The sequence below is a fragment of the Telopea speciosissima genome, chromosome 1 (assembly GCF_018873765.1).
Source record: "Telopea speciosissima isolate NSW1024214 ecotype Mountain lineage chromosome 1, Tspe_v1, whole genome shotgun sequence".
Taxonomy (NCBI): domain Eukaryota; kingdom Viridiplantae; phylum Streptophyta; class Magnoliopsida; order Proteales; family Proteaceae; genus Telopea; species Telopea speciosissima.
The window spans coordinates 32,409,865-32,479,136 of record NC_057916.1 but is presented as its reverse complement, the minus strand read 5'-3'; the positions used below and the strand labels follow the sequence as shown (position 1 = coordinate 32,479,136).

The 69,272-nt window shown below is 40.4% G+C and overlaps 4 protein-coding genes across 6 annotated transcripts; 3 read left to right on the top strand and 1 right to left on the bottom strand.

Annotated features, from left to right (window-relative positions):
* Positions 1–5,204: 5,204 nt before the first annotated feature.
* On the bottom strand, positions 5,205–5,969 carry LOC122647298 (21 kDa seed protein-like). Its single transcript, XM_043840745.1, has one exon. It carries the CDS (start codon positions 5,967–5,969, stop codon positions 5,205–5,207), a length of 765 nt encoding a protein of 254 aa, XP_043696680.1.
* A 9,398-nt stretch (positions 5,970–15,367) lies between these two features.
* Positions 15,368–23,389, top strand: LOC122649184 (glutathione reductase, chloroplastic-like). Of its 3 annotated transcripts, none has more exons than XM_043842558.1 (10): positions 15,368–15,746; positions 18,069–18,294; positions 19,148–19,426; positions 19,522–19,698; positions 19,864–19,917; positions 20,035–20,183; positions 20,862–20,925; positions 20,998–21,168; positions 21,268–21,405; positions 23,312–23,389. In XM_043842558.1, the coding sequence occupies exons 1-10, from the start codon at positions 15,373–15,375 to the stop codon at positions 23,372–23,374; spliced, it is 1,695 nt and encodes a 564-aa protein (XP_043698493.1). In that variant the 5' UTR covers positions 15,368–15,372; the 3' UTR covers positions 23,375–23,389. The 3 variants fall into 3 exon arrangements, with proteins under 3 accessions (XP_043698493.1, XP_043698494.1, XP_043698495.1); XM_043842559.1 differs by lacking the exon at positions 23,312–23,389 and adding an exon at positions 21,575–21,717; XM_043842560.1 differs by lacking the exon at positions 23,312–23,389 and adding an exon at positions 21,499–21,699.
* Positions 23,390–38,571: 15,182 nt separating this feature from the next.
* On the top strand, positions 38,572–39,048 carry LOC122647196 (miraculin-like). Its single transcript, XM_043840678.1, has one exon. The coding sequence runs from the start codon at positions 38,572–38,574 to the stop codon at positions 39,046–39,048; it is 477 nt and encodes a 158-aa protein (XP_043696613.1).
* Positions 39,049–43,597: 4,549 nt separating this feature from the next.
* On the top strand, positions 43,598–49,049 carry LOC122647380 (calmodulin calcium-dependent NAD kinase-like). The gene is made up of 8 exons (XM_043840798.1): positions 43,598–43,787; positions 43,879–44,102; positions 44,247–44,308; positions 45,841–46,065; positions 46,583–46,709; positions 47,657–47,994; positions 48,076–48,220; positions 48,766–49,049. The coding sequence occupies exons 1-8, from the start codon at positions 43,670–43,672 to the stop codon at positions 49,000–49,002; spliced, it is 1,476 nt and encodes a 491-aa protein (XP_043696733.1). The 5' UTR covers positions 43,598–43,669; the 3' UTR covers positions 49,003–49,049.
* Positions 49,050–69,272: the final 20,223 nt, after the last annotated feature.

Genomic DNA, 69,272 nt, shown 5'->3' with positions numbered 1-69,272 from the left:
GTTCTGATCAATTCCCCACATGGGGACCAATGGGGACAAATCTGAACCCTCCATGGGCCATGGGTCCCACACCCCCATGAAGGATGGAGATCTATCCCCCCACATCCCCACCCATCCCCATGTGGGGGGATCCAGATCCTCTACTGCTAAGCTGCCCGACAGGACCGTGCTGCCAAGACATGGTGAGGCGCACAATGACCACCTTACCCCCACTCCAGCAAGGCGCTAAGGTAGGGTAAGATGGTCATTGCGCGCCTCACCGTGTCTTGGCAGCACTGTCCTGTCAGGCAACTCGGTAGTAGAGGATCCAAATTGCATGTGGGGACCTAATACGGACTCAGTTGGAGTTGTAGGTTTCTGTTGGATTTTCTTAGCCTTCACCCTTTAATAAATTATAAAAAAAAAATTGAGTGGATAGTTATTGTGACCAGTGTCATTACGGCAAATAACTAACGGATTATTATCCTCTCCAATTCCCTATAGCTCGGTAGTACTGTAGTGCTAGTGTGGATGTCTGACACGTGGCTGCTCAGACATCCAACAGTCTGAGCTCAACATAGGCAATGAGCTCAGATCGTTGGATGTCCGAGCAGACCACGTGTCGACATCCACACTAGCACTACAGCACTACCGAGCTATAGGGAATTGGAGAGGATAATTTTCCAATAACTAACATAAAGAGTTTTATGTCTGTGAGTGTAAACCTTGCGCTAGCATGGGCCAATGGGAGTGTGCACATAAGTATCAACAAGGACAAATTTATGCCTTTCATAAGAGGCAGGGAGGCAGAAATGAGAGAGAGAGAGAGAGAGATCCAAGGTGGGAAATCCGGGCTGATATTGCGTGCATCAACATCACCATCTTCTTTATCCTTTGTGATGACCGAACCACATGGCCTTCATCTCCTCCTTCTCCTCCTCCTCTTCCGGTAATGGAAGCTCTGACCTAACCTATCTCCTTTCCCTGTTAGCTATCAATGGCGATCAAGAGACCCACCACCTTCCTCTCTTCCACCTCTCCTCTGACAAGATCCCTAGGTACAAGGAACTATCATATTCTCTGATATCTTCTTTCTTCTCTGTTCCTCAACCTTAGCCACATCCCTATGCTCTCACCATATCATCTTTTTCTTCTTTCATTTCATCCGGTTGTCAACATCGCTGCGAAGCCACATAGGATTTCGAAGGTCTTACAACCGCCAACCCTGGTGAAGTCATGACCAAAGCCTCGATGGCATGAACACAAGTCCAGCTCACTTTCACGTACGTGAGTGTACGAGAATGGCTCCCAATTCTTAGGATGAAATCCACTTTGTGGGATCCACATGGATGGATTCCATCTGAACAGCTAGAAGCTGTTCTCGTACGCTCCTGAATTCATGATTGTAGCCTCTTTCTTCTATCAATTCAGATCGTCTACGGCGCAGCTGCCCGTAGCGGCCAATGCCCTGCAGACGGGGCCACGAGCGCAATGACAGCCTTACCCCCACTCGGGCAAGGCGTTTGGGCAGGGGTAAGGCGGTCTTTGCGTGCGCGGCTCAGTCTGCGCCGCTACGGGCAGTGCACCATGGAGGATCTGGATCCTCCTTTTATTGCCTCGTCGACTTTTGGCTTGAGGATTATGTGAGGATTGTCTCTGAGTATTCCTAATGGAAGCTGAAGCAACAACCCCCATGTCTCTACTTAATAGACTAAAATATCCTTTATGGATTATTTGGGTCATTACGTTATCAATCGTCATTTTAGATTTCCACTATCAATGGGAGTTGGAACTTGGAAGCTCACATAAATTCTACTCTTTCCTCATGGCTTTCTTTTTCTTGATGTGGCAGCTCTGATGCACAAGTAGTGCACTAGTGCCTACATTCTTTTATGCGAAATTATCAGTGCCACTCCTTGACGTTTGCCTATATTTTAAGGCACACCCACTAACTACCATAATGTCAACGCCACCCCCTGCTTTACCAAATTAATTCCACCTAGACCCCCTTCCGTTAGTTAAGAACCGTTAAGTGATGATGTCAGCTGCTTAATATTTTTAAAAAGACAATTATACCCTTCATAATGGGTGACGTACCTAATCTACCCTTTCAACTAAAACACCCACATACCTTTCTTCTTCTTTCTCACACTCAGCCGACGACCTTGGAAAGCAGAAGTTAGTTTGGTGTACAGACATGCCCATCGAGATTGAGCCGTGGAAAACCCCAAAAGTAAATGTTCATTGCTTAGTTCTACGAAATCGCTTCTTGTAAGTCAAACCTCTATTCATCCAACAGGTGGCCCCTTTTATAACAAAACAAAGGTCTTCTTCAACCTTCCTTCCAAAAAGCAAATCCCGCAGCACTCTTCATATGTTTCTTTCTTTTTTTGTTTTTTTTTTTAATGTTCCTGAATTTGCAGGTCTTCGTCTTCTTCATGCTATTTTGATATTGTTTTTTTTTTTTTTTAAATTTCCATATTGCAAATTGGGGACCCTGTACAAACACAAACAAAAGAAGAATTTTTTTATACGATTGCAGCGGCTTGTGGCAGGGTTGGGGTATTCGATTATAGTATTTTTTTTTCACCTTCACCCTCTCTCGCTCAAGTTTCAATTTTCTCTAGGACATATGACGTCAACAGCGGAGAACCAATCGAAACCAGAGACAGGGTGTCCACCGGCGGCGACTTCAAGCTACCACTCCACCGGCGGTTACCCAAACAACGCAGGCACAACTTACCCATACGGAACTCCACCGCTAGGGCCAAGCCCATACTACAACCCATCCTCCTACGGCTACGACCAGCAGCGTCGACATGCCACCTTTCTCCGTCGTTCGATAATCATAACCATAGCGTTGGATGTTATCATTGGTTGCATCACCTTCTTCGCCTGGTGACTTGGGTTAGGTTTAAATCCGGGCTGTGGAGGACGAGGAGGCATTGCATGTCTGTTTTCTGTAGAAACGTCAGGTTCTCGTTTTCATCCAACTCTCGGGTTGGGTCGTTGTCCGGTGGATCCAAAGGATATGATGTTTATCTATGAATCGAAGATGTCTTCTTTTTCAGGTTAATCAGTTATAGGGATTTCTCTAGTAGTGGGTGTTGGATGCGCTAGACGCTATGGCAGCAGCGGGCAGGGGAGCCCAGGAACAGGGGCGGGGCCTCACAGGGGTGGTGGCAAGAGAGATGGAGCAGAGAGGGGCAAGGTGAGTTGCAGGTGGAGAAAATGGGGACATGTCGGACCTACTATCAAAGCATCTCTCCATCTTCTCCATAAAGAACGTTCGCTCCCTCCACGTCCTCCTTAACTACTTGGGCACCAAGAAGCTCCACGACATTGCTCTCTCCGCCACCATGTATCAGGCCATGGGTTCTGCTCCTGGATCCTCGGGTTCGTTAACATTATAGATCTCAAAGGCGGCAAGGTTGGCTTCGCTCCTGAGCAAAACGATAGGAAGCTCAACGCTTACTTCCTCGAGTCCGTAAAGGGGATCCCTTCAACATCTACCTTATCCAGATCAGTAGCATTTTTTCGTGTATTTTTTTTTAAATGTAGAGAGTATTTTGGTCAAAAGAATTTTAGAGGTTAACGCCGTTAAAAAATGGGTACCGATTGATATTATGATACTTAGTGGGTGTGCTTTAAAATATATGCAAACGTCAGGGGGTGGCATTGATAATTTCCCTTCTTTTATTTACCAACCGAATTTCATGCTAAAGTGACTTCGATAGTCACCATGATACTTGTCATGATGATCAGATTGCACATTATACATCTTCATCCGATCCTTGTTACTTATTCCTATTGCGTCAAGAAATCGCCTGGTGGTCCCTTTGAGTGTCGTAACCTGCAAAAGGACCTGGGTGACAAAGGAGAACTGGTGTGGTTCCAGCCTAGGACTTTCCGATGCCTAAGTTAGATCTCTCTAAGCAAATCGATGAATAGTTAGAATTCCAGATGGGTTAATGGGGTAGAGTACCTCCGTATTTATAGTGGAGTGTGGCGGTATGGAGAGTCCCAGTTGGTGACGAGTAGTCCTCGTAGTAGATAGACGTTCCCAGTTGGTAGGACTCATCTCTTGGTTGGTTGCTCTCCCATGGGAGGTAGAGTCCCAGTAGGGAGGATGTTCCTGGTAGGTAGACATGCATGTGCCCTTGTATATTGGATAAGGTCTTTGGTGCATGAGTCCGTCTGGAATTGTACCTCTGGCAGGTGGTACCCTCAACTGATGAGGTAATACATATCTTGTCGATGACGGTAGTAGCTTGCGTGTAATACTTGGTCTTGGTTCCTGGACTTCCTTGTTGGTCCTTTGCCTTCCGGGCTAGCCAAGTGAGACGTAAGGTGGCCGGGCTTGGGATGGTCTTTCCACTTGGGCCAGGACACGTGGTGGCTCACGATTGACCAGTGTAATTTTGGGTTTATCAATTCCCATACTGAATACTTTTTATGTATTTTTCTGATAACACATATTCTACCCATTAAAATTATTATATTAACTATTAAAGTAAGGGAAAAGGCTCTCTGAGCCATCGGGGCAAGGTACGCTAGCACCAATGTCTAATTATTTTTCTCCTCCTCATAAGAAATGACCTTGCTCTCTTCCTACACACGATTTCATTTTATTCCACGTCTTTGGTGTGGTCCCCGAATCTGCTTGGTGAGAGAACCTTCTCCTTAAAGTTATTTTCTTAATTCTAAATAGGGGAAAAAGAACGTTGTGAGGTCGTGTGGCCCTTGTGCTTAGACACTAGAGTGTGTGAATTACCAATCCACCCCAATAAAATAAAATAATCTCATCCATATTGATGCCCTTATGCACTCTCATTGCCCTCGTACTAGTGCAGGGGCCACGCCACTAAGCAATGATCTTTTTACCCTGAAATTTACCACCTGAAAATATAAAGGATTCAAAAAGCTATTGAAAAGTAAGAAATTGGAATTGCAAGCAGAGAGAGAGAGAGAGAGAGAGAGAGAGAGAGATCAAAACTGATTGATACAGGATAGAATAATCAAAGGCGACTGATTAACTAATGTTGCTTCGGACAGAACCTTTTTATTGCAACTTTTTTCTTTTGCAGGGATTGTTTGGTTGGAGAATTAGAAGAACTTTTGGATCGGTTTACTCATTCCTTCTGCTATTATTCCCGCTCGATCAGCCAGCGTCATAGCTAGACTCTTTCTTCTCTTATTCCAATATTCAACTCTGCTTTCTTTCTCTATTCATCCTTCTTCTTGTTGTCCTGGGACTGCCTAGCTTTGACGAAGACAAAAGGAAACTCTCTGTGCTCTGAAACCGATAGCCATCGCTCGCCGTTTTCCTTGGTGATCCCAACCCTCCCGCACACCACATGGCAAGACTCGCAGACGTTGGGGCAGTAGACGATCCTATATACAGGGTTACCCTCGCTTATCCTCTCGATTCTGAACCAGTTCCTCATTGTCGACTCCCCTGGGTGCCCTGGCTTCCCCTTCACCGTCACATACCTCAAACTCGAATTCTTTGACGACGACCACCACCATCCTCCGGATTGCTCCCTCCTCTCTTCCACCTGCCACACCCTATTGTCCATTCCAGAGAAGCAAATGTTCATGTCCATCGATTCCCGAATTATCATCGTTCCCTCTTCTTCTTCTGCAGAAGACGGCAATTCCAATTCTGGGTGTTCTGAGGATGCTGGAGAGAACATCACTGGGGTACCCATGTTCCTGTCGTAGGAGCTCTGTTTCACTGTTGGAGTGTGAGCCGTGTGACTTTGACTGGTGGAGCTCTCTCTCCTTCCTAGCGAAACACCTCCGCCGCCGCCTCCCCTGATAGCAGAGACAATGTAGTACGGCATCCCTGCTTGGAGCTCATTGCCATCGGTATCATGCACTGCGGATTGATGGTCGAGCTGGTGGTGGTGGTGATGAGAGAAACCATCTATGACCTGAACGAAGGCCAAAATCAACAATCCCAAAAGGAGGAGAACTCTGTTCCACATGATGATCGTAGATGGTTGTAAAGCAAACTTGTTGTAAAAAATATTATATGTAATGAAATTATATTCAATTTCATTCCATCTCATCATACTAAAGATTCAAAAGGTCTTTGTCACATGTGGTCTTTGTCTTTTGTCCTTTGTCTAAAAGGCATTTTCACCAATCTTATTCAAATTTGAGTTTTCATTTCCCTCCAGATTTTGAGTTGCATTTGTAAAAGAACCAATGTTGTTTAGTCCCACATTGGTTAGCTTCAAGGATGTGAGCTTGCTTATAAGTATTCATGGGTCCTTAAGGGACATGGGTTCCTTAGAGAGAAGTGTGTCCTCTCACTTGTGTGGGGGGTTGATCCGGGGTGCTTTTACATCGCGCGCGCCGAACCGAACCGAACCGAGCCGAGTCCGGGTCCGGGTGTGGGTGTATATCTTAATTTTGTTTTTATACATGCACCCACAAGTACCTATACGAGTGTGTAGTGGTACCTGTACACACATAAGGAGACACTTAAAGTACGTGCGGTATACGGGGGCCTGTATACGTACAAGACCTTTACAACCCGCCTCTATTCTATATATACAAGGGTATTGGCAGGGGTAACTCAACTTCGTTTTCTTCCTATTTTGTTGCTTCTCAAGGCGTGGTTCTTCTCTGTTTTCATCGAGAGTGTTTCTCCGTCCTTCACTGCCTCGATGTGTTGAGTATAGCTTTCGGACCCCTTCTGTAATCACTTTGGGAGTGCCGTCTTTGGTGATTAGTGGATCGTTTCATCTTGGAGGTATAATCGCATTGTTCCCGGCCGCACTAATAAGGGGCGATTAAAGACCTTAAGGAGAGTGTCTTCTAGATACGACTCGATCCAACCCATCGTCTCCTTTGGCGATATCCCGCAACTACCAAGTACGTATATTTATTTGATTATTTATACTCTTGTTTCATTACATGCTTATGCTTTTATTACTTGTTTGTATTCTTATATTATTCTGCCCATAGTCTAGTGTTAACAATCTTAAGGTCTTTAATTTCGTGATCTGTTTCTAACAGTGGATCTTAATACTGTTATAAACAGATTTAAGACTATGGCTGGACAAGATACACTTGGTCAAAAGGACACATCTAGTGTTGATTCTATTCCAACTAATGTGGTCCCCTGTTACCACTCTTCAACCCGCATTGGAGAAGATGAGTATTGTTGGAGAGTTCGATAAGATCGAACAATTTGATGGGCAGAATTTTAAGAGATGGAGGCAAATGCTTCTTTTGCTTTAACCCAAATAGGGGTTGCTTTTGCATTGACGGATCCCAAACCACCACAAAGTGAGATCTTGGAAGAAGATGTAAAACGGATTGCATGGATTCAAGCCGATTTTCAGTGTAAAAATCGGATATTGAATGCGCTTTCCATTGATCTATACAATGTGTATAACTCATACGAGTATGCATATATGATCTGGAACGCTTTATGCAACAAGTATACTCTTGATGATGCAGGCAAGCAAGAAATATGTGGTAGCAAATTTCTTGAATTTTGAAATGACCGACGACGAAAGCGTCTCTTCCCAAATTGATAAGTTTCAAATCTTGGTGGGAAGGTTATCTAAGGAAAATGTTATTCTTCCGATGTTTTCGTCACAAGTTCCCTCCTTGAAAAACTCCCTCCCTCTTGGACTGATTTCAAGAATAATATGAAACACAAGAGAAAGGAATGGTCCTTTGAACAGGTTGTGATCCGAATCAAGATCGAGGAGAGGAACAGGAACAAGGACAATGGTGGAAAGCCTCTTGGGTACACAAGACTTAAAGCCAACCTTGTCGAATCAAACAAACAAGGTCATTTCAAAAAGGTCTTCAAGTCAAGAAAGGCAAGAGTTTCAAGAGGTCAAAAGTGAAGTGCTTCACATGTGGTAAGCATGGTCATCTCAAGAGAGACTGTCGAACAAGAAGTCTCGAAATCTGAGAAAGCGAAGGCTAATTTACTGGAGGAGGACATTTTCACCGCCATGATTACGGTAAAGTTTGGTTGAAAAACCAAAAGATTGGATACTTGATACGGGTGCAACTCGACATATTTGTGGAGATCGCAATGCGTTGGTACTTACTCGTTGTTAATTCGGGTGATCAAGTTTTTATGGGAAATTCCCAATCTTCTAATGTTATTGGTAAAGGAACCGTCACATTGAAGCTCACTTGGGTAAGACACTTGTCTTAAGGGAAGTGCTTCATGTTCAGACATCAGTAAATTTGGTTTCGGTCCACTTCGAATAAGGTCAGGGTTTAAACTCACCTTTGAATCGACAAACTTGTATCGTTGAAGAATGATATTTTTGTTGGAAAGGGTTATGTAAGTGATGGTCTTTTTGTAATCGTGTTCAATGTAATAAAAGATAAGCCGAGTGCTTCTTCCGTTTATATTGTTGACTCTTTTAATTTGTGGCATAATAGATTAGGACATATTAGTGCTCCCTATTTATCTAGATTATGCAAGTTAGGTCTTATTGATAGCCTTGGAAAGCAACCGATGTCTAAATGTACTACTTGTGTAGAGGCCAAACGACAAAGAGGCCACATAAGTCGAACGAGGCAAAGTGGTCGCCTTGACTTGATTCATAGTGATTTGTGCGATTTTAAATCGTATGCATCAAGAGGTGGAAAAATTATGTTGTTACCTTTATTGATGATTACTCAAGATTTACTATGTTGTATTTATGAAATCAAAAGATGAAGCAAGTGATGCCTTTATATCCTATAAAAGAGAAGTTGAAAATCAACTAGGGAGTAAAGTTAAAAGACTTGAACCGATAGAGGTTCGAGTATTTTAATCTTTACAAATTTTGTGACGAGAATGGTATTATACATGAAACTACAGCTCCATACCAACCACAATCCAATGGAATAGCCGAAAGGAAGAATCGTACATTGAAAGAAATGATGAATTCATTCCTTATCTGTCAGGTTAACCCTTGATATGTGGGGGAAGCTATTCTAACGGCTTGCTATATTTTAAATAGAATTCCTCACAAGAAAACTGGTTTAGTACCTTTTGAGTTATGGTTTGATAGAAAACCTAACTTAAAGCATTTAAGGGTATGGGGCTGTTTGGCAAAAGTATTAATACCTGAGTCAAAGAAAAGAAAAATTGGTCCTAAAACCTTTGATTGCATTTTTATAGGATATGCTTCGCATAGTAATGCTTATCGTTTATGATTCTCAAAACCATAGATGGTGTTTGTGAAGAAAACAACATAATAGAATCAAGGGATGCAGAATTCTTTGAAGATGTATTTCCTTATCAATCCAATGAAGTGGGTGTTCCTAATGCTAGTAGTGATTTCAAAGATGTTGTATCAAAGAGTACAACAAATGATACTGTTTATCAAGATGATCCTATATCTAATGATAATGACGAAAGTCATTTGAGGAAAAGTAAAAGGCAAAGGAAAGCTAAGCACTTTGGTAATGATTGGGTTGTTTATTCTATAAACGAGGATCCCAAATTATATAATTGGGTTGCCCATATTGTGGATAAGGATCCTCTTACGTATAATGAGGCGATTACGTCCCGAGATGCCGTCTTCTGGAAAGAGGCAATAAAAAGTGAAATTGATTCATTATTATTCAATCATACTTGGGAATTGGTCAATTTGCCACAAGGTTCCAAAGTATTAGACACCAAGTGGATATTTCGAAAGAAATTGAAACCAGATGGATCACTTGATAAATTTAAAGCCGGACTAGTCGTCAAAGGCTTTAGGCAAAAGAAGAACTATGATTATTTTGATACTTTTGCTCCAAGAGCAAGAATCACCACTATAAGAGTAATGGTGGTGTTGCATCAATTTACAATTTGGTGATACACCAAATGGATGTAAAAACAAGATTTCTCAATGGCGATTTAGAGGAAGAGATATACATCGGCAAACTGAAGGTTATACAATGCCTCGGACAATTACATAAGGTATGCAAACTTGTTAAGTCCTTGTATGGACTAAAACAAGCGCCAAAGCAGAGGCATGAAAAACTTGATATGGTACTCATATCAAATGGATTTCTTGTAAATGATGCCAGAGGTGTCTATATAGTAAGTTTCATCACGGAAAAGGTGTGTTCATCTTACTTTATGTAGATGATATGCTGATTATGGGCACCAACCTAGATATAGTGAGACATACTAAAAATCTCTTAATGTCCAATTTTGAAACCAAGGACATGGGAGAGGCTGATGTGATTCTAGGAATCAAAATCGTCGGGAAGGAGAAAGAGATTATCTTATCACAAGCTCACTATATAGAAAACATGCTTAAAAGGTATGGATATTTTGACTTATCGTCGCTTAAAACACCTTTTGAGTTGGGATGTCATTTACAACGACATCAAGGTGACCTGTGAATCGGAAAAGATATTCACGAGATAATTGGTTCTGTTTCTTATCTAATGAATTGCACTAGACCGATATAGCTTTGGTGGGAAAACCGAGTCAATATACTCATAACCCGAGCAACGAACATTGGGATGCTATTGAAAGACTATTGAGGTATCTAAAAGGTACCGTTGATTATGGTCTTCATTATAGCGGAAACCCAACGTACTAGAAGGTTTCGTGATGCTAACTGGATATCGATACAAATGAATCGTTAGCAACTAGTGGATATATCTTTACACTAGGAGGTGGAGCGATTTCGTGGAAATCGGTTAAACAGATCCTGTGGGGACGGATCCACGATGGAAGCGAATTTATTGCCATGGAAAAGGCGAGAACTGCCGAATGGCTTAGAAATTTAGTGGCGATATTCCACTATAGCCAAAACTGTTCCTTCGATATCACTTCATTGTGATAGCATGGCGGCTATAGCTAAAGCTAAAAGCGAGTCTATAATGGAAAAAGGAGGCATATTCGCCTAAGACATAATCTTGTGAGGCAGTATATAAATGAGGGAACAATAGCTATCGATTTTATAAAATCGACACGTAATTTAGCAGAACATGTTCACAAAACCAATGCCTACAAAGATTTATATAGAGTCATCTAAGGGAATGGGCTTAAAGCCTGTGACATAGGTCATGTGATGGAAACCCAACCTATGAAGAGGTTTAACTCCTAGATTAGGTTCAAAGGGTACAAACGAAATCACCTGGATGATCGATGAGTACTACCAATAGTTGCTCATTCTTAGATGGAAAGGTAGTACCACCACAATGGAAGAGGTTGAGTTACTAACTCTTAATCAAACCAAATCTCACGAAATGTGGGGGTGTGTTATCTGTGGTGCACACTGTGGGTTGACCTAAATGGATGTAGGAGGTGAGGCCGCCTACCAATGAGAGTTTTAAAGGCGAACTCTCTAAACGTCCATAATACCAAGATATGGGACAAGGTCGGATTCTGTTTGAAAGAGCGAGTAAAATGTCCGTTTAATTTATAAGGGTACGTCACGTAAAGTCGACTAATAGGATATGGGTGGTGAGCTTGCCGGCTACACCAATGAGGAAAGGTTCAAGAAGTCGACTTCACCCGTACTGAGCGAAGTTCATCAAACCTAGTGTAGGTTCAAGTCCGAAAGACACCTGCAACGATGTGTCCTATTATGTCTAATATACTCAACACTTTTGTCACTCTATCGACATTTTGAATCTTGTGGGGATTGTTGTAAAAATATTATATGTAATGAAATTATATTCAATTTCATTCCATCTCATCATACTAAAGATTCAAAAGGTCTTTGTCACATGTGGTCTTTGTCTTTTGTCCTTTGTCTAAAAGGTATTTTCACCAATCTTATTCAAATTTGAGTTTTCATTTCCTCCAGATTTTGAGTTGCATTTGTAAAAGAACCAATGTTGTTTAGTCCCACATTGGTTAGCTTCAAGGATGTGAGCTTGCTTATAAGTATTCATGGGTCCTTAAGGGACATGGGTTCCTTAGAGAGAAGTGTGTCCTCTCACTTGTGTGGGGTTGATCCGGGGTGCTTTTACATCGCGCGCCGAGCCGGGTCCGGGTCCGGGTGTGGGTGTGGGTGTGGGTGTATATCTTAATTTTGTTTTTATACATGCACCCACAAGTACCTATACGAGTGTGTAGTGGTACTGTACACACATAAGGAGACACTTAAAGTACATGCGGTATACAGGACGCCGTATACGTCAAGACCTTTACAACCCGCCTCTACGTATTCTATATATACAAGGGTATTGGCGGGGTAACTCAACTCGTTTTCTTCCTATTTTGTTGCTTCTCAAGGCGTGGTTCTTCTCTGTTTTCATCGTAGAGTGTTTGTCGTCCCTTCTGTCTCAAGTGTGTTGAGTATAGCTTTCGGACCCCTTCGTAATCACTTTGGGAGTGCCGTCTTTGGTGATTAGTGGATCGTTTCATCTTGGAGGTATAATCGCATTGTTCCCGTCTGCACTAATAAGGGGCGATTAAAGACCTTAAGGAGAGTGTCTTCTAGATACGACTCGATCCAACCTACTGTCTCCTTTGGCGATATCCTGCAACTACCAAGTACGTATATTTATTTGATTATTTATACTCTTGTTTCGTATTACAGTTTATGCTTTTATTACTGTTTGTATTCTTATATTATTCTGCCCATAGTCTAGTGTTAAAACTGCGTTAATGGAATGCTTGACTACTACTGAATATGAGAAATGAGGTCATGGAAGGGAAGGTTTTGGTTTGGCCAATTTATAGGGTGATGAGCATAACGAGGTTGGATATAATTTCTCCCATTTGAATGGATCTTGGGGACACTTGTTGAAGATTGCCTCATCAATGCCTGTTTGAGCAAAGTAATTGGGATCTGGGGAAGATTCAATTCAATGTCGGAACGAAAACCACTCCACTGATTCGTTAACGAGTGGATAGAAATTGAGACATCGTCACCAAGTGAGAAGTTGAAGATTGCCTGATCCGCATTTGATATTTCTTCCCCCACCAAAATATGGCAATAATAGAATCTAATTTATTGCATACACTCTTAACGAAAAAGCAGAAAAACTGAAATCCAATACGATGGAAAGGAAGCCATTCTAAGTATCCATTTTACCCATTTTCTCTTTTACCCTACCTGCCTTAGGAGGATAAAGGTAAAAGGAGCTAATCCATGTACTTAAAAAGATATACCACTATGTCTTATTGTAACCATAGAGATTAGAGATGAATTGAGAAGTTGTAATCTTTTTTGACTCTCCCTTGTCTTATTTTCTAAAATTGTTTATGTCAAGGTAAAGAAAAGGATATAAAATACTTTGAAAATAACTTACATTATGTCATTTTAAGGGGTCATTGTCTTGCTTGCTTTTTCGAGTACACATGGGAATTGATTGGATTTTATCTTCGTTTAAAGAAAAAGTGTGTTATACTAAAAAAAGTAAAAGAATAAAATTTGATTATGACTTACAATAAGATTTTTCCCTATTTGAATGGGGAGGGTAAGTGTAAGTAGTGGCAATTAGGTGATCATATAAAAACATATTATATACAAGGTCCAATCCATGTACATCCCATCAAATCCACCTATGAACCATGGCTAGGGGTCAAGGTTTAGGAGTGACGCGGGGTAATTGGAGGTAAGGAACTAGAATGTGTTTCCTACCATGGGGATGATCATGACACTAATGGTGATCTATCTATATGGTCTCAGCTTGGGTCCTTGTATACTGAAGCCAATGATTTGATAGATGGCTCATTTGGATAGATATAGATTAACCATGCCCCCCCAGAACTATATAGGAGGTTTTCTCCTCGTATGGTTCAAGAAAGAATGATTCAATTTATATATTTTAGTGTCAAATAGATCCATAAAATCATGAGTCGTGTGTTGATGAAGCCGGGCTCCATGGATCGTCGACAACCTCCCAAGTGCTCATGTTTTTTACGGATTTCTCCTTGGAATTGGGCATGTTAGAGTAGATCAAATTTCCTAAACCTAGTAAAGGTGCGAGACTCCCCAATTGAAAACCATAGGTGATGTTTATTTACCACTGTTCATTTTAGATTTTAATTCTGCCAACTGCATGCCTACAATAGCATGTTTCATGGTCGAGACTTTGCACCTCCCTCTCCCCCCTCACCCCCCCCCCCCCCCCCCCCTATCCCCCAACTAGTTGGCCTATTGGCAGTTGATATGAACGGACGAAAAAAAGAAGAGATAATTTTAGATTTAAATATCAAGCTATGTTTGGAAGCTAATAAAAGAAAAGAAAAAAGTTATAACTTGTTTTCACCAAAATGGAATGTAACCTTCTTTTAATTGCTGATTGTTTTATTCTCAAATTTATTTAATGTGGGGGTATAAAAGAGTTTTTAAAAAATTAAAAGTTATTATATTTATATTAAATGACAAGATTACCCTCATTGAAAAAAAATGTGATATCTTAGAAGGGTAAAAAGTAAGGTTACAATTTTTTTTTTTTTGCTCAACCTAACTAGGGCCCATAGGCCGCTAGTTAGGCATCCAAGGGGTCGGCCGAGATGGGGGTATGCAGGGGGTGAGGGTAGAGGGGTAGTGCCCGCCAACACTGAAATGCAATTCAGAGAACTTGATCAAGTGACCAAAATCTAAAACATCATTCATCAAGACATGCCTAAACTAACTAAGTAACTCAATTTTTTTTATGAGAAGTAACTCAGTTGGTGTTTGCATGTTATAAATTCTTAGCTCACTACTTTAATTACAATAAGATTTTACCAAAAGAAAAAATTTGAATATTTTTTAAATAGGAAAAAACTGACGCATTGACTCATTATTGATGTTATCATGATTTTTGTTTTATTAAATTTTGAAAACGGTTATTTGAGCGGTCGAAACAGGGCATGGTACCACCTCAACATCCATCTCTCTACCTCACATGAGATGATCGTACTGCCATCTTATGTATGATACTGTTTGATCACACCTCATTGGTGTATTTACCTATGCCACTTCGTCAAGAACTCTCTCCCTTATTTTTTTTGGTGTAGGTTTTCAAAATTATTTTTGGAGACAGGAGGGGTATCCGACTTTAGGCCAACGTTTTCAAAAATATATTTTTTTTATTGACGTAATCAGATTGAGTTTCCCTCCATCCACGGTGACTCGAGAAGTGAGAGAGGGCGGGAATGAGTATTGGAAGAGTATTTTGAAACATCCTAAAATCTTAGGAGGGTTTGTGAAACCTAAGATGTTGTGGATGAGGGTGGAGGAAAACTTTATCCAATCATAATTTTTGTCATAAATTTTTTTCGATACTCTCATCGATTATGCGCTTTGAGCAGAAGATTAAAAGCTGTTTCGTATTGCCTCGAGGCTTCGAGTGCCACCCTTTCTATTCTCAGTATAAAGTCTCTACCTGGGAAAACAAGAAAGCAGCACAAACAAAAGAAGAGTGTTTAAAATGAAGAAACAGCAAGAGAAGGCCACGTGAGGCTAAATAATGGCCGCCTCATTGAGGGCCCAAAAGATCACCTTCTCTTCTTCAACCCTTCTTCGTAACATCTGCCGAAAAATCCCCAATTCTCTGTCACTAAGGTCTCTTACTGCTAATTTCTCCCCCATTATATTCAAAACCCTCGTGTATCCGTCCCAAGATCGTGGTTTCTTCAACCCTCAACGTTCTTTTATGGTTCGAGCAGAATCTAATAACGGCGAGGAACATCGAGACTTCGATTTTGATCTTTTCACGATTGGTGCTGGCAGCGGTGGTGTACGGGCGTCCCGTTTAGCTGCTAATTACGGTGCTTCTGTTGCGATCTGCGAGCTTCCCTTCTCTACTGTAGCATCCGATAATGCCGGTGGTGTTGGTGGAACGTAAGTTTGATAGATTTTACATTTATGTATAGTTCTTTGGTCTTTGGTTTCTCGTTTCAAATTGATGCTTAATGGAAGAGACACCGAAGGAGAAATAATATATTTACTTAGTCTGTGTTTGACACCTATAGAAGAAAGAAAGGTCGTGTCCCTTCCCACCCCCCCCCCCCCCTTCTTCTTGAATGGATAATAAGTTAAGGGAAAACAAAACAGTACAAAAACAAAGTCCATACGCATGGCAAAAGTAGGACCCCTAAGAGAACTACAAACAATTAATAAAATGATGATACTTAAAAAACCAGGGGTAGGGGGAAAAAACAATGAATTAAAGGATGATACATCAAAAGCGAGTGGTAGGGGGAATCATCTATAAAAGATGGTAAATCAAAAAGCATGGGTTGGAGGAGAAATAAGAGGGAGGTCCCAATTGATAGCGAGATGCCTATTTCTCATTGTGTCTGGGCTCGCAGAACGAATGAGAAGAAGAATATTTCTTTTCTTAAAAGAAATAGCTTCTCCAATCTGTTCTATAGTATGTGACGTAGAGGTCCATCTTCTCTAATTCCTTTCCCACCAAATATGGTGAATCGTAATGCAAGAAGCAAGCTTACTAATAATGTCTAAGAAAGGTTGTGTTTAGCTACAACCTGGAACGAAATCATTTCATTTGGAATGCCTCTCTTGGCATTTGATGCATAAGATGACACTTACAAATGGACTCCTCTAGAGTCATACTGGGTGGTTAACAGAGAGGTTTCCTGGAATTTTTGGGTTCCGTTTCTATTTACCTGAGCATCCAACTCTGTATATGGTCTGCATCATAACTTGACTAATTTCATTCATCACCAAAGTATAATAATTAGAGAGAAAGAATGTTGTCCAGCTGCGTAGAGTAAGCTAGCGCAGCCCTGTGTCTACCTCTCCTCCCTCCTATGAAATGACATATCTGCTCATTGTGGGAGGAGAGAGATAGAGGCACCTTTTCGACATGCTTGGTGAACATTAGCTGCATGGTACTACTTGGGCCCTGTATAATTTAGAAATCAAATATTATGAGCACATGATATTGTTGTAATGCAAACTAGCAAAGACCACAAAGTAGGTAAGGCTCAGCTTTCTATTATACAAATTTAATTCCCAGTCAATCTTCTATGTCCCTTTGAATGGGAAAAATAACGCTACCTGGTTGCATGGTTCCTATGCACAGATATAGGGGCATGCGAAATCATAGTTGTCAAGGCGACACCTAAATCATAGTTGTTAAGGTATCGCTTAGACGTTGCTTAGGTCCAGGCTTCCTTTGTTCGAAGGGTACCTTGGTAACCTAGGCCTCGCCTAGGTGGTGCCCAATTGCCTTGATGATATCACCTTGGGTTTTCCCCCCTCCACCGCCTTAGGTCTTCTAGCCGCCTTGACAACTATGCGTGAAATACCGCTCAGCCCATTTACATTAAAAATTCCATCCAAACAATGCCTCTGCACGCGCTCTCATTGGCTCTTGTGCTGGTGCAGGCGCTATACGGCTAGGTAGCGATATCTTGCCCTTTTTGAATTTATAAGTGACTCAACTTTCACGTGTGTCAAATCAACTCTAATTCATTTAGAACTTTAAGAACAGACCTCGAGAGAGATTGTTTTCTTTTAATATGCTTTATTAAAAGAAAAGATGGATGGTTTTGTCAGAAGGATAATATATTATATTTGATTAAAGTATAGAATAGTAGTAAGAAAACTCTTTTCATATATTTAACATGGGCTCATGTTCTCTGTGCCGCAGCACAGGCTGCCCCCAGACACAGGGGCCTGCCACTCAGGGGAGCAGGGTGGTCATTGCGCCCACCCCCATGTGTCTGGGCGCAGCCTGTGCCCCTGGCACAGAGAACATTCTCCCATTTAACATATTAAAACTGCATTTGTTTTATGAAGTCGTCGACGTATTATAGATGGACGAGTCTAACTAACATTATAACCAGCTGATAACATTTCAAACATAAATAAAATATGGCAGCTATTGCGAAGGGTGAGGATAGTTTAAAACAGTGTTGTTAGTCCATTAGTCATAGCATTGGCTGATTTAACCATACTATCTAAAGATTTAATACCGTTCTCATGTTTATTATCAATTTTGTTGGGTGCTACCTATCGATTTTTTTTTTGTTGGGTTTTACGTAGATAAGAATATTTTGGGTGTCCACTATAAATATGGAATTCCATATTTATAGAAGAATTAAAAGAGGAAATCAATGTTTCTTAGTTGTCCACTATAAATATGGAATTCTTCTTAATGCTTTCTATTTTTTTATCATAATTTCTCTGGTACAGTTGTGTACTCCGGGGATGTGTTCCAAAGAAATTACTTGTGTATGCATCAAAGTATTCCCATGATTTCGAAGAGAGCCATGGCTTTGGATGGAAGTATGAATCTGACCCTGAGCATGATTGGAGCACCATGATAGCCAACAAGAATGCTGAGTTGCAGCGCCTTTCTGGAATCTACCAGAACACTCTGAAAAATACAGGGGTTACATTAATTGAAGGGCGTGGAAAGGTTGGATGATGTTTATAGACGTGGTTCAATTTCAATGATATTTTTGTTTTGGGAGATGATAAGTGTGGTGCACATAGTTACATTTTGTATCTTTAACAACTTGCCATGTGACAGTCTTGGATGGACGTGACTAGGTTCATGTGATAGAGGACCCCATACAGCCATATCGATTGCACTGGTCAAGTTTCAGCTCACAATAAATAGGGGAAGTGCATTAAAAGTGAGTTTCAGGTCTCAGAGAATTATACTAATGCCACTATGACACGGATTCACTCACATAAATGTTTTGATTTGAAAATTTTGTGGGGTTCTCTATGACATGGATCCACTCATGTCCACCCAAGACTGCCATGTGGTCATTTTTCTTATGGGTGGTAGGTAGTTACGTACTAAAGTAATTAGGTGTAATTATATTATTTTTTCCTCGAAAGTATGTACCAATATAATGCTGGCATTGGAGAGTCCAGATCAGAGGGCGGGCTTGGTGCAATGGTAAAGGTTGCTTCATTGTGACCAAGTGGTCACAAGTTCGAATCTGGAAACAGCCTCTCTGTGAAAGCAGGGGTAAGGCTGTATACATTATGACCCTCCCCAGACCCTGCAGTGGCGGGAGACTTGTGCACTGGGTATGCCCTTTTTTTATTGGAGAGTCCAAATCCTCTACCCATGTGGGGTGTCACCCCACTGGGTGAGAACCAACCAAACAGAATCTCCACTCCATCTGACACAGGGGTCAGAGGGGATCAGAGGTATGGAGATTCTGTTTGAGTGGTTCTCACCATGTAGGGTGGCACTGAGCATTGGTCTCTTAATTTATTGTTTTGTCTGAATCTTAATGATGACATCACTGCAGATCGTGGACCCACACACTGTTGATGTGGATGGGAAGCTATACACTGCAAGACATATTCTGATTTCAGTTGGGGGACGACCCTTCATTCCTGATATTCCTGGACGTGAATATGTTATAGACTCTGATATGGCACTTGATTTACCCTCGAAACCCAACAATATCGCAATTGTTGGGGGCGGATATATTGCTGTGGAATTTGCTGGTATTTTCAATGGTTTGAAGAGTGAGGTCCATATATTTATTCGGCAGAAGAAAGTTTTAAGAGGATTTGATGAGGAGGTGAGGAAGCAGTTGAAAATATGAATTTCCATCAATTCTATGCTTACTAGGACAAAGAAGATATATATTCTTAGCTCACATTCTTTATTCTGCAGATCAGAGATTTTGTTTCTGAACAGATGTCTCTAAGAGGAATTGAGTTCCATACAGGGGAATCACCTCAGGCAGTCATAAGAGCACCTGATGGTTCACTCTCCCTGAAGACAAACAAAGGAACTGTTGATGGTTTCTCACATGTCATGTTTGCAACAGGACGTAGACCTAACACAAAGGTTTGGTTTGATAGACACAGACACAGTGCATAAACACACACACAAACACACACATATATGTATGTGTAGCTGTGTAGGTTTAAATACATGTATGTATCGTGCCATATGGGTTGCTGGAAAGAGAATTAGAAGCCTAATTTTACTTGTATTTTGACTATCTTACAGAACTTAGGACTGGAAACAGTTGGGGTGAAAACGACTAAGAATGGAGCTATAGAGGTAATTTCTAATTTTGTAAGTTCAGATTTTCCACTTTTGGTTATCTGGGCTCTATATTTTCGGTGCTTCTATTTCCTTGTTATTTTTTAAAATATTCTCACTGTTTGAATTCCTTAGGTTGATGAATACTCCTGGACATCAGTTCCTTCTATTTGGGCTGTGGGTGATGCTACAGGTAGGTTGAATTTGACTCCAGTTGCATTGATGGAGGGAGGGGCATTTGCAAAAACTGTATTTGGGAATGAACCCACAAAACCCGATTATAGGTATCTCTCTCTCTCTTTTTATGTTATTTTTTTTTTACCCCGAGTAAAAAAGGGGGGAAAAAGTATCCCGAGTCCTGGGATTACTTTTTGAACAGACTAAAAATGCTTCTTGTAACAGAACACATAGAATGTCTGGATCTTTATACATAGATGCTCTTGTAGATCTTCATGTAGATTGAAAGAAATTGTTTGACTACCTGAAAGTAGGAGTTGATGCTAACAGGAGTCTATAAGAATCTGTTAAACTATTTAAATGATAGCTCGCATTTGGGCATATTGTTTCCTGCTTTACTCCTCCTGAGAAAGCCATGCTGATACCCTGAATCCAGAAGAACATGTTCTTGGATTCAGAAAGAAGGTTTTGTACTAGGAATGCTTTTGGAAGTTGAGAACCCATTGTGAATTGCAGCCCCCTCTATGAAGCCCTTCATCTTAGACACCCAATATAGCCCTTGCACAGTGCACACTCATTTATATAATTGAGCATAGTTCTGTGTTGCTCTTTGTTTCAGCTTTAGCTCAGGAATTGAGCTACCCTAAATCAGTTAGACTGCTAGTGGTCTCCCCCTCCCCCCTGTTTTCAATTCACACATGCAGATTAAATTTGATAAGAATTTAGTAATGGAAAAACTTATTGTTCGAATACTTTCTAATGGTAATTGTTTTACCTTTGATCAGTGCTGTACCATCTGCTGTGTTTTCTCAGCCACCTATTGGGCAAGTTGGTCTTACTGAAGAACAGGTAACTCCAATTATCTAGTATATGAGCAACATTTGGCCTTCTGTCCCTCAACACTGGCAAAAATAATTGCAGGCTGTCCAAGATTACGGCGACATTGATGTCTTCACAGCGTACTTCAGGCCCTTGAAGGCTACTCTCTCTGGACTCCCAGACAGGATCTTCATGAAACTCATAGTCTGTGCTAAGACAAACAAAGTTCTAGGGTTGCACATGTGTGGGGAAGATTCACCAGAGATTGTTCAGGTTTATGCTCTTTGTCCATTCCCAGTTCTTTTTTTTTTCTTTCTTTGAATTCTTGTCATTTGGTAACAGTTCTTCATGCATGTCTTATTAAAATTTCAGGGATTTGCTGTTGCTATGAAAGCTAGATTATCAAAGGCAGCCTTTGATGCAACAGTGGGTATCCATCCTACAGTAGCAGAGGAACTTGTCACACTGAGGACTCCAGCCAGGAAGATTCGAAAGAGCCCACCTGTTGAGGTTTGTTTACAAAACAAAAGTTTCCCTCTTCTATTATAGCCTTATAGGTCTCTTCGTAATGGTTGGTGTAGGTTTTGTTTGTTGTTTATACAGTCCTTCTAGCTGCTACAACTCATTCTTAACCACTTGTCTATAATTTTTGTTTTTTACTTCTGAAATTCTGCTTCAGGGAAAGGCTGACGCTGAGTCGAAAGCAGCAGCAGATGTTTAGGGTGTAAGATCTCATGGTATGCCAGTACATTTAGAAGCAGTCCTAGAGATGCGTGACATACATACAATGATGATATGCTTTAAAGTGATGGTGAATTCTATTTGGGTGACCTTTTAAGTGAGAATTGTATGAGTTGTTGAGGGTTTTCTGATGTAGGGATGAGACCTAAAAGCTAGGTTCTACTATAGAATTAACAATGCTAACCTAAGGTTGACACAAACAAACACTAAAAGGCTGTCTAATTTGGACTGGCAGCAACATACATAACATGCATGCATGATAAAGCGGCAGTTATAAAGACAATGAATGGTAAGAGACATCTTGCTTACTCTCCTGTTACACTTTAAATGGAACTTGTTTGTTATTACCTTGCTCTTCTTTTTAGGTTATATTCCCTGCTTGTAATGCGTACTGTACATTAAAATTGCTGCTGTAACATTTAAGGTGGTCGATTCATATACTGCTGTAGCATTGCAATTTTCAGATTCTCGAAAGTTCTTGCACAACATTTTGACAGAATGCTGCCTGATACTGATTCCTATGTTACCTAATTGGTTCCTTGCTGAATCGAACATATTTAACCTTGAATTTATGCTGTTCATTGCCTTTATAACTGTTGCTTTATCATGCATGCATGTTACGTATGTTGCTGCCAGTCCAAATTAGACAGCCTTTGAGTGTTGGTTTGCGTCAACTTTAGGTTAGCATTGTTAATTTTATAGGAGAACCTAGCTTTTAGATTTCATCCTACATCATTTTCAGTTTACCTCTGTTTTTTTCATTTTAACAATTTTAACAAGAAAAGCAAATATAAAATCACATGGTTTAATAACAATAATTGGTGGTCCCTTCAACAAAGAAAGTGTAGTTTTTTATTTTTGGAGGAATTTGGACTTAGTTGTGTCCTAAGAGTCCTATGGTGTTACCAAAATTACCTCTAGATTTATTAACTGATAAATGATTTTATTCTCTTTAGTTGATTACACATGTGATTGTTGTTGCATAATCATAGTATGAATATTAGTATTGGCTTTATACCCACAATGATGTGTGGTGCCTTAAAACTCTAAGTAACCAACCAACCATTCTCCATCTTAGGTGCATTCCTGGAATCCTTGGGGCTCAAAATCTTACCAAATAATTGTATAACTAACTCAAAATCTTACCAAATACCGTGATTTAAACTTTCAAATGGAATCTCTATTTTTTATTCAAATCTGCCGAATTTGTTTGCAAAGTAAAATTTAGCTATGAGATTTAGAAAGTTATTACGCTATCATTGTCGGTAATGTTTATAAAAGTTTCCATTTTATTTTTGTTTTAATTCCTTCTCCATTCCCTTCACTTCACTTCCAACCAGGTGCTTGCATGTTCTATGTTTTTACTTTGTGGTTCGAAATATGAGATTAATACCCTATGAAGCAAGGGTCCCAAGGGACTCTTGATTCTCATTCGGTTATCATTCTTGATAAAATCCTTGGAACATCGAAATTGGCTTATGTTGTTCAGCAGTTACTGGTCTTTGATGTGTAAATCTTTACATAGCCTTTTCTTGGTTAAATACAAAATTATGTTGTGTGTCCAGGAAACTGTGGTTGCCATGTTTGTTTTTATTGATTGTATATTTGTGGAAAATGCAGTCATCACTTTCATTCCTTTCTATTTATTTTCTGATTATAGGCAGTACCCTTTTAGGCAGGCTACCATTCAGATACCACGCAAGCAACTCAAGGAAACAATTATCATAGGAAGATGTGAAGTCACAAAAGAAGAATCTCCAAAGAGTGCAACAAGAGACAGGTTTTGCTGCCAAGTGAAGCGAAACCTCCTTAATCTTGCGATAGTCATGTATTAGGTCCTCTTTTCTAATTTTTGATAATCAATGTCATTCTAGCAGCATATTGATGTGGGGAAATTTTTGGATAGTTATGAATCTTATAAAACTATATAAGTGTGGAAGAGCTTAGGAATCTGTGGTTTATCTTGGCTAACCAAGCTGTTTAATAAGATAATGAGCACAAGGAAAATGGCAGATGAATGGAGGAGAAGCATCGTGGTTCCGATTTACAAAAATAAAAGTGATATTCAAAACTGCAATAACTATAAAGGCATAAAACTAATTAGTCATACTATGAAATTATGGGAGATGGTTTATCTTGGTTAACCAAGTTGTTTAATAAGATAATGAGCACAAGGAAAATGGCAGATGAATGGAGGAGAAGCATCGTGGTTCCGATTTACAAAAATAAAGGTGATATTCAGAACTGCAATAACTGTAGATGCATAAAACTAATGAGTCATACTATGAAATTATCAGAGAGGATTATTGAAATCCACTCGAGACAAGAAACTACTATTACGAAGAACCAATTTGATTTTATGCCAGGAAGATCCACGACGGAAGCTAGATACCTAATTAGGAGACTTATGGAAAGATTAAGGGATTAAAAGAAGGATCTCCATATGGTCTTTATTGACCTAGAAAATCTTATGACAGAATCCCTAGAGAGTTAATCTGGAAAGTACTAGAGTCTGAAGTGTTTCAACTTTCGAGTAAATATGTGGACATAATTAAAGATATGTATGGTGGTGCAGTGACAAGTGTAAAAACTTTGGGGGGCTAAGGTAGTGAATTCCCAATTACAATTGGGTTACATCAAGGATCAACTTTAAGCCCTTATTTGTTTGCACTTATCATTGATGATTCAATCAGAGACATTCAAGATGAGGTTCATTGGTGTATGCTTTTTGCTGAAGATATTGTTTTGGTGGATGAGACAAAAGCAGGGATTAACGCCAAGTTAGAGTTATGGAGATCAACCTTGGAATCAAAAGGTTTGTAAGATAAGTAGAAATGAAGACAGAGTATATGCCTATATGGTGTGTAATTTTGTTTACGCTAGGACGGATAATGAGGTGGTGAAAATTGACGAGGGAGATTCTGTAAAGTGATTATTTTAGGTATCTTGGTTTAACCATAAATAAAGAAGGTGATATAGAGGATCATGGTTCATAGAGAATTAAAATAGGATAGATGAAGTTGAGAGGTATGTCCGAAGTGTTGTGTGATCGGCTTATTCCTTTTAAAACTGAAAGGAAAATTTTATAGGATAGTCATAGGACCAACTATTATGTATGGTACGGAGTGTTGGGCAGTTAAGAAGCATCATATAGATTAACTCAGTGTATTGGAGATGAGGATGTTAAGAATTTGAGATGGATGAGTGGCAAAACTAGGAAGGATAAAGTAAGCAATGTTCATATTAGAGCCGGTTTAGGAGTAGCTCCGTTACATGATAAGCTACGAGAAATTCGTTTGAGGTGGCACGCCCATGTTCAACGGAGGCCTTTGGATGCTTCCAGTATGGAGGAATGGTTTGATTTAGATTGAAGGAACTAATAGATCTAGGGGCAGACCCAAAATGACCTTAGGTGAAGTGGTGAGGAAGAAACGCATAGCTTAGGCCTTGTATCTGGTATGACCTTGAATAGAGCTGATTAAAGAGCAAGTATCCATGTGGCCGACCCCATTTAGTTGGGATAAGGCTGAGTTGTTGTGTAAATCTTGTAAATATTACTAATTTTATAATGTAATTTTTCACTCCCCCAAGTTGTATGAAAAAACTATTTAATTTTAGGATCCACATCCTTTACTTCCTTTAGTAGTACTTCGATCCTACTTCCGTCGCTTCTCAGAACGACACGTGTCATTTTGACAATCCAACGGTTTTAAAATGAATGAATTCAAATTTTTTTGAAATCTGAATGACTCATATCTAAACCACATTAAACTAAACTTAAACCAACCCAATCGATTTTTTTATCATCAAACCAAACCAAAACTAACAAAACAAACCTTAACCATCATCTGTAACATTCGTTTTCGTTTCTTCCCAAACGAAAAACAAAAACCAAAGCTCTGCTGCTCTCTTCAGCCATGAAAGACTGAGGTCGCCGGAGGTCATTCAGCTGCTCTCTTCAGCCATGAAAAAATCCCACGTTTCTTACTGTTCTCTTCTCCCATGAAAAGAGAAACCAGTTGCTTGCAAAAAGAGGAGACGATGATTCGCCTTCGATCTGAGGAAGAGTAATCGATACTAACGTTGACGGAGCTTGAGCCGCATCATTACTCTCTTTAGCAAGAAGAGACCTGCTAACTTCTGATTTTGGTGAGCCATTGCTCTGAGTTTTTTTTATCGATTCGTCTTCTAAATCCTCTGATCTTGGTGACCTATTGGCTCTGGTACTAGGGTTTGAAAAGGAACATACCATTGTGAAGATGTTCTGGACTGATTGTGGATGAAAATGTAAAAATATGTTTTGGGAAGCTTTCTTACCATTTCTATCTGTAGTGTACTTGCCCTCAGAAGTGTTAAGAACAAGTGATTCATTTGGTATGATATCTAATCCAACTTTTTTAATTTTGCAAGGACAATGAACTCTACAAAACCTATGTGTTCTTGTGGACAAGGTGAAATGGTATTGAAGCAAGCGTATACTCAATGAAACTATGGTAGATGGTTCTATAAATGCCCTGCAAATGAGGATCATCCAAATTCCTTCATGTGGGTGAGCTACTACAAGCCCGACGAATCTGCATCATCCACTCCTGATCGTGATATTGCCCATGCTCGTGCACCAAGATATCAAGCACATTAGGACGATAGTTAAAATTATGTGGTGTGCCATATTAGGAAAATGGATTTAATAGTCCTATGGCGTATATGTGTTTCTGTTGCAATTATGTATCTTTTATTTCGGGGTTAAACTTCTTTTGTATTATTGAAGTTGAAAACATTACCCCCCTATCGAATTGTTCCTGGTTCATATCAGGGAACTGAGTCCTTGAATATTTTAGAATGGGTTTTAGAGAAACAGTTCAGAGGCATAATTTTCTGGAAATAGTTAGATTTTGGATGATTGCATGTGGCTTATTTTTAGATTTTAGATTTCTTAGTTATTTCTGAAACTAAGAAATAAATTCTATAGCTAGTAAGGGAAGTTGGATTTTAATCATGTTAATTGAGCTGAAATCAAGCAGGGTTATGGTGATCTATTCAAGCAAGGTTATGGCCTAGAGACAATGGCATTGAGCACAACCCTCTTCCAAGATGGCAAGACTTACGGAGCCTGTTTTGAGGTCAGGTGCGATTACAAGAACTCTAAGTCATGCTTGGCTGCAACTATCAAAGTCACGGCTACCAATTTCTGCCCTCCAAACTACAGCAAGCCTGATGTTCAGCCTGTGTTCGTCTGCAAACCCTAGTACCGGAGCCAATAGGTCACCAAGATTAGAGGATTTAGAAGACGAATTGGTAAAAAAAACTCAGAGCAATGGCTCACCAAAATCAGAAGTTAGCAGGTCTCCTCTTCTTGCTAAAGAGAGTAATGATGCGGCTCAAGCTCCGTCAACGTTAGTATCGATTACTCTTCCTCAGATCAAAGGCGAATCGTCGTCTCCTCTTCTTGCAAGAAACCGGTTTTTCTTTTCATGGGAGAAGAGAATAGTAAGAAATGTGGGATTTTTTTATGGCTGAAGAGAGCAGCTGAATGACTTCCGGCAACTTCAGTCTTTCATGGCTGAAGAGAGCAGCAGAGCTTTGGTTTTTGTTTTTCGTTTGGGAAGAAAGAAAAGAAAATGAATGTTAGAGATGATGGTTAGGGTTTGTTTTGTTAGTTTTGGTTTGGTTTGATGATAAAAAATCGATTGGGTTGGTTTAAGTTTGGTTTAATGTGGTTTAGATATGAGTCATTCAAATTTCAAAAAAAATTGAATTCATTCATTTTAAAACCGTTGGATTGTCAAAATGACACATGTCGTTCTGAGAAGCGACGGAAGTAGGATCGAAGTACTACTAAAGGAAGTAGAGGATGTGGATCCTTAATTTTGAGGGTTATTAACCAGCATTATTCATCACATTGGAAAACAGCTGGTATTTTGCGAGTGAATTGGGTATTAGTCATCAAAATGTCTGGCTTAAAATGAAACGTGGTCAAAACTCAGACTGGCCTGCTAAGAGCAACACATCAAGAATCAGGTCAATCTTGAATAATGCCATATGGATGCCAGGAAGCTAAGCGTGCCTTGATCCTGATGGAGGTAAGTCTATTGGCAAGTCGATTGGGGCAGTCATCTTACTATTTCTCTCTTACACATTAACTGTATTAATTCCTAGGTTTATCGTCTCCAAAATCATAGTTAATTCATTCGTTCATTTGTAAGCCACAGATCCGAGTGATGTGCCAGTGCAAGAATGGGAGTCTATTCACTCTCGAAACAATCTGATCTCTCCTACCTCAACACAGTCCCGAGCATCTGTGACAGGAGTTGGGCTTTGGATTGCTGAAAACTGCTTCTCCTTCAGGTAAGAGTTTGGTTAGATTCACCTTTTTTTCTCAATCTGATCTATCATTGGTTTCATATCCGATCGAAGCCTGATTTGCTTCGTAGTTCTTGATCCTAGTTCAGTTCTTTGATCTCCTCTTATGTTCTTTGTATTGCTTCTTCTTCTTCCATACCTCCGTTCTTGACCAGAGGAAACGATTCTAGAACTTCATTGTCTCAATCTGATCTATCATTGGTTCCTCTCTCTCTCTCTCTCTCGTTTACACTGTAGAGAGGGTTTATTGAAGCAATCTGTTCAAAGAAAAGCAACAAACTCTTCTAATGGTTTCAGTATTGCTTATTTATGATTTGGTGTTTGCTGATGTAGAAGAAGGAAAAAATACTAAAAAAATAGATAAAGATGAGTTTGGGGGAATTGTGAAAGATATTCTTGAGAAATTGGCGGAACAGCTTGAAGCTAACCCTGTTTTTCATGATCTTGACAGTGGAAGCAAGTTGGTACAAACATTCCCAGGACCTATGCATCTGGAAACCAAAACCATTATATTATTATACACTAATCTATAGAAACAACATTTAGAATCATTTGAATGCTTGCTTGTGTATTCCAAATTTTATTAGTTCTCTATTATGGTCTCCAGGGAAAATTTAATTTGTTGTAAATGAATCCAACAAATAATTATTGGCATTATAGAACATTTTTGGCTTGTATCAATTGTATTGTGATATGTTTACCAAAAAAAAAATGTATTGTGATATGGTACCGTATAAAATTTCAAGTATTATGTATTTCTGTTGCACATCTGGAGAATTCTAATCATTTCTGGCACCATCCTCAGTGTTTTTTGCATATCATGTAATTGTTTCAACCCAGTTCTTTTGTATATGGGATCTGGATGTTCTCGATCGGGCTGATAGATTCCTTCTAAATCTTCTTAATAGAAGTTTTTTTTGCAGAAGTTATTTGCTTTCCTCTTTCATCTCAATGGTAGTAGTTAGAAGAAGAAAAGAAATAGAAGTTCAGAAACAAAGCTACAAAATAAAGTATGCACAAACCCCCCCCCCCCTTTTTTTTATCAGATAGAACAGCACCATTTCTTGGTAAATACTCAGTTTGGCTTAGATCCTAAATGAATCTGTATGGGCAGACATTTTCAAGATTCTTTGATCCATGATAATTCTCTCCACCCTTTCTGAGTAAAAGGGTGAGACATTTTCAAAATGTATGTGAGAATGAAACTATGGAAAGGAATTGATTGGGAAGTGTAAAACAGAACAGATAAGATGGAAGGGAAGGGAAACGCGGGCAGGGACTCGGGAGGTGAGCGTATAGTAGTGCTATGTGCAGTGGGTGGGAACGGGTGAGACCAATACAAAGTAACCGGTTCTTATCTCCAGTGGGGACTGGAGGTGGATTCACATCACATGGAACAAGCTGCATGCTTCTTTTGAACGGAAAAGATGATGATGAACTCAAAGTAGTTCCTTATTCTCTGTCCCTGCAACCTGTTTGTTTATATATCCGAATAACTAAGCCAAGCAGGAATGTTATTGCTGCACTTGGATCTATTTTTATTAAAGACATAGCTCCACTGAACTTATGTTTGTCATGTTGGCTTTTTCACTTCAACATGAACATGTTGTTTAACATCTCCTTAACCTGGTGAAAGTGGCATCATTCTGTCTAAACGTTCATGTTCTATGTTGTATTTGCTGGTGAATCTAAGCCTAGAAAATATAATTCAATGTGTTGGCCACATCTCTTCTAAATGGTATCCATTTGCTGAAGCATATATATCTAACTAACTAATTTAAGGTGCTAGCGGGTAGATTTATGTCTGATAAAATAAAATAAAATGGAACCTTGCGTATGTCTCAAAATTGTGACAGTAATGTATCACTTGCATGTTCTGCCAAAAAAAAATGTATCACTTGCATCAAGATATTCCATGTGGGCCTTATCTTTTAAGCTAGGTATAAACATTTATCCATGGGGGTGAAAGTTCTTGGCAGAAAATTCTGTCCTGTCAAGAACGTGTTCGTTGTGTGGTCTTTTTCTTCTTTTCTCTCCATTATTTCCTGATAATATACAGAAGGAATGTTTATGTTGCAATTCCACTGTCCCCCCCCCCCTCCGGCCTGGGCTATAGATTATTACTTTGTGTTGACATTTTTTTTTCTTTTAAGTTTCATTGGTGATGCTGTAATAACAATTAGTCGCATAGTGATTAAATGATAACTAAGGGTGTCGATTGTTCAGGATTGCCACTTGTAAGTTGGTTGAAACCAATATGGATCAATTAGAATTGTTTAGTCTTGGGTTGGCCTAAATGAACGATTCGAATTCTGGAAGATTTTTATTTTTTTTAGTCTTGGGTTGGCCAAATGAACTACTTACATGCTGAAGCCAATATGGATCAATTAGAATTAGAATTAGAATTGTTTAGTCTTGGACTTTTTTAGTCTTGGGTTGATCGGATCTCAAGCCCATTTCATCTGGATGCTGGCAGTACCCTAACGGGTACGTACCAGTCATTTGATCTGGTTGACCGGATCAAGTGGGACGATCGTCCAATCGACCGGATGAACATGCTGTTCTCCAATAGCTATTTCACCAAAATCGACTAAAAACTAGCGGGTAATTTACATATACCACCCATGAGGTTTGACGAAAGGATAATTTTACCCTCCAGTTTTGGAAAATTCTGTGTACCCCCTGAGGTTTGTAAACGGTAACAAATAAGCCCATTCCGTCAGTTCATGACTAACTGCGTTAAAATTTAGATTTGAAGTGATGGCATTGCCCTTGCAAAAAAATTTAAAAAAAAAACATGCAACTCATCTTCCCCAAATCGATTGGGGAAGATGAGTTGCAGGTTTTATGTAGAATAAATTTCAAAAGATCTTTTCTTTCATGGATAAATGAGTTAATTTTCTTATTGTAGAAACCCTTTTTTTATTTATTGAGATTAAAAATCCACTTCACATGTTTTTAGGGTTTCACGATCAAACAAGTTTTAAATAAGAATCTAACATCACACATTGGATACCCAGAAATTTATAGTAAAAGGGTTCTAATTAATTAAGTGGGGACAAGGAAGCTTGTGAATTTGATGGAGATGGAGGAGACTTTCATGAATTTGAAGTCCAAGGAAGCAGTCAATTCTAATTTAATGGCGACAAATCTAATGATTTTGACATGGCAGCAGAGAAATTTGCAATGAAGAGAGAGGTTGGAGCTCGCAGAGAAGACAACGAACCCATAACACCTGTGGGAAGATTCTTCCTTCAACTAGAAATGAATCAGGTGATTAGTTGAGTGGTTGGGATGAAGAATCCAATCGATCTAGAAGCCCTGAAATAGTTGAGTACGAAGAAGCCGCATAGAGCTGAATAGTTTATTGGAGGAACTGACGGAAGCAACAAGAAGATAGAATAGATACAGGCCTATGGGGCAGTGAAGATCGATAGCTGGAATTCCAAATCTGGGTTTTTTGGAGTGGTCAATCGCTGCAAGAATCCATATGAGGATGAAGATGATGGGTTTGGAAGTCAGAAGATCTATGTCCTTATTGGCCATGCGCACTCTTCTAATCCCTTCCTGAGCTTCTTCTTATCCTTTGTTCTTGGTTTGGCTTTTGCTACATCAAAGATGCTTCCCTCCCTCCAACAGAACCCATTGGGCAAATAACAAGAGTTTAAAGATGAGATTAGATTAACCAATTGTGCCTCTTCGTTGAATTGGTAGAAGCCCAAGCTCATCATAGAATAGACTCTTAAAGTCCAAGTCACTCGAGCTGCAAGTCAAATGCAGTAATCTATCCGCAGGAATGCACCTTGTTAGATGTTCATCGTTGATGGTTTCTTTCGCTTTGAAATTTTCATGTGGTAAGGGAACGAAAGTGTTGTGTATTGAGAATCCGTCACGCTTTGGGGGGATGGAATTTCGTTGATGTCTCTGTTTATTGCTTCTTGTCGGAAAGCCGATCAGCCTGATCAGATGGCTACAATCCCTAATAATCCTTCTTCTTCTTCTGCAAATTCGATTTCGAGGAGAAGTGAAGAAATTGGAATTGGTTTCTGCATAAAACCTGCAACCCATCTTCCTCAATCGATTTGGAGATGAGTTGCAGGTTTTTTTTTCTTATTTTGTAGGGCAACTCCTTCAGTTCAAATCTAAATTTTAATGTAGTTAGTCATGAACTGACGGAATGGACTTATTTGTTACCGTTTGCAAATCTCAGGGGGGTACGCAGAATTTTCCAAAACTGGGAGGTAAAATCATACTTTCGTCAAACCTCAGGGGTGATATGTGTAAATTACCCAAAACTAGCCGTTTTATGTCCGTTAAGACTCAAACTCTATCCTTCTTTTGGCTATACATAGAGCATCAAAATGACTTTAAATGTAACTATTAAACACACAATATACACATCCAATTGAGATCATTTTGAAAAAAGTTTTAATTATTTATTGATAGCATTTTTAGTGTTGAGCTCAAAGTTCCAATTTATTGTTTTCCAAGAAATCAAGCTCTCTATTCTTCATGTATTCTCCAAGTTATATTATCAAGAGAAGTGCATTGGGAGATCAAAGGTGCATCATCATCATTCATATCATTGTACACCAGCACTCAAAGGGTATTTATACTACAACTCACTCTTGTATTTGTTTGTTTATGTTTTTTATTTAAGAAAACATTGTTGTATTAATCTAGACCGTATTTAGATTAGTACAAGGACCCTCTCATCCATAAGAGATTGAAAGAATACTCTTGTCCTAGAACTAAGATTGTAAGGATCCTCTTACCTGTTAAAAAGAGTTGTAAAAGTGTTATTTTTGCATCTATTGCATTGAAAGAAAAATACTAGTGGAATTCTCTCAAAGATTGAGAGGAGTGGACGTAGACTCTTGGAGTCGAACAACTATAAATCTTGTGCGTAATTTATTTCTGCTCTTTACTTTGCTATATTTCATCCAAATGTGTTACTATTCGAAAAAGAGGTAAAATCCACTAGTTGTAACCTATTCATCCCCCTCTAGGTTACCTAATACTGATACCATTTGATGCGTGCAAAATAATCTAAAAATAAAATAACAGAGAGAGAAAGAGAGGAAAATAGAGATAAATTTGGGGCTTTAACGTCTTGGGGCAATTGGGAGGCCACCAATCGTTTTTTCAAAATAGCTCTTAAGAGATAATTTAAGGGATAATAATTTGATAACCATTTCATTCATAAGCATTATTAAATAGGGTTGTATAGTCGTTACATAACCGCATAATTACGTATGTAACAGTTTATCATCTCTAAAATCATAGTTAAGTCATTCGTTCATTTGTGAGTCAAGGAGCCAAGTGACGTGCTAGCACTCCTAATTGAGTGCCAGAACGTAACTGTGTTGTTTCATTACAAGAAAAGCACTCAACAAACGAGGATGGTTAGAGAGAGAGAGAGGGCGGGAGTTAGGGGTATGGTTCGATTGCAGGAGTAAGGAGTTTTAGGGGCAAGAGCAAGGGAGTGGGTGGGGGGGGGGGGGGGTTGAGGAGGGAGAGGTAGTTGGGGCAATGGGGATGAGGTGTAGAGTTCCAGGGTGGGCACATGGGTGGGCACATGTGGAGCTTGTTGTTGGGTTACGTGGGAGGCCTCGGGATCGTTGGACTGCAGAAAATTCGAAAACACAATAAAAATGAATGATTTGAGGTTTAGAGAGAGAGATCATCAGAGGATTGATTCGGGGAGATGGAGGAAGGTGGGGGTCCCTAGTGGCAAGGGAAGAGGGAGTTTTAGGTGGGGGCTAGGAAGTTATAGGGGTGGGAGTAAGGTGGGGGAGAGTGAGGTCGTGGAGGGGGGAGACAGAGGCGATGTAGGTGCTAGAGGTGGAGGCACGGAATAAAGTTTTAGGGGAGGGGTGGGGGTGGGTGGTGGCGATGGTGAGGCAGGGCGGGGAGTTTTAAGGGGAGCATGAGGGCATGGTGGATGTGTGGTGCAGGAAATTTCATGGGTAGGTCGGGTGGTGGCGGTTGTATGGTGAGGTGAGGGTGGCTGATGGTGGTGGCCAAATGGGAGCCAGGGTTCAGTTTCCAAATTAAATACTGTTACTTTTAATAATTCTGATGATTTTTGGGTTTTCACCCCATCCAAAGATGGGGGGTTTAAAACCAAAATCGCTGCCAGATCGGTGTCAACTAAGTCAATTTCTTCTTTGAATTTATTGTCTAGTTGGTGGAATTTTTTTTAGAAACTAAAGATTCTTCTCCAGTTTAAATTATTTTTCTAGCATTTGCTAAATGCAGGTCTCCCCGTTAAGGCAATTATTTTCAACCGAATTCAGATCGACCCTACCTGTGGTTTTGTGGAAAATTGTGCTGAATCCGTTTGGCACCTTTTCCTATGTTGTGATTGGATCAAACATATTTGAGCGACTGACCCACTGGGACTAACGACCGAATTCCTCTCTTTCGCTTCCTTCAGTGATTTGTGCTCTAGTCTCTTCTCTACTATTTTAAATAAAAAATCTAGATCTTGGTTCTTTTCGGTATTTATAATTACTTGTTATTATATTTGAGTTGCAAGAAACAATGTTTTCACAAAGGGTTTACATCCAAATGCTTTATGGGTTCTTAAACAGGTGGAACATTGGATTGTGGAACTCTAGCTTTCACCCATCCCTTCTTTACCCTCCCCCTCCCCCTCCCCCTCCCCCTCCCCTTCTAGTTCCCACTGTGTAACCCAGGCTACTATTGCACAACAAGCTATAGTCTGTTATCCTTTTTTCCCTGTTCTCAAGCATCCTATTTTGATCTGTGCAGGTTTCTAGGACCCGGGATTAAGTCTTGCGGGCTGGTCGAATATCTTTTTGTTAAATGGCAGAATTATAGCTTTAACTACTGGTTTCACTAATGTTTCTTTACCTATGGAGATTGACCTTTACAGCATCAAGGCAGGGCTTACTAAAGCTTTTGAATCAGGGTTGGAGATCAAAGAAATATGTTGTTCCAATCAAATGGTCATTGATGTTCTTCCCTCTCCATCTCGTTCCCCTTGGCCGTGGTACCTAATTAAAGACTTACTACATATTAACTCCTTGGGTCCTAACATTACTTATAACTCTATAGTGGATCAATTTTGCTTAAATGTACCGTTTAATTTAGCCAAGTATGGTCAGTCAAGGAAGAATGTATCTTTCAACTTTGCTTAATATACTTTCTTTTTCTCATCAAAAAACGAAAAATGGGAGCAGGGTTAGAGGGGGCAGGGGCTGCTGGAGGTGGTGGGGATGGGGTGGGTTGGGGTTTTTTTTAAATAATAATTATTTTTTGTGGTAGTTATGGGATGGGGTGGGAGGTATTTTTCTTTTAATAAACTAACTACTTTTCGCGGTAGTATAATAACCACAGCTAAAATTAATTGAGTTCATTTGAAAAGAAAAAAAAAACTCTTTAGTGGCGGTAAATAAATATGCTAAAGGCTTATTTTTAATGATGGGTTTGTTTACTATGAGTATAGAGTATATACCATGGAAGAAGAACTCGATCGAAATCTATCAAAATCACCGAGTCAATTCGGTTTCACATGTTTTCAAGATGAATTGAAGGGTGAATTTATAAAATCCATGGTTTCGATCGAAACTTGGTTGAACCATATGGAACCAATGCATTAAAATCCCAAATTTCAACTGAAAAAGCCATTTCTCACCAAGAACTCGACAAAAACCCTCTGGCGGTGGTTTGACCCTTCACAACCATTTTTCACCCAATTTTTTGCATTTTTGCATCAAACTTGCTACAAAAAGCTTGGATTTGCATCTTGGACCATCCTTTGAGAGAACTGATTCATTTGGATATGGGAGTGGTCTTGATACATCTGCTATTACATATAGATATGGAGATGGGTCCGGTATTGGGTCATCTCTTGTTGACAGTATCTTCGAATATCCATCCCAACCATATTTGCCGGTTCTACCTTGTTACACTCTTGGTGAGCCCTTCCCTAGATTGGGATATCTTGGACAGGTTGATGATGGGGTTTATCATTTGACAGTAATGGACTATGAGAACAATTGGTCTCATAACATGTCATGGGATACGTATGTTGTGCATTCGGAGGAACGGTTTCTCAATCTTCAGTGGTACGTTGCTCGTGGATTAAACCCACCAAGAAATTCTAAATGGAATTGAGAAATGAGCAGTTTAATGTTTTATTTAGATAATATGTATTATTCAGGGTTCATGTACTATAAAATTATGTGAGCTAAGTATTTATAATACCACTTTAGTATCTGTATCAACATGTACATTGGTAAACTTGGGTCAATAACCACAAGTACCATTTTGAGTGATTTTTTAGTGAAAACAATTCATGGAGTGTGTTTAAAATGCCAAAAATAGGTTATCTGCAAAAACTCAAACCTCAAAAAGCCTAACCATGGTTTCCCCATCAATGGGAAAAAGCCCTAGATTTCGATTGGTTTCAACCAAAACTCGGTTTCAGCCAGGTCGAAACCCCCTGGTTCTCAAACGAAACTCAAATCACCCCCTGTATTAGACCCCAATATGACAAATTAGTCTCTACCATTAGTTTTATGCTGTTAAGTGATGATGTCAACCAGTTAAATAAATTTAAATCCCTAAACTACCCTTGACCAGTGTTGATTTACGATTTTACCCTTGTAACTAAAAACTCCAAATTCATCATCTGCCTCACACATGCAACTCAATCTCAAGCGGAAGTTTATCGGAGAGAAGAAAAAGAACCCTTCAAGGTTTCAGGGAAACCATTAATTCACAATCAGGATGACTCAGAATCAAACTACTTCGAAAATTTACGCTGCCAAACCAGATAAGAGGGAAAATTATGGAATAGAAGCTTTCAACTTAATCTTATGGGTGGGTAATGATACCCAATCATGGTTTTCTACTACAGCTAGCAACTCTGAAGAAATACCCAGTAGAGATGATCATCGTCTCCTTCAATAGCTTTTTTGGAACCATTCAATGTGCAATAGTTGCTTTGATCTTGGAAAGAAACCCAACTGCTTGGACTATAAAACCTGATTTGGAGCTCCTTTCCATTTTCTACTCAATAAGAAAAACAAAACAACGATGCCCTAAGTTAAAAACCCATTCTTTTTTAAAGTAATCCAAGACTAGTAGTCAGTCATTCGTTCTCTGATCTGTGTTCTTATCGATAGGTACTTGCAGACTGTGATTGGAAGTGTGGTGACTCCTTGTGAGCTGACTTGGTGCATACACGAGAAGGGCCCTGCGTTCGTTGCCATGTTTAAGCCTTTGGGGATTGCCATCGCTGCATTGATGGGTTCCATGTTCTTCGGTGATACTCTCCATCTTGGAAGGTGCAGATTCTCCCTCTGTGCGTAAATAGGATTTCCCCCAGGCAACAACCCTAGAGAATGATATTTAAATTCTTTGCAGATCTAAATAATAGTAAATAAACAGAATATCAAAAGAATGAAATTATCAACGAAGGTGTACCATCAGAGCTATGAGAATTCAAATGAACGAAGACAAATCAAGGACAAGCGCAGTAACGCTAAATTCATGGGGGGGAAAACTAAATGAGCGGGAAATTTGGATTTCAAGTTAATTTAGAGAAGAGACTAAGGGGACAAAGCCATTCTCCAAATGAGCCTTCCCAATTCCCACCGGAGCACTCGTTGGTGATGAATTTGGCGAAATCAGTGTTGGGTTTGAGGACTTGCGACATGCACTTGTGGATGGACGAAGCAGCAACATCTCCATCTCCGACGGCTTCTCTCCGGATGAACCTTTTCAATTCCCATCGGATAATGGAGAAAATGAGTTGCAGGTTTTTTGTTTTTCTTGTAAAGATATCTTTGTCAATTCACTTTTTGTTTTTAATGTTGTTAGTCCTATACTAATGGAATGGGAGCATGTTAACTTTTAAGAACCTCAGGAAAACATGCAGAATTTCCCAATAATAAAGAATGTTTTTATAATTACATGATACCTCAAGGGAGGGAGGTACGTGAAAAAAAAGAAAAACAGTAGTGGTTTTCGTGCCGATCGACATTGAATTGAATCTTCCCAAATCCCAATCAATTCGTTCAAACACGCATTGATCAGGCAATCTTCACCAAGTGTCCCACAGATCCATTCAATTGGGAGAAATCATATCCAACCCGTTAAGCGCAGCACCCTATAAATTGGCCAAAGTATTACCTTCCCTTTCATTTCACTTCTCAATTAATTCATACTCTGGCATTCCAGTAACGCAGTTTGTTTGTTTTCTAAACAGCACCATTTTCCCTCCCTGGACAAACTATATATCTACGATCGACCATCCATCATGTGGAACAGAGTTCTCCTCCTTTTGGGATTGTCGATTTTGGCCTTCGTTCAGGTCATAGATGGCTTCTCTCATCACCACCACCACCAGCTCGACCATCAATCCGCAGTGCATGATACCGATGGCAATGAGCTCCAAGCAGGGATGCCGTACTACATTGTCTCTGCTATCAGGGGAGGCGGCGGCGGAGGTGTTTCGCTAGGAAGGAGAGAGAGAGCTCCACCAGTCAAAGTCACACGGCTCACACTCCAACAGTGAAACAGAGCTCCTACGACAGGAACATGGGTACCCCAGTGATGTTCTCTCCAGCATCCTCAGAACACCCAGAATTGGAATTGCCGTCTTCTGCAGAAGAAGAAGAGGGAACGATGATAATTCGGGAATCGATGGACATGAACATTTGCTTCTCTGGAATGGACAATAGGGTGTGGCAGGTGGAAGAGAGGAGGGAGCAATCCGGAGGATGGTGGAGGTCATCGTCAAAGAATTCGAGTTTGAGGTATGTGACGGTGAAGGGGAAGCCAGGGCACCCAGGGGAGTCGACAATGAGGAACTGGTTCAGAATCGAGAGGATAAGCGAGGGTAACCCTGTATATAGGATCGTCTACTGCCCCAACGTCTGCGATTCATGCCATGTGGTGTGCGGGAGGGTTGGGATCACCAAGCAAAACGGCGAGCGCTGGTTATCGGTTTCAGAACATAGAGAGTTCCCCTTCGTCTTCATCAGAGCCAGGCACTCCCACGACAATGATGAATAAAGAAAGATTAAAAAAAATTTAAGAAGAGAAGAAAGAGCCTTTGACGTTCGGTAAGCGGAAATAATAACAGAAGGAACGAGTAAAGCCAGCCAAACAAACATCCTCATAAGCTCTGCTTCCTTCTGCTAATAAAGATATTCTTCTTCTAACTTTCAAACCACAACACTTTCAAAAAAAAAAAAAACAAACAAGTTTCTGTCCGATTGTCCGAAGCGTCGAACCGTGGTGTTGATAAAACAGAAATTCTTTTATAAGAAATCAATTGTTTTGGTGTCTCTCTCTCGTGTGCATCTCTTGTGGAGGAAAATGGTTGGATCACCTTGCACTCACATATGGTCGAGTTAGGAGCGGATTAAGTCAGAATCGAACCGCTAGAACATGTTAAATCAAGTCATTTAATCTATTTAATACTAGACTGATCTAATTTAGCGATCCCACACTAGATCGAGCCCTATCAAACACATGACAGGTGCACACCGCACTTATTATGATCAAGTGATGACACTCCATCCGCTTCCATAGGTGTCATCATTTAACCTTACATGCACATGCACATTCAAGAGCTGATCCGGCCTCAAATTGAGTACCCGGCATTCCCCTTTTTTGTTTATTTGGAAAACCTTGGGGGTATGTCAATACCAGGCCCTGTCAGGCAGACCTGACCGAGCCCACCTAGCTAAAGCCTGGCCCGGCCTAGCCCAGCCCATTTACTAAACATGTTGGGCTCAAGCCCAATACATTTAGTAATTGGGCGGTCCGATTGTGGGGTTCTAGTCCGTCGAGTGCCCGACACAATCGATCGATTCTAGGCCCGACCTAGCTTGCCTAGTTGTAGCCCAACCTAGCCTAACCCTTTACCTTGCAAACTTCCCCTCTCCTTCCCCCTCCCGGTCTCCCCTGTGTGGTTGTTTGATTTTGTCTTCTATCAGATTTTGTGTTTCAATTTCAAAATTTATGGATTAATTACAATATCATAGTCTTACTAGGACTATTTGATTTTTATAGATTGGTGATGTTTATTTCAATTATGTCCATAAGATTATTCAATTGAAAATTCTCTCTTTCATAATCTGTCTTCAATTTCAGATTCCATTGAGCACCCAATAGAGTCTACTTCGAGTAGGATTTCTTTTATGGGTTTCATTGTTGGATTCGATTCCTTGTCATTACTGTTCTGATTTGTTTGATATCACAACATCAGTTTTTTTTTTTTTTTGGGAGGGGGGCAGGGGGGAGGAATTATAATTCTATTGCACCGTTTAAAACCCGCTTAGATTTAAATAGGCCCATAGCCCAGTTCTGCACCATTAACGTCCGGTTAAGGCCCGATTATATTACCTGATTATCAATCGAACCCATCCAAGCCCGGCCCGATGATATAAACAGGTGATCCCAGTGCATGCTTTAAGCACCGTGAGGCCCAACTAGGCCTGACCGAGCCCAACCGGTTGACACCCTTGAAAAACCCGGCATTCCCTACTTACACACCACATCATCCTAGTATTGGTGAAGCTTGATCTCAGTTGTAATCCAAAAAAGTACTGTTGATTCTTCGGCGAACTGTTTCTTCTTCAAAACACGTGAAAACGGCCAAAAATTGCATACAACAGTGCCAAAGGCATTGACTCTAAAGAGCTTCTCGAGATCTTCGATTTGATATATTATTCACCCAATGTTAGTTTGTACCTCAGACAAAACCGAATGGAATTTGGGGGTAGTTTTGTACTTTCGTGGGTTAGGGTTTTTTCTATATTATAGCCCTTGAAAAAGCTATATAGTGGTTGTCTCTTTGAGAGATGTTGAGAGGTTTTGTAATTTCTTCATCGAAATAGTGAATCTAGACTATCGCTCAGTTGTGGATGTAGCCTACTTTCTTGGGGATAAACCACGTAAATCATTGTCTTGTGTGTATTTTCTCTTTCTCTTTTTCTTTTGCATATTGCCATTGTTATTTCCTAACACATCCTTCATAAATAAATTGAAAAATAAAAAATGCATAGCACAACTCCACCTGATTTCAGCCATTTGGAGATGGAAAATGTTGTGGCCCATCTAAACCACTGGATAAATAAAATATCTCCAACATAATTCACGTCAAATTTAGTGATTCAATTCAATGGTAGAGGCGTAGAGCTATCATATACCTTTTTCTTTTGCATTTTCAACAATTATATTTGACCATCTTTCAATTTCTATATGTTTTAATGGATCGAGTTTCCCTCTACCCACGGTGAATGGGATCCCATTCGCCGTGGGGAGGGAGAGGGTGGGACAGGATATCAGAAGGGTATTTTGAAATATACTAAAACCCCAAGAGGAGTTTGTAAACCGTCCTCTATGAGCATAGGGAAACTTAATCCTTTTTTAATTGTTGTCTACAAATCGGCCATGCACCACCATGGCCATCCACCCCCTCCCTCCCTCTTCTACCCTCGCTCAATTTTCCTCCTTCCGTTTTCAGCGTCCCCCTTCTCTTCCCTGCAACCCCACCCCACCCCTCCTCCGCCCACCCTCAAAATTTATTGAAAAAAAGATTTTTTGTTTGTTTAAATCGTAATTAAAAGATAAGAAAGCAAAAGCCGAACAAAAGTAAAGAGGAAAAGAGTAGCCATACTTTCAAGTTGACCGGAGACGATCAGTATTTAGTGGAACCCAACGATCAAGCTACCACAGTGGAAAATGAATTGTCAAGGAAAAAACAAAAAATAATGAAAATCAATTCAATTTTTAAAATGTATTTTTATTCAAAAGAAGAAAATAAAAGGAAGGAAGGAGGAATGAGCTGAAAACATTAAGGAGGGAGTATTTAAGGGAAAAGGATTTCCTCCAGCCGTGGCGGGAGCTGGAGGGTCCAACCCAGCTAAAACAGAGGTGGGTTGGTTATTTCACAGGTGGGCTCCACCTGTGAAATGACCAACCCCCTGTTTTGTGGGGGGGGGGGGGTTTCAAGCGATGGACCCTCCAGCTCCTGCCACGGTTGGAGGAGAGCCAGAAAACCAAGGCTCGGCTGGCTTGTTGCTGGTGGTGGTAGTAGCGGTTGGCTGAGGATGAATTCGGACTGCTTAGGATTTTCAATAAAAGAATAAAGCAAACCGGAGGTGTTTCTACGATCTACAACTTTTCTTATTTCAGTAAATATGAAATGGAAAATTTGTTTTCACTTCAAACATTTCCTAATGGTATAACATTTGAGTCGATTGCGACAAATTCCAGACGGCATTGAGCAGCCTTTCACATTTGTCTTCTGTCCCCGCTGAGCCCTTATGCTAAAGAGTCCATGATCGTTCAAGGATTATGATTTCATTGGACGCTGACGGGTGAAGCTAATGAGAAAGGGCTTGCGTTGTCCTCTGATTGATGAAGAATATTGAATCATAACATAGATCTCAATTTAATGCTCTTCTTTCAATGCAGTAACTCTGCCTGGTGAAGGGCTTGTAGAGGCGTAAAACTATCGATTTTTCTACTCTGCGTTGATCTAACTATTCTTTGGTCACCGGAATTTCTCCGAAAGGGTTGAAATTTTGCGGGTTCCCGTTGAGATTTAATACGATAGTCCCATCACCATCAGGTAAGCCTTAGGGGAAAAGAAAATTTGCGCAGGGATTTGCAGAGAGAGCGGAGTAAGCTGGGTGGAGGCGGGGGCGGGGGCAAGGGCAAGGGAGCATGGTGGGGCGGAGAGGGAATAAGGTGGGGCAGGTTTGCAGGGGATGGAGGAAAATTAAGTGAACAGGAGAGAGAGAGAGTGAGAGAGAGAGAGAGGTGGGGCTGCAACAGGGTCGGGTTGGGTCGGGCTTTTTAAAACCCCAACCCAACCTTAAGTCCCCTTAGCTTGGGCCCAGGCCCGACCCAATCTTGACTCAGGGCCTGAAAAATCCAACATTGACCCACCCTTAGGATCGTGTTGGGCTAACCCTGATTGGCCCTAATCATGGAGTGTGGAAAGGAAGGGATGCATGGACTGGTCTGAGTTGCGCTGAATCGGAGAGAAAATTATCAAGTTTACATAAAATAACAAATATAATAAAATATAGTATAACTTATTTTCTTCATATATAATGTATTATATAACAAAATATGTGTAAAATGATTAGGGGTAAGAAGTAAAGGTTAAAACGGACATTTCAAGATTTAAGTTAATGGTGTATGTTAAAAGTCAGGGGAAGGTGGCAAAAAATGCAGGATCATTATCGGCTTTATTTCCCAGGCAGCTCCATTTCCTCAATTTCTTCAAATCGGGGATGAAAATGACCACCCTATCCCTGCCCGACCACACTTCCCCCCTCTATTAGAGACACTTGGAGAAATAAAGCGGGCAGGAAATAGAACAGATAATTTTTCCCAAAAAGCAGGGGGGGGGATCCCTAAAATTTACCAAAAGTAATTTGAAACTTACCTACCATTACCAAAGCGATCGATGCAACAGAGAGGTGGGTCGTTATTCTCTCTACTCCTCCTCGTTCATGTAATCAATCTACAAGGTAACGTACCCATCTATCTCTTTCTCTGTGTGTTTTATATAATCTCTTCAGATGGGAATAGCTGAGGCCATGGTTTCGTCTTCCCCAAACAGATTCTCACTGCAACGTTTATTGGATTGGCCATCTTAGTGGCAGCAACTATGCGCTATCATCACCTCCACCGGAACCACCAGATGAGGTGCCAAAACATCATTCCACGGTTTCACAAATCAGATTCCGATCACTTTGATAAGATCGAACGTTTCTCACATTTTGTAGGTAAACTCAATTATTTTATATTATCAATCGAATTCATCTCATCATCATCCTTCTTTTTTAAGAATTTTATGTGGTTGTGTTGTGGGTGCAGCTAGACAAATAGGATTTGAAGATCCGAATGAGTGCCCACAGCTGTGCAACTTAGCCAACGATTATCTGAAGAAAAGTGAAGGGTGTGAGGACAACATTTATGAGTATTTCTCCAGTGATCCACAAGCTGATTCCCTTTTCGATATGCTCATTGAAGCCATTGATAGATGCATTCTTGCTTACTTTTCTTTCCATTGGAGCCAAACTTCTGTTATGATGAGTCAGGTACGTAAATACAATTACTTCTTCAAGATCCGAGATTCAAGCAATTCAAACAAAAATATATCTCTTTTTTTTTTTTTTTTTTTTTTTTTGGTTTCAGAATTTTATTTGATAAAGGTAGAAATTTGTTGGGTAAAATCATTACAGGTATTGAGGGCTGATTCAGAACCAATAACGAAGCTGAAGAACATCGTAATGGCTGCCACTAGGTGGGCTTCATCATCTCCATGATCTTCTCCCTATATATTCATTCTTTAATCTCTTACTTTTATAGGTTTTTAACATTTGATTTTACATCAAGATGGGAGCAAGAAGATGTGAACCGATCTGGCTCCTGAAGCGCCAAGGCAGTGCCCAGGGGGGGCATAAGGCAGTGCTCAAGGGGGCATCCAAGGGTTGGGTAGTGCCACACACATCTTGGCGTCCGTCCAATCAGACATCGGGATATGTGCAGTATAGCCCAACGGATGTCCCCTTGGGCACTCCCTGGGTGCTGGGCTCCTAGAGAGGAGCTCAATCCGATGTGAACTAGGAGGCTTGAACCCAAGACCTCCTTGGTAGAAATGAGCTTCAACACACCAGATACTGCCAAGCACGCTAGGCAGTTAAAAAAATGAGGGGTGGGGACGGGGGATTTACTATCACTCCCATACACTTAGCCTATATTTATCCGTGGAAACCAAAACTGAATAAGAGCCTATGTTTTCAAATCAAAACCGAATCATCGTAGTTCGATTTCAATTTGAGTTTGTTCTATATTTGGTTTGGATCCTATTTTAAATGTTTGACTAAACATTTTACATCTTCACAAAAAAAAAAAAAAAAAAAAAAAAGCCTTGTTTGTTTGGGTCATAATTCATCAAACTTTCTCCAAACATTAAAAAGAACAAAACTTAGCACCCACATTAATTAAAACATTAAAAAAAGAATATAATTTATTCGGTTAAAAAATAGATAATTCAGTTAGGATGATTTGGCCCTAAAACTGAAACCAAACCGAAAAAAGATTCCAACTTTTGAAACCAAAATCGAATCAATTTGTTTTGGTTCGATTTGGTTTTCAATGGCTTTCTCAATTGACATCCTTATTATATTGATACTCATTAACCTTAAACTTTGTTTTTAGGAGAAAGTTCTGTGTCTTGGAGTATGGCCTATGAGTCTTACTCATCCCATGAGTCTATCTCTCTCCTCCTCATTTGAAAAGGCACATTTGCCCCCTTGTTTTGAGGAGGAGAAAGATAGACACATAGGAGTGCTGGCGTAGACCACACTCCCGGACAGAAAACTACTTCCCTTGTTTTTTATACCTAAAAAAATGTGAGTTTTTACCTCACTCTCCCTTGGTATTTTAAAATCTCCAAATTACCCTTCTGTCCAAAGAAACTCTTGATCACTACACTCTACTCCCACTCAAATTTAAAATTGATGTTCATTATGGATCATCTTTTCTCCACGTTTTATGATACAGAGTTGTCTCATGAGCGCGGATCATGTTCTTGTACAAATACCGTCCAAGACCCTCCAGGGCCTGTCACATGAAATCAATTGTGGAACCCACAAGAGGAGTGGATTCCATGTGAGTGATCCTAGAGGGTCATGGATGATGCTTGTACAAAGACATCATCCGGTCTCTCGTATCATAGTTATCATCATTATAGATTATTAAGAACAAAAAAGTCGTATCGCCATCATCATTATGGATTATTAAGAACTAATTAATATATTTTTTTTTCCGTAGAAAGAAGAGATTTGATAGGGTGAGCAAAGACTTGAAGATCACCAGCTTGTTCTCTACACTTGTGACTGAGATGAAAGCAATTGGCATCCCATCAAATAATGATGACTCCCATTGCACGGATGTGATGGTACCAGAGGCCCTCAGTGAGAGGAGCCCTGTGCTCCTCTTGATGGGTGGTGGAATGGGAGCTGGCAAGAGCACTGTCCTTAAGGATATACTAAAAGAGTAAGCATATTTGATTCTCAATTCTGTAAAGGAGTTGCAGTTCATGGTATCATTCGATACCGATATTGATATGAATCGGATGTATCAATCTGAATTGATAAGAATTATTGGCCATATCCATCCGAATCGTTACGAGTCGGCCGTATCAATCCAAATCAGATCGATTTAAATACAAAAAACACTTTTAGACGACAAAAAAAAAAAAAACCCCTCACTTTTTGACCAAATATACTAATACTTAAATCCATGGGCAAGATAGGAGTTACAATAATAATAGTAAAGGAAAAAGATCGCTAATCGGTCCCCGGGTGTGGCATGTACTTGTGGCCAGACATAGCCCAGCGTGACAAAATCGATGCATCTCCTGGAAAGGCTGAAAGGACCAGTCTGAGTGCACCAATCTTTTCGCACTGGATTGCGTCTAGGCGCAAGTATACACGAGGCACAACACCAATTCACGTTCTTTCTCCCTAAGAATTAAGAGTTGAGCTATATGTATGTGTTTGTGGATGAGCAGATCCTTCTGGGCAGGGGTGGAAGGGAATGCGGTGGTAGTTGAGGCAGATGCGTTTAAAGAAATGGACGTCATTTTCAGAGCCCTCAGCTCTACAGACCCCGATGACATGCTGCAATCATCTGAACTGGTCTCTCTCTCTCTCTCAATAGGTGCTTAGTACCAAGGATGTAACAGGGCTGGGTTGGGCCTTATTTTTAATAATCGAAGCTCAGCCCAGGGTCCCTAGGGTTCAACCCAAGCCGAGTCCAGCCCTAAATCAGGTTGGGATATTTCAGCTCTGGCCTAGCCTGGCTCAGGGCGGGCCAGGTTTGGTGGATCTTTATCCCCTCCAGTTTCCTGGCCGGCCCAGTTTCCCAATGCCCATAACAAGGGGCGCAATGACCACCCTAACCCTGCCCAAACACTCTGCCCCGATGGGGTCCAACCCCCCCTCCCCTCTTATCAGGGGCACTGGGGAACTAGGCCAGACAGGGAACTGGAGGAGATAATTTTCCAATATAACCATCAGCAATGGGACCCATGCCATATCTTCATCTTCTCCATCTTAAACTTGGTCTTTGTCCCAAGTGCCTGCAACTATCCTAGGTAAACCAATTAGTGGGACACGATCAATGACTGACATAGAGCTTTCATCTCCACCATCCTAATTCCCTTCCCTGCCCTTTCCGTCTTCTATACAACCTTTGTGAACAATAAGTATAGTTTTCCTTCAACTTACCCTGACCCAACAGTTAATCGAGTGCAACGATAAGTGATAAGGCCCATCCCGGCCCATCATCTTACAAATGTTGTTGGAAATCAAAGTGCCAAAAAAGCCTGCACCCATGGTTCAAGAGTTTGGAATCAGGATCAGAATCGGTGGCCACCAAAAACCTGGAATGGGCCGAAAAAAAAAAAAAAAACAAAACCCTACAAGTACTGGATCGGATCTTCTGGAATCAGGATCGGACGTCATCAAATTCAAACCCGATTCCTCAAACCCCGACTGCACCTAACATCTAAATGTACTTTGCTTGAGTATTTATCGTCTTTCTTTAAAGATAGAGAATTCAAAACCAATTCATTTGATGGCAGGTGCATCAATCCTCCACCCATGCAGCATCATCCCTCCTTGTAACAGCACTCAACGAAGGGCGTGATGTGATCATGGATGGTACCCTCTCATGGGAACCTTTCGTTGAACAGACGATTGCAATGGCAAGGAATGTTCACCATCACCGGTACCGAATGGGTGTCGGATACAAAGTTGCCGAGGATGGGACTGTAATTGAAAACTACTGGGAACAAGTAGCAGATGATGATGATAAAGAAAATCTAGAACAAAAGGAAGCAGCCAAGAAGAGAAAACCATACAGGATAGAACTAGTTGGAGTTGTATGTGATCCTCATCTAGCCGTTGTTAGAGGCATCAGGTACATCACACAGATTCTCCTACTCATTGTGACTGTTTCTAATAGAAACTTGAGTAAAGGGATAACAATGGTTACTTACAGGAGAGCTATTATAATGGGAAGAGGTGTGAGGGTGAAATCACAGTTGAACTCCCACAAGAGATTTGCAAATGGATTTCTCAGATACTGTCAATTAGTTGATATTGCCAGGCTATATTGCACCAATTCTATGGGAGGCCCACCTAAGGTAAACCTCATTCTCTCCTCCTTTTGTTTTTATTTGGGTCATTGATTCAAATTTCTTGAACTTGAATAATCAAACCTGGCCCACAATCATGTTGGCTATATCTAGAAGCATGCAAACTGATCAGATGGTAATCCAAATGAGAACTGATGAAAAGGAAACATAGGCCCAAATTACTTTATGGGCTGGCCCATGTGTTCCCCTTTTAAAACTGGACTGAACAGTCCATATTATCAAAGCATATGTGCTGAATTGGCCTAGACCCACTATAAGACCAAACTTGTCAGCCCAAGCCTACAGAAAAAGTACAAACTACAAAAGTAATCCATTGGGCCAGATTATTGCCACTCAGGCACATTCAATGGTAAACCAGTCTGAACAACCCAAGGTTGGCCTGAAGCAATCTGTACTGTAAAACCTTGCCAACCACTCTTGAAGCTAATAACATTTTATAGTGAGCCTCGGACTGAAATATTCTGATTTTAGTATTAGTAATAATAATGCATCCAAATTTATAGTACTTACTGACATGGTTAATGTGGTTGAAGTTGATAGGATGGAAAGATGGAGAGAACAATTTGTTGGTTGATCCGCAAGAGGTAGACTATTTAAGGACAGTAAGCATGTTGAATGAGGATGCAGAATCCATATATGAACTTTACACGCACCTTAACCTGACAGGAAAGTCTGGTTCGGTTTGGAAAGACATCTTGTTGTCACCTTCAAGAGCTTATTATCAAGAGGAACTAAAGATTGCCATCCAGAAAGCTGAATATCAAAGATAAATCACCAGTGAGGGAGCAGTGTAGTTTCATATCCTCTGATCCATGGCCCAAGAATAGAAGCCAGCTGCCTAGTATAGATTTTTATATGCTAGGTTTGTAACCCAGGGCACAAGGCAGTCTCCTGATCTTGGTAAATCCATCACCTGCAAAGTTCATTCATTATAGATCATGTCAATCTACATTTCAACAATACTCTTATAAAGACACTTCTGTGCTGCAGTATAATATGATTACACGAATATACATTCTTGTGTTGCAGGACTATATGCTTAGTGAAACTACATATCTATGGGGAATTGGGGGCGGGGGGGGAGGGGGGGAGGACTATATAATTTGAGATTTAACAAACATTATTGTATTTCCAAAGTGCGAGTACCTCCATCAGATTTTCTTTTCGTTCTTTTCACAATGTTGACTTAAGCATTTCTCTCAGATCATCAACTGATACACATATTGGCTGTATAGCATAGCCTAAAAAATATTGATCAACTGGTTTCAGCGGATCCTTTCAGAAAATATTTCTCTCAATTGCAGTAAGCAGAACCTCAGGAGCATTAAGAAGCTTAGAAGAACAGTAGCCACTCAAAAAGCAGTAAGAAAGGGTACAAAGATCAAATGATAATGCTTTGCTGTCATGGTTGCCAAGTTTTGAACTAGAAACCTTAATGGACAAGCACATAATTCTTTATTTCCACATGAACATATTTTATCCTGATTGAATGTTAGCAACTTAAAAGTTTCATTCCCTGAGACTTGTCCTATTTTCTAACTTCAAGAGATCTCTGGCAGATATTCCCATTGGATGTCATCAAATCTCGTCCCTCCCCATGCATATATCTCAACAAGGTGCACAATCAACAAGTTAAATAGTATAACATCTCAGTTGTAGCAGGTGGTGGAAACTGCCTCTCATTCCCAATTGCTATTTAAATTTTAACAGGATCAAAAGCTGATGTTTTCACCAATTAGTCCTGTTCTCCAATTAGTTGGGTGAGTCATACTTGAAAAGCAAGCTTGATTCAGAATCATGGCCTCAAATATATGTTACCGCCAATCAGTTAGTGATAGGGCTAACACGAAACTCAGTCCAACCAGATGGAATCAGATACAGAGGGGGAAGGGGGGAAGATGGACAAGGGTGAGAGGAACCAACTTAGAGGTTTTGTGACCTCCAATAAGCCCTTGCTGCTTTTAACTAAAGAATCTTACTGCATGTGTTGTGAGTTTCAGCAATTGTCAGTGTTGGTACCCTTTCCCTTTTTGTTCTTTTTCCACCAAAGCGATTGCCCCCAATTGGATTGGAGGGGTCGAATTGATTATAGAAACATGAGTTTAATTAGTCAATTTATTAGTGAACAAGGAAAAATCGCGACCGGGCTTTCTTCGTAATAGAAGAGACATTTGGCGATAAGCTTGTGCTTGTTTGAATCCACTAGCTGCCTCTTTGGAGTGTTAAAAGATTGTAAACATGCCTCGCTCTAGGCGTTTTCCTTTTTACTTATATGTTATTTTTCTAGAGGAGGTGATGCTAAAAATGAGGCATGAATTCGTGACTCTTAAATCAGGTGTAAAAGTTGTTTGTCTAATTAGTATCACAGTTCTAGCCACCAGTTCTCACACCGTGTTGAAGAACTGGTAGCAGTCTTCATACCAAAGTAACGTTCTAATGGAACTTATCTCAGTGAGGACGAGATGGAGATTGGCAGCTTATATGCAATATACACAACCTTGTGCATAAATATAAGGTTCAACTGAACCAAAACTAGAACTTCTGATATCAATTATACAATTTACCCACCTTACAAGGGCAACACAGCTCAAGGATGCATTAAATCATTTACTATCCTTCACAAAGTAAATCCATCCAGAAAGCAAACAAATATGCACTTACTCCAGGTGCTTCCCATAAATATCACATTCAGTATGCTTTAGTTTCCAGTAGAGCGTAAGATGCCATTTCATGTATTAACAGTTTTAAATAGTCCTATGATTCCTATTCTTTTATGTATTTCCATTATTCTTTTTGTTCATAGAAGGTACTATTTTTTTAAGCTAAAGGATCATACTGGAGGGGAAAATTTATGTGAATCAAATGGATGCAACAGCAAAAACAGGGAGATTGAACAAACTACAGCAATATCCACCCTTTTTCTCCGAACAAGAGATACTATCTTCTTCTACAATCTAAATCTTTACAATTGCTTGCCGAAAGGGTAAATATCATCCCCCTCCCCTCTAAGTATCCATAATATCAAACCTCTCCCCCAAGTTTTGAATAATGATAATGCCCTCCCCTACTTTTGAAAGATTCTATCAACTGTACCGTAGTGGCTAACGGTGTTAAAACGGCTATTCAAAAGATGATATTACCCTTTAATTGGAGTTAAAAATACTACCCTTTTAGATCTGCAACCTTTGCTCCTTTCTCTCTCTTATTAACCTATTTTAATTTTTTAATCAAAGGAGTGGGACCTAATTTAATCTTCTACTTCCATCCGTCACCACCACCCCTGTGAACCCCTCCGACCATAATCGCCGACCGCTGCAATTGCAGTCCAGCACCACTCCCCCCAACCCTCCCTCTTCTGTCCCCGACCCTTCCCTCCCCTGCGACCCCACCCCCTTGCCCTCTGTTCTGCAAACTCATCGCCGCCACCAGTAGACAGGTCACTGGCCTTCAATTGGCCGGAAAATTCCCCCCAGCCGACTGAGAACTTTAAACGGCCCCCAGTTTCTGGAATCTGGATAGATTGCAATTTGGGTTTCCATACCATTGAATCACCACTTCCGTTGTGTTGCTTCCATACCATTGAATCATTTTCTATCTGAAAATATTCAGTTGTTAACAGCCAACTTGTATAAATCAGGATACAGAAGTCTCCAAGGCATTTCCAAGCACCACAACTGATCCCAAAAATAAGATTCTATTACCCACCCACCTTCCAACTGATTCCCATTTAAAGTCAAGTTTTCTTGGAGCCATACCATACAGCCCATTTAATGAAAAAGCTTAAAATTTTCATCCATTACTTGTTGGTTTGGATGCATATCAAATAGCACTTCTGTATCCTTTGGTCGTCACTTGCTAGTTTTCTACCCACACACCTGATTGGAAACAGTGAAAAGTACAGAAAGAGGAACAAACAGAGACAGAAAGACATTATGGAAAAAGAGAAGAAAAGGGTCAACAAGAAAGAAAAAAAATGGACGAGTGAGACCGAAAGATCTCTAAGTTGAATAAGTTCAACTCTTATAGTCAAAATCCGACATTCTTGAACTACCCCTTTTCCATCTACAAATAATACCCTTTCATAGAGAGGAAACAGAGAAAGGGAGAGGTAGAGAAATGGGGTTTTTTCATTTTCTGCAAATTCTGGGATTAACCATGGCAGTTCTTCTCATGTTCATCTGCTGGGTTTCGCCCATCCAATCGTATAAAAGGCTTCGAAAGAATGGTTTTGGACCTCCAAAACCAAATTTCCTTTTGGGGAACATTGAAGATACGAGAAAAAAAAGGAGAAAGTTTCTGTTTTTGAATCTGCAGAAAGACAAAATGGGTTCTAGGGTTATCGATTTGGGTGTTGGGGGAAGAAGACACAAAAGGGGTTTTGGGGTTGAAGAGGGCAAAATTGGAATAAAATTACATTAAGGGAATTATGGGGTTTTAGAAAATTTGTAAATGTCAACGTCATCACTTAATGGTGTTTTGTAACGATTAGGGTACGGTTGATAGAATCTTTCAAAAGTAGGGGAGGACATTATCATTATTCAAAACTTGGGGGAGGGGTTTGATATTATGGAGATACTTAGAGGGGAGGGGGAAGATATTTACCCAAAAATTAATTACAGCATCATTTACAAGAGGTTCAATTGACCCCTCAAGAACATGGAGAACAGTCAAGTGATATGAGTGTATCAAAAAGTTTCAACAGTCAATGACCCACTCCTGCAAACTGGCATAGAAGCTCTAAATTCAGCAAATTGTCATTCCCATTGCCATTTGGCTTCTCAAGGCCCATGACAAAGCAAGATTTCACTTTAGAAACTAGATATGACAGTAAACCAGAGAGGCTTCACTTCCAGTTTTCCAGTTATAAGTGCCTGGGTTAACAAAACACAATTGAATGAATGGCTTGAATGATCAGAAAGATCAGACAAGCTCTCTATTTACAATGAAGAAAAAAAATACAATAGGACAAAATAGTCCCTGCTCTAACCATTGGTCATACATAATTAAACCAGAAATAAAATACCCCAAAGACTAGAATACCCCCACGGTATTCTGTGTACATAATCCAACACTCCCCCTCAATTTGGAGCATATATGTCGAACATGTCCAACTTGACCAAAATAGGATGAAATACTTTCCCTGATAATCCCTTCATGAAAATATTAGCTAGCTGATCCATAGACTTCACAAAAGGAACACAAATCACACCATCTTCCAACTTCTCCTTGATGAAATGCCTGTCAATCTCAACATGTTTAGTGCAATCAAGCTAGACAGGATTATGGGCAATGCTAATTGCAACCATGTTGTCGTAGAATAACAAAAATACCAAGATCTGTAGAAGACCCTTGAGCCATAATAACTAATAAATACATTGTGCCATAGCACAAAATTCTGCTTCAACACTAGAACGAGCAACCACATTCTGCTTCTTGTTGCGCCATGTGACAAGATTGCTACCAACAAAGGTGCAATACCCAGAGATAGACTTGCGGTCAGGAGAACCAGCCCAATCAGCATCAGTATAGGCCTCTATCCGTAAGTGATCATGAGGAGACAACAAAATACCCTTTGCAGGAGCTGACTTCAAGTAGTAAAGGATACGAAGAACAGCCTCCATATGAGAAGAGTAGGGATCATGCATGAACTGACTCACAAGGCTCACTGCAATGGTGATCTCTAGGCGAGTATGTGAGATAAATAAGCTTCCCTACCAGCCTTTGGTACTGGCCCTTATCAACAGGTTCACCCTCCTTTTCCTTAAGTCCCCCTAACATTAGCATCCATAGGGGTATCTGAAGGATGACATCCTAACAAACCAATTTCGATCACAAATCTAGGATATACTTCCGTTGGGAGAGAAAGATGCCCTTTGAAGACCTGACAACTTCAAGGAAGTACCTCAACTTGCCCAGATCCTTGATTTCAAACTCCATTCCAAGAAAGGTCTTCGGACGACTAATCTCATCACCATCATTGCTTGTTACAACAATGTCATCAACATAGACTATGAGAATGGTGATCTTCTGACCAACCCTTTTTATAAATAGAGCATGATTAGCATTACTCTGCCTATAGTCAACAGAAATCATAGCCTTGTGAAACCGCCCAAACCAAGCTCGAGGTGATTGCTTCAGCCCATAAAGTGCACACTTCAATTTGCACACTTTGCCTTGGGTTTTGTCACAAGAGAACCATGGAGGAATATCCATATACACCTCTTCATCCAGTTCTCCATTGAGAAAGGCCGCCTTCACATCCAGCTGTTGGAGATCCCATCCTAAATTCATGACACATGACAACAATACTCTGACAGTGTTCAACTTTGCAACAGGTGCAAAGGTCTCCTGGTAGTCAATCCCATAAATCTGAATGAACCCCTTTGCCACAAGTCTTGCCTTATATCTATCCATAGAGCCATCCAACTTCTATTTCACCACAAATACCCACTTAATTCCAACTGGTCTTTTCCCTGGAGGAAGAACCACAAGCTCCCAGGTGTCATTTTTCTTCAAGGCTGTCATTTTTTCTATCATTGTTGCCTTCCGCTTACCATCTGTAAGAGCTTCCTGCCAATTTTGAGGAATACACACAGAAGAAAGAGAAGAAACAAAGGCACGAAAAGATGGAGAAAGAGAGTTATATGAAACAACACAAGATATGGGATGTTGAGTACAGGCCCTAGTACTTTGCGAAGGGCAATAGGTAACTCAAGAGAAGGGATCTTACCACATGAACGAGTAGGCTATGGATCCGAGATTGGCAACTGGATGGGCACTGGTGTTGTAGTGGATTGAAGCTGCTTATTTCTGGTATAGACCTTCACGATAGACTCATCAATCCTCCTCCGAAATGCACTAATGGTTTTCTGAACAGGAGTTTGCTCCCCTTGAATTGGAATATCATTATTATTTATCTCTGTGGTCTCCCCCTGTATGGGATCCACAGTTGGAGGAACAGTTGAATGAACAGGAGCAAACTGAAACATGTTCATAGAAGACGACATCCATACTGACCATCAAACGCCGGGTAGGGGGATGATAACACTTGTAACCCTTCTGGGTGGCAAAGTAGCCCAAAAAAATGCAGCGGAGCCCACGAGGCTCAAGCTTACCAGGGGATCTGGTATCCCGGGCATAACAAACACTGCCAAACACTTTAGGGGGAACAAGAAAGGAGGTAGAGCCATGTAACACCTCACAAGAAGAACGAGAGTCAAGGACACGCGTAGGCATCCGATTAATAAGGTAGGCGTTGTAAGGACAGCATCCCCCCAATATTAGGGGGAAACATTGTGAGCAAACAAGAGAGCTCGCGCCACCTCTAGAGGGTGGCAATTTTTCCATTCAGCCACACCATTTTAGGCTGGAGTATCCACACAATTGGTCTGGTGTATGATCCCACGGGCAGCAAGGTATGTTTGGAACTGACCTTCCATATATTCTTTGCCATTGTCACTCCTCAAGACTTTGAGAGTGGCATTAAACTGGGTCTAAACCATTTTATGAAAATGCTGAAAACAAGAAAAAACTTCACTTTTAGAGTGCATCAAGTAAACCCAGGTGTTCCTAGAGTGACAATCTATAATGAGACAAACCAACGTTGACCTGAAAGAGAAGCTTTATGACTAGGACCCCACACATCAGTATGAACCAAATGAAATAAGGAAGAACTTCTTTTATTTGAAATAATAAGTTGAACATGTTTGTTTGGCCAGAACACAAGCTTCACAAAAAAAAAATTCCTCCTTATTACAGTTTTTAACTAATGCTAAATAAAGTAGACAAAGTGCCTAAAGGGGGGTGACCTAATCGGCAATGCAATTGGTGTAGTTCAGAGGAGAACGAGGAACTCTGATATAATTGAGAAGGTGAAGTATGTTGAGGGTGACCATTATCATCAAGCAGGTACAATCCACCATGCGCTCTACCACATCCAATCGCCTTCCCCGTTACCAGGTCCTGAAAAACACAATGGGTAGGAAAAAAGGTTACTTTGCAATTCAGATTTTTAATAATACTACTAATGGAAAGAAGGATAGTAGTAAAATTAGGAATATGCAAAACTAAAGATAAGGAAATGGAAGGAGAGCATCTAATAGATCCCTTTCCAACAACAGATGAGAGGGAACCATCAGCCAACCGGACTTTATCCTTGCCAGAAGTGGGATAATAATTATGAAAAAGGCTTTAAAGCTACTGATGGAAAGAAAGATAGTAGTAAAATTAGGAATATGCAAAACTGAAGATAAGGAAATGGAAGGAGATCCACCGGGCTACTTTGGTGCTTCAGTGGGAATTCGTCAAGGATGCCCGCTCTCTCCATATCTGTTCACTTTGGCATTCGAAGTGCTCTCTAAGAAAATCCAAATCAGCACCAACCAGCAGCTTATCTCTCCTTTGGCCAAGTGTAAAGCTTTAAAGCTAACTCACCTAGCTTTTGCCGATGACCTGATGATATTTTCTAAGGCTTCTATTGTCTCACTTGAATCTACTTTACTCTATCTTCAGCAATTTCATGAGCTATCAGGCCTTCGCATCAACCCAGCTAAGTCTCTGCTGTTCTTTGCTGGTGTTACTGATCGGGACAAAGCTGCTTTCTTAGAGAAATCAGGTTTCCAAGAAGGGCTTCTTCCTGTCAAATACTTTGGGCTTCCTTTGATCCCTGCTAGACTCTCAGCCCATCATTCCACCCCGATGTTGAATCTCATTCAGAAAAACTTCAGTTGTGGAAAGGCAAGCTTCTATCTTATGCAGGCAGGTTGGTTCTCATCAAATCAGTTTTGGAGTCATCCTATAACCACTGGTTTGGAATCTATGGTCTCCCTCAAGCCACTATCAAATCCTTGGAATCTCTCTTGGCTTCATTTCATTGGAAGGGTACTGAAACTACAAGATTTCTTCATCCTCTTAGTTGGGCTGCTGTGTGCCTCCCCAAGAAGGAAGGTGGTTTGGGTATTCGAAGAATCAAAGAAGTGAACGTTGCTGGTATCATCAAGCTAATCTAGAAAATTATTACAAAAAAGAAGAGCATCTGGGTTGACTGGATTTATTCGAGCCTCCTTCGCCAGGACTCCATTTGGACCGTTGTGTCCTCGTCAGATTCTTCTTGGGTTTGGCGCAAGATCCTCGCTTCCTGCTACTTGGTGCTTCAGGTTATCCACTCTCAGATTGGAGATGGTCTCTCATCCTTCCTTTGGCTGGATCATTGGCACCCGAGGGGGTTCCCTCTTCACTCTGTTTCCCATATATCTATATATGTCTCGGGCCTCCACAGACTCTCTTTGGTGGCTGACATCTTGGATTAGGATGGCTAGGCTCCTCCCCTTTCTTCCAACCCTATGCTTAACCTTATTTGGAATGAGCTCCACTCAATCTCCAGAAGTCCTATTGGAAGGGGTGATCATGTTACCTGGTCGGCTAACAACTCTATCTCCTTCACTTCTAAAGCAGCTTGGGATTTCATTCGAGAAAAAGGTCGGTTGGTTACATGGAGGAAGCTTCTTTGGTTCAAGCATCACATTCATCACCACTGTTTTACGACTTGGAGGGTCTTCACCAACTGTCTTCCTACTCAGTCTTTCCTTCGCAATTGCCAAATCTCAGTCTCCTCCCTGTGTTGCCTCTGCTAGAACAATGTGGAAGACTCCGATCATCTTTTCTTTGGCTGCCCTACATCGGCTGCCATTTGGAAAGGAATTTTGTCCAAGTGTTGGCCGACTACTAGAAGAATCCTTCCTTTCTCTCGTGAGTGGATTTGGATTGATATGACTTTCGCGGGCTCCTCTATTTGTGACATTGTCGGAAAGTTGGCTTTCTGTGCCACTCTCAACCATATTTGGATGGAGCGTAATATTAAGAAATGGACCTCCAACTCTAGGCCTTATCAGTAGATTTGGGATTCCATCTCTTTCAAAATTAAAACAAAGTTGTCGTTAGTCCCTCCCTCTTCTTGTCCTGAAACCCCAAGGAACAGGCTCATTGTTGTCTCCTGGGGTCTCTCTTCTGTTTCTTTAGTTGGCCCAGGCTCCTCTTAGTAGAGGTCTTTGCCTTGTGTTGCTTGTTTTGTCGTAGTCCTTTGGGGCTCTTGTATTCCTCTTCCTTTTGTTATTAAATTCTTTTATTCACCAAAAAAAAAATTATGAAAAAGGCTGGAGGAACTTGTCATATGATTAGTGGCACCGGAGTCTACAATCCAAGGAGTGGAGACAACCAATACACAGTGACCACCAAACGAAATACCTGAGTGGGCAAAGTTGGAACCTGATGGAGTGGAAGAGGAGGTAGGAAGTGATGTAGTAGAGGCAGCGGAAGCTTGTAAGAAACGCCTGAAAGCCTATAATTCTTCCTAAGAGAGACCATTGTCAATAGTGGGAACTGTAGCTACACTTTCAGTGTGATTAGCCTTGTTTTTAGTTTTGCCATGACCACGCTTGGCCTCAAAATCAGCAGGTTCCCCATGTAATTTCCAGCAGGTAGCCTTCGTGTGATAGGGTTTGTTGCAGTGTTCACACTTTATAGGCTCATGGGTGGAAGCATTGCCATCAGATGTAGGAGTAGGGCTGGAACCAACAGCTTGTAAAGCTGATCTATCAACAGTAGGAGTGTGTAACATAGCAGCCCGACGGGTCTCCTCAGTATGAACCAAAGCAAAAGACTGCTCCAATGTAGGGAAAGGAGATCAGCTCAGAACTTGCACACAGATAGGATCATATTCAATATTCGGTCCTGCCAAAAAATCATAAACACGAATTTTGTCCACGTGTTTGCGATAGGTAGTAACATCAGCTGCAGTAGAAGACTGAAAATAGCAATGATCCAATTGTTGCCATAAACTCTTGAGGGCAGCATAGTATGTGGAAACTGATAACTCCTTCTGTGTGGTGTCATGAACCTTCTTGCGAATCTCATACACTTGAACATCATTCCCTACCTGCCCATAAGTCTGCTTGGTTGCACTCCATATTTGATGGGTTGTATCCAATAACAAGTAGTTGTTGGAGAGGTCAGGTTGCATAGAGTGTAGCAAATAGGACATCACCATAGCATCATGGACACCCATCGATCCTATAGAGGACCAGTGTCGGTTGGCATTGTGTCACTGCCACTAATATGTTCATTAAGTCCTCGACCAACAATGGTCAAATAAGTAGATCTGGACCACATTAAAGAGTTTGTTCCATCAAGTTTAATACGTGCAGCGAAAGGCAGGTAATCAGTCCTTGTCTGTCCATCAATCCCAGAAGTAGCAGTAGTAAGGTCTGACATACTTGCATAAACCAATCAACAGAACTAGCAAGGAGAAGATAATTAACTCAACAGAACCAGCAGGAATCGATGCAGCCAGCAACAGAAGAACCGGAAAAAATAGATCGATTGTAGGAGAAATCGATCCAAAAAAGGAAACCTGATTTTTTTGCAAAAAAACTCCAAGGATGAGGCTGATATCAGGGTCGAGTACTCCTTTGGTATATATAAGACTCCCCTCAAAAAATCAAGGTGGGACAACCCTAACCCTAAAATCGATGAGTGTCAGGGTTTTCCGGTTTTGGAAAACCCTGAAAGTGAGATCGATACAAGGAAAGGGGGCTTCAATTGTTGTTGTAGACTTGTAATAGATGCTGTCCAGGACTGAAAGAATGGGACCTCCAATGCGAACTACCAATCTCCAATAATAATGAGACTTGGTCTTTAAGAGGGAGAGACTCCAAAAAATCGCAGAAGCAAAACAGGGCAGCAGCTTTCGCAGAAAAGGAACTCCTTTATATCATCGATTGATGAGGTAGATGGAGCGCAGCAACTAGATCATTCAATCACCTCATTAGTGCTGCCCTTTAAGCAAGGTACAAAACCAGAAAGAAGAAGAAGACGAGAGAAAGAGGAGAAGAAGAAGGGAGAGAGAAACGATGGGGGTGTTTTGTAACTTAGAACAGATGAATTGGCTCTGATACCGTGTTAACAAAACACAATTGAATGAATGGCTTGAATGATCAGAAAGATCAGACAAGCTCTCTATTTATAATGAAGAAAAAAAAATACAATAGGACAAAATAGTCCCTGCTCTTGCCGACTCTCATAAAGAGAGTTGGTAATACATAATTAAACCAGAAATAAAATACCCAAAAGACCAGAATACCCCCACGGTTTTCTGGGTACATAATCCAACAGGTTTTGATAAGGAATTGTTAGAAAAGCTAGAGTGCACCACAATAGGGGGAGTCCCTATCGTGGTATAATACTTTGTTTATTATTAGTTTTCCTAGTTACATTAGGATTTCTATCTTTCCTTATTTTCTTTAGTTAGGTTTCTAGTTTTATTTTGTCTCTAGAATTCTTACTGGTTCTCTGAGTATGGATTCCTAGTGGTACTACACATAGTAACTCTTTTCTATATTATAAATATAATTTGGGGGTGAGGGGGTGGGGGGGGGGGAGTTGGTGCACACAGAGCCTGCGATCTACTCTCAGCAGTCTCATCCTCTTCTCTCAATCTCCTCTCTTTCTCTCTGTGGTTCTTGGTGTTCAATAAATGATACTATAAATTGCTGGCGTTCAATTATCTGCAGTCTATCATACACAAAGAAGGTGACATAGATGACGATGTCTCACAAAGAATTAAAGTGGGATGGAAAATAGTGGAGAGGTGCGACCAGAGTACTGTGTGACCGATGCATTCCTTTAAACCTTAAAGGAAAGTTCTACAGGACTGTTGTCCAACCTATAATGATGTATGGGGTGGAATGTTGGGCAGTTAAGAAGTGCCATATAGCGAAGCTATGTGTTGCAGAGATGAGGATGTTAAGATGGATGTGTGGCAAAACTAGGAAGCATAAAGTGAGGAACGAACGTTTTAGAGCTGATGTGGGAGTTGCCCCGATCAGCGACAAGCTCCGAGAATGTCGTTTGAGGTGGTTTGGCCATGTGCAACGGAGGCCTGGGGAAGCCCCAGTAAGGAGGATTGATCTGATGCCGATCGAAGGAGCTAAAAGAGCTAGGGGCAGGCCTAAGATGACCATAGGTGAGGTTGTAAAGAATGAAATGCATAGTTTGGGTCATGTGCCAAGTATGACCTCAGATAGAGCCTATTAGAGGGCAAGGATCCACGTTATCGACACCATGTATCTGAGATTTTCCTGGTTTCCTAGGCTGTCCTCTTTCCTCTTACTTTCATTTTTCATTTTTCATTACTCACTTTTCTTATCCCATTTCTTCATTTTTACTCTTCATCCTTACTTTCCTTTTGTGAGGACCTCAGTTTTTCTCTACTTTTTTTAGGGCAAGGATCCCATGTAGCCGACCCCATTTGGTTGGGATAAGGCTGAGTTTTTGTTGTTGCAAATTGTAACATAGTACCAGAGCTTGAATACCAGTAATCAAAGTCTTTTTCATTTCTGTTTTGCTTGTTCTTTAAGGTTTTCTATCGACTACTGGTTGCAGCACCTATGCTGCCTATCTGCTGCACTGTGACCTAGTTTGTGATGATATAAGAATTAAACTAGGGCCTTCTACTACAGTTTATGAAAATTTGAAGATTCTCCTCCTACAATTTATCATTATTCAAGCATACCAGGACTGCGATTGCTAATTCTGGAGTTTGATTCCAGAATTTTGGAATCTTAAATTACTTCTCATTGAACCAGCTGATTTGAATCAATTTTTGAGGATCAATTACTCTCAACATACAGCAGACTCAATCCAAGTTTGAAGTCCTTCCAATGGTTTGATCTCCTGCAATCCAAGTTCTCCTATTAGTTCTTGCGGTACTCAGTTTTTTGGAAGTTTTCCAGATGTGGAATTTTTCAAATTATTTTTTACCTACTTTGTTCATCCCAATCTTTTGGTACTTGTTTCTCCAACACAAGAGGGGACTACGATCTAATTTACAGGAGTATTTACATCCTACTGCCGTAATATATTCATAAACCTTGAATTTGAAATTCTCGGTTTGAGTAAATTGCTGTTACCGGCTGATTTGATTCTTCAGAATGACTCTACTACTGCTTCACTACTGTGTTACATGCTGCCTTTGATTCCTATACTACCAGTTTGCATGATGGCTGATCCCAAGGCTCCAGTTGACAATATTCACAATCAGATTACCAGTATCAAGCTTAATGGTGTGTATAATTACTTGTTATGGGTTCAAGCTGCTCAGGTCTACATCCATGCGAAAGGTAAGATGAAATATCTCACCTCTGATCCTCCACCTGCTGATTCCAAGGATCCTACTGTCATTGCTGCCTACGAAGAATGGATGCATGAAAATTCTATACTTAGATTTGGTTGTGGAATAGCATGCAACCTACCATCACAGCCAAAGTATGTTCCATTCTACTGCAAAGGGAGTATGGGATGATCCTCTCTCAAGACAAGAATTTATCTCGAACCTATGATCTTTATGAGAAGATGTTCAACTTCAAGAAAGAAGATAAATCACTTACCAAATATTTCAGAAACTATAAGGGAATTATTGAGGAGCTCCATATTCACCAACCGCTTACTACTGATTTGGAGCAGTTAAAGCTTCAACGGGCTGAGTTTTATGTCGCAAAGTTTCTAGCAAGTCTTCATCCTAACTATCAGGCTGTCAAAAGTCCTCCTTACTGGCGAAAGGTACCTTCACTATATGAAATCTTCTCTCATCTTCAACGTTTGGTAACTACTCCCAAAGTTGATCCTTCCCCCACTTCTCGGGAAAGTTCAGCTTTCACAGCCAACAAAGGATGAGGTAATTCTTATTCTAGTAGAGGTCGTGGTCAAGGTAGAGGCCGTGGTTGTGGTTGTAGTACAAATGGGCTGCAATCTAACAAGTCTTCTCATTACTGTTCTGCAACAAACCAAATCATACTATTGAGTATTGACACATGTTGGGCCAAACATGGTCGACCTGACTGGGCTAATGAATTAGCAAATTCAGCCATCACTGATATTTTTACCGAGCACGTGCACACCAATGACACCACATCTACTCCTGGGGCATCTACCACTACACTTGTTTCTCGTGATGACTACAATCAACTACTGACACAACTCCAACTACTTGAGTCATCAGCTTCTACTTCTACTGCTACCTTAGCACATACGAGTAATTCAGCCTTCTTTATACCACTCCTTGAATTATTGATTTTGGGGAATCCTCTCATATGACAGGTAAGTCCCACTTATTTACTTTGTTATCTTCTACTTCACATTCTGCTCCTGTTATTCTTGCTGACATTTCCTCTACAGTACGATATCCCCTACTGCATCTATGACCCTATCTTCTGTTCTTCATGTTACCCAAATTACCCTAAGTCTTTTATCTGTTAATCAACTTACTAAATCTCTTAATTGTTCTATTACCTTCTATCCCTCTTATTGTGTTTTTCAGGACCTTCAAACCGGGAGGACGATTGGTGGTGGTCTTGAGCAGGCTAGATTATACTACTTGGATGGCATTGGACCTACTACAGCTACTAGATCTACTGGTGGAACTTCAAACCGGGAGGACGATTGGTGGTGGTCTTGAGCAGGCTAGATTATACTACTTGGATGGCATTGGACCTACAACAGCTACTACATCTACTAGTGGAACTTCTCCTCTTCAGTGGCATTTTTCGTCTAGGTCATCTATCTCTGTCCAAACTTCAGTTGCAAATCCTTTTCTCGGCTTGAATGTGAAGCATGTGAACTTGGCAAACATCATCGATCTTCGTTTCCTCCTCATAGTGGTCCTAAGAGTCGGTCTTTATTTTCTTTATTTCATTTAAATATTTTGGGTCCACGGAGTGTCAGTAACAGGTTAGGGTTTTCTTACTTTGTTACGTTTGTGGATTATTATTCCTGCCTGACATGAGTTTATTTGCTAAGAAATTATTCTAAGTTTCTTACTGTTTTTGAACATTTTTATCAAGAAATAAAGACTCAATTTGGTACTTCCATTAAGATTTCAGATTTGGTAATGCACTTTTTTTTTTTAACCCGAATATTACCTGGGATCTGGTAATGCACTTGAGTATACTCAACAAGAAATTTCTAAGTTTTGTTTAGACAATGGAATGATTCATCAAACAAGTTGTTCGTCCACACCTCCAACAAAATGGGGTGGCCGAACGAAAGAATAGCCGCTTGCTGGAAATTCCTCGATTTGTCGTGATTCAGATGAATGTCCCTAAACAATATTGGTGTGATGCCATCCTTACTGCATGTTATTGATTCAATTAATCGGATGCCTTCTTCTGTTCTTGATAACCATGTGTCGTATTCTCTTTTATACCCTGATGCACCTTTGTTTATTGTTCCCCCTCAGGTTTTATGGATATGTGTGTTTTGTTCATCTCTTATAACCTAATATTGATAAACTGTCTCCCAGTGCAGTCAAGTGTATCTTTCGTGGTTATTCTAGGACTGAGAAGGGATACAAATGCTTTGGTCTTGCGACTCATAAGCAATTTTTTAGCGCTGATGTCACTTTCTTTGAAAGTACTCCATTTTATTTTCAACCTGTTTCTTCTCCTATTTCTATTGATAATGTACTATTCCTGCTTGTAAGGAGGTAATAACTTCAATAACCAGTCACCAATCAGAGAAGAAGAGAGAGACCATGGAGAGAAGAGAATGGGAAGAACTGTTCAGCGATAGAACAGTTAGAGTTTCTATCGCTGGACAGGAAGAAAATCAACAATCCTACATACAATTGAATAAAGAAACTTATGCAGAAGAGGAAACAAAAACTAAAAGTAAAACTCAACTAAAACGCTGCTACTAATTCTCGGTTGAATAGAACCTAACGACTAGGTCCAATAGGAGTCCATAACTCCTATAGACCTAATACTTTAACACTCCCCCTCAAGCTAGAGCATACACTTCACCCATGCTCAGCTTGGAACTACACTTCCGAAAAGCTAGACCAAAAAGAGCCTTGGTAAACAAATCAGCCAACTGATCTGCAGACGAAATGAATGGTGCACCAATTAGCTTCTTCACAACAACATCCCTTACGAAGTGACAATCAACCACAATATGTTTCGTCCGCTCATGAAATACAGGATTACTGGCACGGTAGATGGCAGCTTGATTAACGCAAAACTTCTTCATGGGTTGAGTAACAGGGAAACCCAACTCTTGAAGAAGAGACTTCAGCTTCTTACTACGTCATGAGACAAACTTACCATCAACAAACGTACAAAATCATGTGGTAGACCTTCTATCACCATCAGCACAAGGCCAACCAGCGTCAGAACATCCCACCAATGAACATTCTGATGCGGACGATAAATGAGCCCCTTTCCTGGTGCCCTCTTTAGGTACTTTAAGATGTGGCATACGGCCTCCCAGTGGACTTTCTTCGGTAACTACATAAATTGACTAATTACACCCACAGCAAAGGAAATACCGGGCCTTGTAATAGTTAAATAAATGAGCTTCCCAACTAAGCGCATGTACCTGTGTATACCATCAAAGCCTCCCCCATCATCAGCACCAAACTTTTTATTAGGATCTATAGGAGTATCCACTGGTTTGCATGCAAGCATGCCACTTTCAGACAAAAGATCCAATACATACTTTAGTTGGGACAAAATGACCCCTTTCTTGCTTAATACTTCAATGCCAAGAAAGTAACTAAAAGAACTCAGGTCTTTCATTTGAAAATTCTGATGTAAAAAAGACTTTACTTCTGTAATACCTTTCATATCATTGCCAGAGACAATCATGTCATCTACATAAACAATCAAGATAACCACCTTAGAGTCCTGGCGACGAAAGTGATTAGAATAACACTGTGAGAAACCACACTTAGTAACAATAGATGTAAATTTATCAAACCAAGCTCTTGGTGACTGCTTCAAACCATAAATAGCCTTGTGCAGCGTATAATATTATGTGAATTCTCACCATGAGCAACATACCCGGGAGGTTGCTCCATATAAAAAGGCATTCTTAATGTCCAACAAATAAAGCAACCAATCAAGGTTGACGGCCAAGGATATAAGAACCCAAACGGAATTAAGATGAGCAATAGGCAAAAAAGTCTTAAAATAATCAACACCATATAACCTTTAGCAACCAGGCGAGCCTTAAGCCGTTCAACCGAACCATCAGGGTTGTATTTAATGGTATAGACCCAACGACACTGTACAAGATACTTATCGGGAGGTAAATCTACCAAGGTCTGGTGAGAAATTAGAGCTTCCATTTCGGTTTTCATAGCCATTTTCCACCCAGGGTGAGAGCCTCCTGATAGGACTTAGGAGTAGAGTTAGTGGAGATAGATAATGCAAGATTATGAAGAGAGGATGGAAAATGAGAAAGAGAGACATAATTCTTAATAGGATACACAGTTAAGGAATTTTGAGTGCAGGATCAAGTACCTTTACAAAGAGCCACAGCTAAGTCAGATGGAGCCTCAGCCGGAGGAGCAATGTGAGTGGAGGGTTGTATTACAAGCGATGGCACCGCCTTCTTGCACCGCCTTCTTGCACCTATAACGGTGGAGGAGAAAAAGGGACAAGAACGGGGAGGGGAGGAGCAGCGGGAGGCTCAGGAGCAACTGAGGGGACTAGAACCCAAAGGAACAAAATAAGGTGTATTTTCAAAAAATGTAACTGTTAGAAGTCAATATGTGTAAGGGAGGAGGGAATCGTGAATTAGTATTTAGCGCTAATTCACGATTCCTCCTTGAGGGGTGTTTTTGTCTTTTCAGTGTTGGCACTGTTTACCCTATTGGATAAACTTATAAAGATGAATGGATTGGGGCAGTCGTGGGTAAGACTGTGACTCCCACTTTGCAGCACTCTTGTTTCTCTTCTCTTCTCTTCTCCTCTCTTCTTTCTTCCTCTTTCTCTTTGTTGAATTTTCATGGTATCAGAGCAGGATCGATAGAGACTGATTCACACTTCCAAGGATCGATTGTGCTCTTCTATGAAGGTTTACATCGACTGAGTTCTTCTTCTAAAAACAACTCACGTTGTAGACTCTCCAATTTTTCGGTTAAAGGGGAGCAGCACCCTAATGTTGTGTTTGATCTTTAATTAAGACTAGTTCATGATTACATGAAGAACTAGGTCTGTTGTTGGTATTGATGATTGATTTTGGAGGCGATGATTGATGCATTGAGATCAGTTTTTTATTTTTCAGAAGTCAGCGATATTAATTGTGCCTCTTTATGTTGGTTTTGTTTGTGTGGTGATTCACGATTTGTGTGTAATCGTGATTGTTTGGTGGAAAATTTTTTATTGGGGCTGCTTCTGATTTTCTTTGACAGTTTAGAATGGGTGATAAAAAGACTACAGTGACTGAAATCTCATCATCTTCTCATCGCATTACTGAAAGGAAGTTAGAAGGAATTTCGAATTTTCAGCAATGGAAGAAGGTTGTCAGGTTGGCTTTGATTGGTCGTGATCAACAGGATCACTTGACGAAAGCAAAACCTGAGGCTGATACGACATGGGACACTGTGGATGCAAGGATATTGAGTCAAATGCTGAATTCGATGGATAATCAGATTGCCGACTTGGTGACTCATATTGACACGGTTAAAGACTTATGGGAATATTTGAATGTCTTGTATTCAGGAAAGGACAACTTGTCTCGCATTTATGATCTATCCCAGGCTTTCTATAAGGTGGATCAGAAAACCCTTAATGTCACCCAATATTTTTCTGAGTTCAAGAGGTTGTATGAGGAACTCAATTCTGTCCTTCCTATTTCTTCTGATGTACAAGACATACAAAAACAGCGAAAACAGCTTGTTGTTATGGTATTTTTGGGTGGACTTCGTAAGGAATTTGAGTCTGTGCGATCCCAGATTCTTGGTGGTGATAAGATCACCACGCTTTCTGAAGCCTTTTCTCGGGTTTTACGAGTTTCTCGTGAGAACAGCCAAGATTCTACTCCTGTAGAAAATTCGGCTTTGGCATCTTTTACACCAAACCGTGGGCCCAATGGTGGGACAGGTAATGGTGGTGGTGGTGGTGGTCGTAGTCGTGGGACAGGTACTAGTAAAACTCCCACGTCTGGTGCTTCAGAGACTTCAGGGCAGGTGAGAACTTGTCACCATTATGGTAGATCTGGCCACATTCAGCGTTTTTGCTGGAAGCTTCATGGTAAACCACCTCAGTTTGCAAACTCAGCGAGTAGTGATTCGATGGTTCCTTCTTCTTCCAAGACTGAGGGTAAAACAGTAACCATGTCTGATGAAGAGTATGAGTGCTTTACTCAGTTTCAGAATTCCCAGTCATCTCAGTTCTCCACTGCTACACTTGTTCAACCAGGTAATGCTATTGCGTGTCTTTCATCCACTTCTCGTCCCTGGATCATTGATTCAGGTGCTTCGGATCATATGACTGGGGTTTTAGATAATTTTTCTTCGTTTCGTGAGTCTTCTTCAAATGTTATATTAGCCGATGGGTCTTTAGCTAAAGTTCAGGGTACAGGCACTGTGCATGCTACCCCTTCTTTGTCATTATCTTCTGTTTCTTATTTGCCTAAATTTCCTTCTAATTTATTGTATGTTCGAAAATTCACTAAGGCTTACAACGATTCTATCACCTTTTTTTCTGATCATTGTGTGTTTCAGGATCTCAAGTCGAAGAAGACGATTGGTAGAGGCCGTGAATCTGGGGGGTTGTATGTCCTTGAAGACACATCAGCTGTGGCATGTTCGAAAGTGGCGCTTCCCCATCAAATTCATTGTCGTTTGGGTCATCCTTCGTTGGAAAGTTTGAAGATTTTAGATAGTCAGTTTCGGTCTTTGTCTAGTTTGCATTGTGAGTCTTGTCAGTTTGGGAAACTTCACCGTGTAAGTTATCCCCCTCGAGTCAATAAACGGGTTGCCCAACCTTTTTCTTTAGTTCATTATGATGTATGGGGTCCGTGTCCAGTTATTTCTAAGTTGGGTTTTCGTTACTTTGTTACTTTTGTAGATGACTATTCCAGAGTTACCTGGATTTATCTAATGCAAAATCGTTCTGAGTTGTTCTCCATTTTCTGTGCCTTTGTTCTTGAAGTATAGAATCAATTTAATACTTCATTGAAAGTTCTTCGTAGTGATAATGCTAAA

Excerpts from the sequence above, each read along its gene's own strand:
- LOC122647298 (XM_043840745.1), bottom strand. The coding sequence starts at position 5,969 with ATGTGGAACAGAGTTCTCCTCCTTTTGGGATTGTTGATTTTGGCCTTC.
- LOC122647196 (XM_043840678.1), top strand. The coding sequence starts at position 38,572 with ATGGGTACCCCAGTGATGTTCTCTCCAGCATCCTCAGAACACCCAGAA.
- LOC122649184 (XM_043842558.1), top strand. The coding sequence starts at position 15,373 with ATGGCCGCCTCATTGAGGGCCCAAAAGATCACCTTCTCTTCTTCAACC. Across the intron at positions 20,926-20,997 it reads TTGGTCTTACTGAAGAACAG|GCTGTCCAAGATTACGGCGA; the intron begins GTAACTCCAATT and ends AAATAATTGCAG. Across the intron at positions 21,169-21,267 it reads ATTCACCAGAGATTGTTCAG|GGATTTGCTGTTGCTATGAA; the intron begins GTTTATGCTCTT and ends TTAAAATTTCAG.
- LOC122647380 (XM_043840798.1), top strand. The coding sequence starts at position 43,670 with ATGCGCTATCATCACCTCCACCGGAACCACCAGATGAGGTGCCAAAAC. Across the intron at positions 46,066-46,582 it reads CTTAAGGATATACTAAAAGA|ATCCTTCTGGGCAGGGGTGG; the intron begins GTAAGCATATTT and ends GTGGATGAGCAG. Across the intron at positions 48,221-48,765 it reads CTATGGGAGGCCCACCTAAG|TTGATAGGATGGAAAGATGG; the intron begins GTAAACCTCATT and ends ATGTGGTTGAAG.